This window comes from Vigna angularis, chromosome 10 (genome assembly GCF_016808095.1).
Source record: "Vigna angularis cultivar LongXiaoDou No.4 chromosome 10, ASM1680809v1, whole genome shotgun sequence".
NCBI lineage: Eukaryota > Viridiplantae > Streptophyta > Magnoliopsida > Fabales > Fabaceae > Vigna > Vigna angularis.
The window spans coordinates 12,346,435-12,399,820 of NC_068979.1; the positions used below are offsets into that span (position 1 = coordinate 12,346,435).

General features: G+C 33.2%; 4 protein-coding genes and 1 long non-coding RNA gene across 10 annotated transcripts; 2 read left to right on the forward strand and 3 right to left on the reverse strand.

Annotated features, from left to right (window-relative positions):
- Positions 1-13,000: 13,000 nt before the first annotated feature.
- Positions 13,001-16,805, forward strand: LOC108335121 (probable inactive shikimate kinase like 2, chloroplastic). The gene is made up of 8 exons (XM_017571060.2): positions 13,001-13,268; positions 14,004-14,194; positions 14,270-14,464; positions 14,740-14,801; positions 15,405-15,471; positions 15,556-15,674; positions 16,043-16,219; positions 16,442-16,805. Exons 1-8 carry the CDS (start codon positions 13,062-13,064, stop codon positions 16,549-16,551), a joined length of 1,128 nt encoding a protein of 375 aa, XP_017426549.1. The 5' UTR covers positions 13,001-13,061; the 3' UTR covers positions 16,552-16,805.
- A 4,937-nt stretch (positions 16,806-21,742) lies between these two features.
- LOC108335714 (inactive poly [ADP-ribose] polymerase RCD1) lies at positions 21,743-27,894 on the reverse strand. Of its 3 annotated transcripts, none has more exons than XM_052870132.1 (7): positions 27,142-27,888; positions 24,286-25,553; positions 23,400-23,641; positions 22,987-23,063; positions 22,369-22,512; positions 22,189-22,284; positions 21,743-22,002 (listed from the first exon to the last, which is right to left on the reverse strand). In XM_052870132.1, exons 2-7 carry the CDS (start codon positions 25,404-25,406, stop codon positions 21,955-21,957), a joined length of 1,728 nt encoding a protein of 575 aa, XP_052726092.1. In that variant the 5' UTR covers positions 25,407-25,553; positions 27,142-27,888; the 3' UTR covers positions 21,743-21,954. The 3 variants fall into 3 exon arrangements, 2 of the variants coding, with proteins under 2 accessions (XP_052726092.1, XP_052726093.1); XM_052870133.1 differs by lacking the exon at positions 27,142-27,888 and adding an exon at positions 26,845-27,034; XR_008245838.1 differs by lacking the exons at positions 21,743-22,002; positions 22,189-22,284 and adding an exon at positions 22,620-22,693 and having other exon boundaries at positions 22,374-22,512; positions 27,142-27,894.
- Positions 27,895-37,531: 9,637 nt separating this feature from the next.
- Positions 37,532-44,505, reverse strand: LOC108335023 (probable inactive poly [ADP-ribose] polymerase SRO1). Of its 4 annotated transcripts, none has more exons than XM_017570940.2 (8): positions 44,392-44,505; positions 43,800-43,859; positions 40,466-41,694; positions 39,512-39,753; positions 39,106-39,203; positions 38,061-38,186; positions 37,888-37,983; positions 37,532-37,806 (listed from the first exon to the last, which is right to left on the reverse strand). In XM_017570940.2, exons 3-8 carry the CDS (start codon positions 41,551-41,553, stop codon positions 37,780-37,782), a joined length of 1,677 nt encoding a protein of 558 aa, XP_017426429.1. In that variant the 5' UTR covers positions 41,554-41,694; positions 43,800-43,859; positions 44,392-44,505; the 3' UTR covers positions 37,532-37,779. The 4 variants fall into 4 exon arrangements, with proteins under 4 accessions (XP_017426429.1, XP_017426426.1, XP_017426427.1 ...); XM_017570937.2 differs by having other exon boundaries at positions 44,241-44,502; XM_017570938.2 differs by lacking the exon at positions 43,800-43,859 and having other exon boundaries at positions 44,241-44,502.
- A 5,085-nt stretch (positions 44,506-49,590) lies between these two features.
- On the reverse strand, positions 49,591-50,213 carry LOC128194236 (uncharacterized). The gene is made up of 2 exons (XM_052869316.1): positions 49,933-50,213; positions 49,591-49,862 (listed from the first exon to the last, which is right to left on the reverse strand). Exons 1-2 carry the CDS (start codon positions 50,107-50,109, stop codon positions 49,602-49,604), a joined length of 438 nt encoding a protein of 145 aa, XP_052725276.1. The 5' UTR covers positions 50,110-50,213; the 3' UTR covers positions 49,591-49,601.
- Positions 50,214-51,004: 791 nt separating this feature from the next.
- Positions 51,005-51,501, forward strand: LOC108335033 (uncharacterized). Its single transcript, XR_001832705.2, has 2 exons — positions 51,005-51,167; positions 51,318-51,501. It is a non-coding gene; the product is annotated as an uncharacterized LOC108335033 (long non-coding RNA).
- Positions 51,502-53,386: the final 1,885 nt, after the last annotated feature.

A 53,386-nucleotide genomic window follows, 5' to 3' on the forward strand; every position in this document is an offset into this window, starting at 1 on the left:
CATATATCCATATGTAAATAATAAATACCTTTTATTTTCTAATTAAAGAAACTTTGAGTTGTCATAAACTCTTCAAAAACAAAGTTGCAACTCATTTAGAAATGACATCATTGTCACATTCATCCATTTGTCTCGGACAGGAAACGTCACCAGAATAGCCAGGAACTATAACGTTTGTGAAGTCAAAATCTCTTCGGGTTCGAGTATACTTGTAAAAAGATTCACAGTTTAATTATTGGTTTATATCGTAATAATATTATTCGAAATATTAAAAAAAGTAATCTGGATAATAGATTCATATTTGAAAATGGGAAAGTTTGAGGTGTTTAATGAAATATAGATTTTTTTACTAAGCTCTTGGTGTTTAGCTTTTAAAATCTCTCTTTATCAGTGTATTACGAAGCTTAAGCTATGAACAACGCAAAAAAACTCAGAATTTGGGCTATTGTTTAATGTTCTTCATCCATTTTTTTTAAAAAAATAAATTATATTTTATAATTATACTATAAATAATTTAATTGTGTTGGAAGATTATTTTTAAATTGAAATGGTTGAACAATTAAGAAAATATTGATGATAGAAAAAGATAAAGAAGAGAGTAGGTTTGACATGTTTCTTATATGTTCAAAGAGATATTTTTTTCTTTTTTTACCATGTAAGTGTCTGAAATGACATCTTATAAGCAAATAGAGAAATATGGAAATGCTTAGCTGAGAGAATAAATACTTAAGAGTCTCGTTTTGAAGATATAGATTGTAATCTATAATACAATAGTAGATTAGAAGAAAACCTAAACAGTTGTATGTGATAAACAGAATGAAAATAAGAAATAGCAGTTATACTATTTTTGCACCGCGCACAATTCATACAAGATTATTCATCAATATAAAAATTCTTAAAATAACCTACAACATTTGGATTGGAATTTTACTATTCTTCAAATATAACTCTATCTAATTTATTTAAACTCATTATATCAACTCATTTACATGAAATTTTATTTTTTAACTATTATTTATTTTGCCTTTTCACTATAAATCTTGAAATTTAAAAAGTGGTAATTGTTAGGTCACAAATACATCAGATCCCAAAATTATTTTAATTTATTAAAATAAAAAATAATGTTAATAAAACTAGTATTTTTAGATGTTCTTAAAGTAATTTATCTCTATAATATATATATATATATATATATATATATATATATATATATGATTGAAAACGTTGTTCTCAAAAATTAAATATTAATCAGCAACGCATACCATTGTGTTAGGAGTTCTATTTTTATTGTTTTAAGTTATAAGGCTTCCTTTATGAAATAATCCAATAATAATAAGTTATAATAATCAACAAACTTGAGAACTTTATTTTTTTCTCATAAAAAAACTATTAAGGACAGTTGTACCAAATGAGGCAATAGCACCAAAAGATTGCAATTTTTTTTTTAATTATTAAAGTGATGCAAATTTTTAAAAATAAATACAAAAGTAGATAAGTTGTTCTATGATGCGACTTTATTATAAAGAAGTTGTGTTAATTGAACATGATTTTGATTAAGTTATGCCAAACTAATTTAATTTTAATTCAAATTAGAAAAGAAATACAATGCACTAAAGTCGTGACATGAATTCAGTTTATATCATAATACGAGTTGTACTATGACTTTAATTAAAATTTTAGAAAAAAGAATTACAATTTCTTGAAGATGTCAAACTAACACGACTTATCCATTTTTTATAATTTTTTTTATAATTAAAAAAAAGAATATCATTTTAGTAATTTTGCCATCAAATGAATATTAAATTATATTGTTCACAACTTCATGTGATTATCTAGGTAACATCAAAATAAATTCTAGCAAAGAAACACACTCTAAAGATTATAACTTCCCTACTTTTAATTAAATGGTAGAAAATAATTAAATGGTAATAGTTTTCATTAAATAATTTATTTTTAATATGTGTTAGGTATAAAATTTGTTTTTTATTTTCATTCTCTTCAGATAATAGATGTATTTATATCTTAAATATTTTTAATAATTTTTATCAAACAAATTTAGTAAAAAATATGATGTTTTAAAATTCATTATAAAAAAATACATTGTTTCTTCAATATCAATTAACAATGAACATGTTATCATATAAAAATGTTAATATCAAATATCAAATAAATTAATGATTTTTACAGGTGAAAACAGGACTAAATATAAAAATATCATTGATAATAGTAAATGTGTACTTATTCACTCATGTATATTCTTAATTTAAAAGATTAAATACTATTTATTCTTATATATATAATAACGCTTACTAATCTGAATTTAATTTTCGTTCCTATCTGTAAAAATACTATTTATTTTTCTTTAAATACAATTTTAAGTTATGCCTAAGAACATTTTTTATATTTTGACTTTCTCCGGAAAAAAAATTAATAAAAATACGTTAAAATTCAATAGTTACACAAAAATATAGTAATTCTATATATTTTCCTACAGTTAAAAAATTATATAGCTTTCAACTTTTTAATCATATCTTCCTAATATTTCTTTCTTTTTTATTTTTTTTCCTTGTTATTGTGCGTTCTTAATAAGAGAGAAAATTGAATGTTTTATTTATTAGAGATTACAATGGAGTTGTCCTTTCTAAATAATATGTTATTTTAGGGAAAGGCCTTCGTATGGTCTTGTTTTGGTTCATTTTGTTCTTATTTTGGCCTTTAATATTTTTATATCCATTGAAATGTCTTTAGTTTTGCGAATTGTTTAATTGTGTTTTAAATTGATGCTCCATATTTCAATATTGTTATCTTTACTTAGCTCGTTTGGTTGAATGAAAAACAAGTTATTAAACATAGCCAAGGGTTCACTTTTAAAAGAGACCTTAATAATTAAAGTTCTTATTGATAATAAAAAAGAACTAGTTGTCCAAGAATTATGATTAACTCTAGTTGAGAATATATATAAATTTGAATGATAAACCTAAGGAAAGTAGTTCCAATGATTAAATATTATGTAAATTATTGGACCAAGTTAACTTGTAAAAAAATGAATGCATAAGTCGGAAGTCACGGGTAATTAATTTGCATTGAGAGGCAATTAAGAAGGTATGAAAAAGAAAAGACATTATTAAATAGAGGCAGAAAAGAAGGAAAGAGATAAGAAAGAAGAAAACTGAGTTTTGATTTGAAAGTGGTGTGAGGGTTTGATGAAAAGAAAGAAAAGAAGAGAGAAAAGCAAAGAGGGTGCTTTAGCTTTTGTTTTTGTTTCAGCTTTATTAACTTTCCTTTTGGTTTTGCACGAATGCATGGAGTGAGATGAGTGTTAAGATAACCCTGTGGGGTACAATAATTATCCCACCAATACAAAACAAAAAGATATCACATTAACAAACCTTAAGTTTTTTACTTTATCATTCTTCTCAACAACATTTTCTCAATACACTTCCGATACCTTTATATAACCCATACACCATAATTTACTTCACCAACCATGCTTAAAATATAAACACTCTATACGTTAATTGTGTGAGAACAACAATCAAATTCTAGAATCATAGATCAAATACATAACTATTTCTTGTTAAATAAACCATAGGCGATTAAATAATTCAAATATAAATATAAACATGACAACAATTTAGATATGAAAATAGGAGAATAATGATATTTTACATTTACTTTTTGATGAATATTTTATTGAAATTTCACTCCCGCCCCCATCTTGTTTGGTATTTATCTAGCCTAATAAAATAAAGAAAAATACATAAATAATAGTAATTATTTCAAACTGTCACAACAAAAATTATTAAAATTATTCATGGAATTCTACCTATTTAAGTAAATTCTTGGTAAATTCAAACTATTCACAAGTTTTATCAATGAATTTTAATATTTCAATTACCCACAAATTTTATTTATATATTTTTTCGTCAAAAATTAAAAATTCTTATTACCAACAGATTTGTTTGTTGATAAATAGAACAACAAATTTTCTACCAAAGATTGATGTTCAGTATCTTAGAAAATAATTAAATGAGAAGAAGAAGAATAGGAGAAAAAGAGAAAAAGAAGAACAAGGAAAAAGAAGAAGAATAAAGAAAAAAAACAAGAAAATGGAATAATGAAATAATAGACAAACTCTAGAAAAGAATGAATTTGAATAGAGTTTGAAAAAAAATTTCCACTTAATGCTAGACGTTGTTTGCACTAGTTAGACAATATATAGACAACGTTGAACTCTTAAGATAGCACAGATGAAATCTAATTTTTATAAAAAGTTTAATACTTTTTATATCTCTATTTTTATACCGAGAATTGTTATAATTTTTTTTATTCGATATAAAGAGGTTTTTTTTTCACCTAAATATCTCATTTCAATTTAACTTATCTTGACTAGTCTTTTGTGCATCTTTTACATGACAATACACTCCTAAATTTTTAAGATTACATAATCTTTTTATAAATAATGTGTGATCTGTTAAGAGATGTGAATGAGTCTAACACTACGTTTCTAATACTAGTTATATCAAAATGTAATATAACACAAATTGAAAATCAATTTAAAGAATCAACAACAAAAAATAAATAAAATTTTTTGGTTATTTTATTTTTCAAGAAGTGAACAGTTAACTTAGTTTACTATCTAAATTTTCAAACCAAATTGAAGTGTAGTACACCTTCAATGCTATTTTTTTATATATATATATTGATTGCACTAATATTTTTTAGAGATTATTTTTTCAATTATATTGATTGTTTTATTTTATGTGCTTTAGAAATTGGTTCAATAATCTTACCAATATAGAACTTTGGTGTTGAGTTCCAATACTTATTACACATAAAATTTACCATTTTCACGTGATAAGAAAGTTTCAATCATACAAATACACCCTTTCTCAATTTAATTAACATACATTTCTCATTTGTGCAACGTCAACATAGGTGAAATCAAGTTACAAAATCAAGAATCAATAGATCAATAAATGTTGTTTCATTCGAAACACTAATTAGTCGCTCCAAGAGACATGATCTCATTTCTTTTAAAGCATTTTCAGTGGGTTCCAAGTGACTGCCTCTTCATGCAATATTTCAAATACATGTTTTTCAATATAATAAATGAGAATGACATCAAGCATTTGGCTTCCTCAAGTAACTTTATATTTCGTCTCGCTTGAAATATGTCCTAACTTATGTTAAGAAGATACTCTCACTTTAAGCAAGATATTAATTTACTCACTTTATTTGAGATATTATTTTTGTTGTTTAAATGTCATTTCTCTTACTTTAAGAAAAAAAATCACAAATTTTGTGACTCTTGAATTTGTACGATATCATATTTTGTCATAGATATTTTATTAACAAGTTTGACAATTTTTTTTTATGTCAAATAGGTGTGCTTTTCTAGTAGTGAATTTTTTTTATCACATATATACTTGTTTGGTAAAGTATATATATAATTAAAACATAATTAACTACGAGCAAATAAAGTCATTTTTTGGTTTGCTTTTAATGAAAAAAAAAACCCTAAATGTTGTTTACGTCTCCATCCTTAGTTAAGAATGAATGGCAGTAGGACTTAACATGTCTAATTAGGTAAAAGAGAGAAAATGTTATAATAAATTAAGGATGTTGAAAGTTGTTTAGCATATAGAATATACAATATAAAATTGGCCTTTTCATCATTATACCTTGTCCGATTGGTATATCAATTCGTTTACTGTGGTAATATGGATTAATTTTATAAATTATATGGTAATGTGGATTAAATTTATGAATTTTGGTTGCAGTTGAGAAATTTTTTTTAAGATTATGTTTGGATGGTTCTAATTTTATTTTTCAATATTTTTAATCTTATATGTCTAAGGAGTGGTTGACGGTTTCCAATAAGATCATGTTACATATTATTATGATTTTTAACATTTCAATTACGTTAACATCTTAAAGTTTATCAGTTATTTGTAAGTATAAAAAATTATTAAAAAAAATGTATTGTGGGAATGATTTAAAATTAAGTTCGGATTATTTAAGAATGGATTTTCAATTTAGTTCTAACAAAAAATTCTGTTTAATATATTTTTCTCAATTTATTGAGTCTATATGTACGTAAAATGAGGGTAACGAATGTAAATGTAAATATAGAAGCATGAAACATATGAGGGGATGAAGATTAATATTTCTTTTTACAAAGGTATATAGGTGCAAATATGATATATTTGTTTTTCTTTTTTCGAATCTTGATATTGGAATGTAGACACTTTATATTATCATATTTTAGGCACCATATTGATGTCATATATAAATGTTTCCAATACTTTCCAAAGAAAACATTACTTAAAAAGAAAAATATATAAAATTCAATTCATACTTACCCTATAAGGCAAGTAAGAGGAATAGTAGGAGGATGTGCAGTAGAATTTAAAATATTATCCTCCGATACTTTTTTCAACACATTCTCTCATTTATTAAAGTTTATATGAAATATACTACTTTAGGAATAAAATCCACGTATGAATTTAATTGTATATAAAAAAAACGTGTTAGGAAAAAGAGTGACAAATTTGTTGATAAAATTTGTCGAAAGAGATACTACAAATAATAATGCAATTATCAATTCACAGACAGTTTAATAATTAATTTAAGCATAAACTATGTATTTTAAATTCTTCATTTTGTTTAAAATATACTCCATATTTTTAAAAATAGTCATGTGTACAAATAAACATCCCTATATATATATATATATATATATATATATATATATATATATATATATATATATATATATATTTATAGCATTTTTAAATACCTTTCTAATTGACAGGTAAAAAAAAACAAATATTTTAAAGATAAGAGGGAACAAAAGGCAGAAGTTACTACGCATGTCTACACCATTATCGGCCCTAAAATAATGTATTAATGACAGTTCTCTTATTTAATGTGTTACCAAAACAATAGGTGTGTCAATTGTTGTCAGAACCGTAAGTATTGATGCACTTACATAAATGCATAAATTCAAAGTTCTTAGATTTGACAATCCATTCTTCTAAGAACAGCTTTGCAAATTTTATAATTGCTGTAATCACTTTTGCAGTTGGAGCAACAATTTCTGCAATAAATTATTCCTTTATAAGTATATACATGTAAGCACGTGATTTTGTCACTGTAATGCTTCTTTCCAATATCATAAAGTTCACTGTATATACACATGCATGTGACGATATATAGTATTCTTGCTTAATCGTTGAATGTCATCCATGTCTTTTCTTTGGCAATCATCTCACACCATTTTGAAAAGTGTGAACAAGTCACAAAACTGATTTATTTTTTGGAATTGCAATAGTGCGACTTCTATAATGTGACATGCAAGTACGTACTTTAACTTTTGGACCCTTTGCATTATTTGACCCACCTTATTATAAATTCCTCCAACACATTCGTTCATTAATTAAATCAAAATCAGCCTTCATATTAAAACTCTTGAAAACACGTTCTTCTTTCAAACTTTTGTACTGTATTCAAAATAAAGAATTAAACCACTTTAAAATACATGTGTTATGTATATAAGGAGGGTGAAATGATGTTCTTTTATTTAAAGGAATATTTCTTCTTGTTTAGGGAACAAAGGCAAATCTTAAGGACGGTTGCCCTAATAGATTTGACAAAAGCCAGCTAAAAGCTTCCTACCTAAATAAAGCTTGTGGTACTTGTAAATATAAAAAATAGGAATTTGAAGTAGTGATGAAGAAGTAATCAAGATATTAGTGAATGATATCATTTTTGGCAAGTTAATTATTAGATTCGGAACTTTAATCTCTTCACGCAAGTCCCACAGCTCATGATTAAGGCCTCTGTATCATTAGACAGACATTAAATTCGGACATTTTTTTAGGTGAAATTCGAGACATTTGTTTTCTTTTTTAAAGTAAAACTCAAAATGTTTGTTGACAGAGACGGACTGGCTTTCGTAATCAACGTATACACTCTTTCCTGCTTTCCCCACTTCCTTTACGACAAAGCGATCTCATGATGATTTGTTCTCGGTACACATAAGTACATTAAATTTTAATTTCTTAACAAGTTATCCATTATGTTGAAGTTATTCTATATACAGTCTACATCCATTTCACTTGTAATTAAAAGGTTGGCGTAGTAATAATGAGCTAAAAATTATATGAAGCAAATCATGTGTAAAGTGGTACATAGGATTGAATATATAAAACTAATCATAGCAATAGTGGAAAAGCAAAACCGATACATTTCATTCATTCTAAAACGAAAAGGAAAAGCGGGATAAAGAAAAGAAAAGCAAGGAAATAGAAAAGAAAGTTGGGAACATTTTGTTTCGTTTCTCTTTTTGACGTTGTCTCATTTTCATGAGTGTCACTTTTTGCTTTTGAAAAACTTGCCATGCAAGTGTTACAATTGGCAGCGTCACTTCTGTACCAGGACCCTCCTCCCCCTTTGGATCAGTACCTTCACTTATATAATATTATTTAATACTTAATTTATTTATTTATGAAAAAGTTAAAAGCAGCTTGAAGGCGAAGGTGAAAACACATTGATTATCGATGAATAAACTGGATTTGAAAAAATAGGTACAGAAAGCAGGAAGCTGTACACGGTCAATAGCAATGGTAATAGCAATAGCACTAGCAATAGCACTAGCATAGGTATAGTGAGAGTACGTATTCCACAGCAGATTTCAGAGAAGCTATAGCCAAAAGAACAGTGTTAATAACTGAAGGAGCCAGAGAACAACCCTCCAAGCCTTGAGCTACTCAACACAGTCAACCTTAGTAGTTACTAGTTAGTGCCATTCTTCTCTTTTTTTAATCTGACAAGCATTAATCCCTGCAACAAACTAAATGTAACCCTGCTTTCTTTTACAACCATTTATTACGCAATTCAAAATACTATTAACATTTCATAAAGAATATTAATTTTAATTACTGTCAATTACCTGTCATTCTGCACAATTTATTTTTATTTTTTATTATTTAGCAGAAGGGAGAAGTGGTGTGATATTGTGATGGAAATGGTGCAGTGTTGATGTCATGGAAGATAATAGGGGTGTGTGTGTGTGTGTGCAGAAAGACAAAGAGAGAGAGAGAGGCATAGTGATAGTAGTACTAGATAGTTGAAATAATTTATTCATGATTACGCTATGATTCATTGATTGAATCCTGGGCACAGGATCTGCACCCACGTGTCACGTCAATGTCGTGGACGACAATTGAATGAATGAATGAAGGGTTTCTCTGTCAGCCGTCAGATGTGCATGCCGTATGGACAACGTCGAAAAGGACCAGTGAGCTCACGCCCTTCTTTTCACCTGTTCCGATGCGTCGTCGTTTTGTTTTTCCTTTTTTCCCTTGGTCTTTCTTCCATTCCATTGCATCGACGGGCCCCTCTCAGGCCACTAGCTCACACACGCTGCCATCCAATTTTCATGCAATCAATTTAATGTTCAGTATTGGTGTCAGAGGCCGTGCAGCTACCAAATTTAATTCATAAACACAACAACGCAAACAAACAAAGAAACACAATTAAGAATTTATTTTCTCTTTGGCAATTATTTTCTCTTTATTTTGCTTTTTGGCAGAATGATCAGAGTGGCAGCCGATTCACTTGGTCATTTTACTGGGAACGTGCCCAGTCCTCCTAGCTATGCGTGAGAAAAAGCAGAGATAGCAAATTAATGGAAAGAGGCTAATCGGAAAGGCCATTTTCTAGGTTTAGGTATATTGGAGAAAGTTTTTATAGGATTAATTAATGGGTGTGTGTGTGTGTGTCACAATATATGACGTCGTAAAAAATGCACGGGGATGGTGTTATTTATTTATAATAATGGAAAATGCAAGGTGGAAGTGAGTAAAAGAGAAAAAATGGATTGGATTGGGGATTGGTGGGAAGAGGCGAGATAGGTGGAAGTTGATTTGGGAGAAAAGACAAAAGAGAGAAATAAACAAAAATTGAGGATGGGTGGGTGTTAGAATAGAAGAGGACGCATAATAAGGCGAGATTCTCGCGGGAGGGAAAGGCATAATTCTGTTGCGTTTGAGGAGAAGTGGTGTTGAAATGGTTCCCACGTGACGAGAGAAGTGACATGTCAAAGAGAGTGAAAAAGAGAAAGAGAGAGAGAGAGAGAATATTAGGTAAATAAATAATAAGAATGTGAGTAATAAAACAGTGTTTTTGTTGTTCCTTTCAAATGGAAGGAAACAGAAATGAGAGCACAAGGAACGAGGCTAAATCATTTTGCAATCCATTGCTTTATGATTGACGCCTCTCTCACCACATGCCAATCCACCGCACTGTCGTTTTAGTATCACTCAACTTTGTTATTTCACATCTTCGGGCACTTCGGGCAGGAGAGAGACTGTTTCATGCGATGGTGACCATTCTTTCTTTGGGTAGTCCCCTCCCCCCTTTCTATTCAACCCCAGTCCAGTCTTTGTCTGCCCAGCATTCAAGCCGGGCTACTTTATTATTAATTCTCTTTTCTTCTTCTTCTTCTCTCTATTATCATAAATAACACCTTCAACCTTTTTTTCTTAGCTTCATCACATCACAACAACATATTTTTAACTCTCCATCGGGTTTAATAATGTGTGGCCCATTTGAAGGAAGGTTTTTTTATTTTGATTTGGTTTGGGTTAAAAATATAGGAAGGAAGGAAGGAAGGAATTAAAAAAGGAAATGGTGAGAGGGGTAGGTGGTGACGAAAGGTGTCAGGAGACAGCGTCAGTGATGACTTTATCTTTATCCCAAAGAGTCTGAACTGTGAATCATTCATTCATAATTACTTCCTTTTAATGCTTTTGGCCACAGCACGATGTGACCTTTGCTCAAACATTTTATCTCTGTTGTGCGACAACAATGACACCAATGCTTTGCCCATCTAATATATAGCAATATACTTTTTCTCTCTCTCTATTCACATTTTTTATCTGGACCACTATTTCTCCCCTATAATAATAATAATAATAATAATACTATTATTGTTCTTAAGTAACACACTCACTCAAGAGAAGAGAAGCCTAAGTTCCTGAGAACACCAAGATTTGCCAAGCATTTCAGACATCCATGTCAGAGCCTCCATCCTTCAATATTCAAAATTTATTCTTTTTCTCATCTTAACATTTCTTTTGGATCCATCAATTTCTTTGCAGTCCGCACTCCCTTGTCTCTTATGCGTGTGACTAATATAACTCACCACGGTTGACTCCCATGCCCATGTTTATTAAGTCACTTACAATGGGTCCATTTTCTCTCAATAATTAAATCACCCATTCATTTCCAACAGGCCTATATATGTCTACGTCACATCCATTTATTTTAAACTCTAAGTACAATATTATAATTCACCTTCCACTACCTAACTACATCAATATCATTTTCCCCAAAATCTCCACGGAAGATATTCTTGCTAACCAAACATATTTTCAGATTCCGATTCTTCTCCTTTTATAATCTCATGTAAAAACATGGACTCAATAATTTTAACACTGAATATTATTCTAACAGTCAAATTCAAGTGGATGACAAAGAGTATCAAGCAAAAAATTAAAAGCCCAGATTAAGGACAAAAATATTAAAAACACCTTTCGTTTTTTTCAAATTACAGATTCCTGCTCTCTCTTTTTTTATACCACATCATCTTTTTTTTATTAATAAAGTTTTCTTATATGAAAGGAACCTCAGCCTCTGACACAGAATTGTTGAACAGACAGATAAACCCTTAGCCCAACAATCCTGGCCCAAACTTGCGTCCCTATTTAGATAGGCCCGTCTAACTGATCGTAAAGGATTTGTTTGGGCCCAAATTTAGGAATAAAATAAAGACGTGTATGTTCTGGGGAAGAAACAAAGTGCAGGAATCATATGATTAAGACAAATGGCATGGTTACACTACCAGAAAAGGTACGTCAATATATAAAATGAAAATAAAATATTACAAAAAAGAAATAGACAAAAAATTAAAAATAATTTTTTTCTAAAACTAAAATGAGTTTATATAAAAAATAAGTTGTAAAATTTTCATGTATAGTTTATTTAAACTTTTACTTTAACCTACATAATTATGATTAGATAAGCACGTTAATTCATTGTTCATTGTTATCCGTTGTTTTCGGGTCTAAGGTTTAGCTTTTTAAAAATACATTAGTTTTTTTTTTTATTTTACTTCAGTTCATTTTTTAGAATTAAAAACTTCTCATTCTGTGAATTTAATACTTCACTACAAGAATGTAATCAAGTGATACTGTGATGAGAGAACCTAGAGTAAAAATAGAAAAATATTGAAACGAAAAAGAGGCCTTTTCACAAACCTTTATTAGGTTTGGATCGAACTTAAAATTGAAACAAATTTATATTTAATTCATACTCACATTTCTATATTAAAGTCTTATATTTTATAACATTATTTTAAGCTAGTTATTTTATTTATAGATTATGACATATGAAGCAAAAAGAATAAAAATTAATTTCAACTTCTAAAAAATAGATCTAAAACCAATATGACATATTACAAGAAATATACCAATACCAAATAAAATACTCAATTACATTAAAACACACCTCTATAAAATATGTTAATTTCTTAAAAAATAAAATAATGTTTTTATCAAAACATTCCTTTTAAAAAAAAAGTACATTTAGATGAATTTATCCATAAGCTCATTTTAAGAGAAAGAAAATAAAATTATTTTTTCCAAAAATTAATTTTAACTTAAAGATAAGTAATTTTTATTCTTTCTTAAAAATATTTACAAATAAATTGATCCAAATGTATCCCAAGACTTATTTGAACAAGCATATGGGAGAGAAAAATAAAAAATATTTTTGTATATATTATTCGTAATTTTTTTATAAATTAATTTTTATATAAAAATAATAATTTTATCCCTTTTTTATCTTAAAAACTCTTACAGAAATATAGCCCAAGCCTGAATGATAAAGTAATTATGGGATTACTATTCGCAGCCCAAGTCCAAACGTAGGGGGAACCAACTACAGAAAAAAAAAACAAAGGGGCAGCAAGCATCCTAGTATTGTTATCTGCAATGGCAGTTGTTCCCCTTCGTCTCTGCTATCTCTTCCCAAACCACACAAACCTCAACTTCTCTCTTTTCAAACCCAATGTGTTCTCACTCTCATCATTTTCCCTCTCTCCTTCTTCTTCTTCTTCTTCTCTTTCTCAAAAACAATATCTCCCTCTCCATTCCTGCAGGTGCTCTTCCATCGCCCCCGTCTCCACAACCACCTACGAGGTAACATCGATACCCTTTTTCTCTTTCCTCCATCAAAAGCAAAACAAAAACATCAAAATAGTTAAATTCGTTTTCTTTTCGAAAATGAAAAAAAAGGGTAGTTGACTATGTTGTCATTTGTCCGTTAATTTAGTTTATTCTCTGTCTCTCACACTTTGTCACATGCGAACTCTTCACCCAGCTTCTACCCGTCACACGTAGTTATTAGTTCATCACAAAGTAGTTATTAGTTTCGTTTTTTCTTTACAAGAGGTTAAGAGTAAAGGAATGTTATTCTAATAATGATGGTTATATATGCCTTACAAGGGTTACTTCTGTTATGGTAGGAGTTCACTGACATGTCTAATGGCGGTTAATTTTGCATAGGAAGTTGTTAAGGGTAAACGAATGTGTGTCTACAATTATCAATTTATACTCATATACATGTGTCGATGACTCTAATGGTTAAATATGTTTCGCAAGTGCATGTATTTAAGAGTAAACAAGTGTGACTGTATACAATTCTGTACGTACCTGTGGTGTTAATGGTTAAATACACTTCAGAGGTTAGTCAGTGTATTAGTGTTTAACTTTGTTGATATGTTTTATTGATTGTTAATTGTACCTTAAAAATGGTTAACTGTTGGGGTGGATATTAGATCGACAGTTCTGGACGGGATTTGATAGTTTTTCATGTTTTTATCATTTGAGTTTGGTTATATTTGATACTAGCCAGTTACCAAATTCAAAATGCAGTTTTCCGATGGTTCTGCAGAGGTGGAGTTAAGACTAAAAATAGGAGGTTTGGATATTCGAAGCTCCAGAGACATATCAGTTGATACACACGATACTTCTTTAGCTATCAGAGTGTTGCGGCAAGGAGCTCCCATCACACTTATAGAAACTAATCCTCTTTTTGATAGGATTAAATCCTCTGAAACAATATGGTTGGTTTGTGTGTTTGGAAGTACTAAAGAAATGTTTCTAGTTTTTGCCTTAGTTGATTTTTCTGATTGGGACAGGTATATAGATGATGACGAACTTGTCGTGAACTGCAAGAAACAGGACCCGGATTTGAAATGGCCTGACATCATGGAGTCGTGGGAATCACTTGCTACAGGATCTTCACAACTCTTGCAAGGAACATCAATATATCTTGTTGGTGATTCAACAGAAATCAACCAAAAAGTGGCTCAAGAGCTGGCAATTGGTCTAGGGTGCCATTACCATTAGTCCATCTGTGATTTTAATTATCAATATGAATCTTCTGTCCATTAAAATATAAATCTTGTTTCCAGTTTTACATAAATCAGTTATCACTTCTGGGAATATGTTTTCCAGCTGTGGATATAATAAAAATGTTAACAACTTAACTCAGCTTTTACGGATACAAAACTATATATCAAAGGATTCACTTCAATGTTTGATGCTGTGACTTGTGTGTAACTTTCATCAATGGGTTATATATTTTAGTGTTTGGTGTTGTTCTCAGGTACACACCACTTAGCACAAAAGAGTTACTGGAAACATATACCAAGCAGACTGTGGATTCATGTGAGCGCCATTTCTATGCCTTGCTTCTTATTCACAAAGCCTTCTATTTTTTTTTCTCATGCTGCAGATTCCTGACAAACATAGTGACTTAAAGTTTCTCTATACTAATAGTTTGATACTACTAAAAGGTACTCTGGGATCAATCTTAGAAGTGTCTTCTATGGTGTCTTACAAAATAGGATTACGTAAATTTTAGGTGCATCTCACTCTAATTGTTGAAATTAAAGGGATGTCCCGACTGTTCTTTTTAGAAGATGAACAGTCAGCATCTTTTGGAAAATGCTGATACCTGATAGTGCCAGTTTTTGTAGCTATTTTGGTCGTTATTTTCGTTGACAGAAGATGTGTTACAAAAGGAAAATACAACATTTTTTTTTCCTACAATCTTATGATTGAAATATCTGTGTTTATTTGAAGCTTTAGTTGTCATTTAACGCATTTATATAAATCATCTTTTTCCTTTTTTTCCTCCGTTATCCTTGCTGCCGTTTATGTCTTGTTTTAATACCAGAGAATATGGAAATAAAAAGTGCATGCATATAAGTATTTGAAGTGACTTAGATGTTATGTTTTTCGTGTATTAACAAGTGCAATGAATTCCAGGGCTGCTTGCCGAAGGCTCTGACTCAGTAGCAGAAGCAGAAAGTGCTGTACTAGAAAGCATAAGTAGGTAAGTCAATGGATTCATTTCATTTGCTGGATCATTTTGTTATAGGGACCTAACAGATTTTTTGCTGCATGAGTGGTTTTCCAGTCATGCTAGGGCAGTGATTGCAACATTAGGAGGGCAACATGGTGCTTCTGGAAGAGCTAATAAATGGCAACATCTTTATGCAGGATTTACTGTCTGGTTGTCACAGACCGAAGCACTAGGTGATTGTTGATCGATCTGAGTTTTGTTTTACACATGTTATCTGTCTTCAGTGCAACCCTGTTTTGAACCTTCAAATTGGGAACCAAAAGCCTCAACTTAAAAGTCATGGAGAAACTTTTACTACTACTGAGGTTGTGGATTTAGGAGGGGAAGTTTTATAATAAAGGAAGTGTGAGATTACAATGTGTAACTCCCTATAACGTTCCCTTAATTTTTCTAAACATCTTATTTCACCGTTCATGTTGTGCCCTCCCTCTGCCTTCATTTTCTTTTGATTCCTTCCCTACACTTCCTCTGCATGTTTACTTGCATGGTTGCTTCAGCATGCTGTTTTCAGTTAAAATGATTTGGAAAACTTGAAATGCAGATGAGGATTCTGCAAGGGAGGAGACCCACAAAAGTGTCAAAGATGGAAGAATTTCATACACAAATGCAGATGTAGTTGTTAAGCTACAAGGCTGGGATCCTGCTTATGCCAAAAGTGTAGCACAAGCATGTTTAAGTGCCCTTAAACAGTTAATCCTGTCAGACAAGAAACTTCCAGGTACTTGTAGAAGATTCGGATGTTACTTCATGGGGTGAAATGGAAAGACTGAAAATAAGGATTAGCAGTAACAGATGAGAAGAAAAAGAATAAAAATATAAGTGAAAATGACTGAGGGCATTTTCATATTACAAGTGGAAAAAGGAGATTTTCATATTGAAATAAGGAAAGCTGAAAAATTTTCATTTGCCCAAGATTGACTTTGACAGTGTCATATTGCAGGTAAAAAAAGCCTCTACATAAGATTGGGATGTCGTGGTGATTGGCCAAATGTCAAACCCCCTGGTTGGGATCCATCAAGTGAAGGTAACACAACTCTTGGCACTCATTGATGATGCTTGAAATTGGTGAGTAACATGTAATTTGTTTATACAAGTTTGTCTACCACAAAGGTAACACAAGTGATAGATTCTGTTGTTCATGCTGTTATTCTAGTCACTTTAGTTTGATAACTATGTGATGGATGGTGTAACATAATTAAGGGCTTGTTGGTTGCAAAATTGGTGATACAGCTTTTGAACTGCTGCGGACTTACTCGATTAAAGCAATTGGAAACTGATATAAAATGGAATTTTATAAAATTAAATATATTTATTAATTAATAACTTATAATGAATTACATAAATTACTTTGTTATGGAAGTAGTTAATGTCTAAAAAGGAAAATTATTAATTTAAAAATAACCATTTGATATATATAGTCTTAATTCTTATCCAATTAGATAATTAATAATTGGTTTAATATATTATTTGGTCTTTAAGGGGTTTTTGTTTAAAGTTGTCTTACGTTTTAAAAAAGTTCAATTAGACCCCATATTTTGTTAAAAAATGTTCAAAATGGTCCTTTTGGTTTACGGTGTTAAAAACATAACGGTACAATTGCCTCCGTGGCCAAAACTGAATGATGTGTAAAGTTTTTATAATACGTGACACATATGAGATATTTGAATGTGTAAATTAAAAAAAAAATATAATGACGTCAGCTAGGTTTAACAAAATGGGTTAAATCAAATTACTCTTATCTAAGAATCTTATCGCGAATTTTGGGTTTAACAATCTGGTGAAACTGGTCTTATAATTACTGTGGCATAGTGATTCCTTGAAGGTGAAATTTGAAGAGCGTACGTATGTGAGGTAAGTGTTGCTAATCCTAGCCTATTTACTTGATGTTCTTGTTGTTGGATTTGAGGGTTAGGTTTTGAGGTGAAAATAGAGGGTGGAGTGGAGATAGAAAGTAATGGTGGAGAGGAAGTAGATGGTGGAGTGGAGGTGGAAACTAATGGTAGAGAGGAGGTGGATGGTGGAGTGGAGATGGACAAAAATGGACTGGAGGTGGAAACTAATGGTGGAAACTAAGCCAGATATCATTCATGTGTTTTTCGTTGATATTCATTTTGGACCAAAGTATACAATTTTAAATTGAAAATGGGACCACATTGCACATTTTTTGACCAAAGGGAAAACTAAATTTAACATTACATATAAACACCTGAATGTAAAGATTGAGCTTCACCTTCACATTACATGAACACCTACACCTGGACGTAAACATTGAGCTTTAACCTAAACAGACCCACATTGTCACAATATTCACCACAATAACAACACACACAGCTCCAACTAACAAGTTTATCCTTTCTATGACAATTTCACCATCTCTTTCGTGAATCTTTTCTTCATTACACCATTTGAAAAAGTTATAGTATATCCCTCTTGAAAATTCACCCTGTTATTTACCAAATAAGCCACCAAAATTGGTTATAACTCAGCAATCTATGAACAAATAAATTCCAAATTAAGTGAGATGGGTAAACCAGGCGTGAAGTTGTTAGTGTTGGAGCCGAACGTGATCATCGACATCGCTGCATCTTTTCCAAGGCGCCTCATTGGCCAGGAACTCCACCAACGATACCACTAGTCCTTTTTCTCAATTATTATTCAACGTTCTTCTCTCTCTTTGAATGGGTTTTTTCTGGCTATGGGTGTTTGAGGTGAAGAAGAAGACAACAATGGGGTGATGGTTGCCGAAATGTTGGGAGAGAGACGGGGTTTCTGATTTTTTGTGAATTGCAAATTGGTAATTAGGGTTTCTGATTTTGCACATTATTTTGTGAATTGTGAATTGAGATTGTGATTTTAAAAATTGCAATTCGGACTTCTGATTTTGTACATGATTTTGCACAAACCCTAACCCTTTTCTTTTACCTAATAACTTCATTTTTTTAACATTTCCATGTACCTTGCCAACTCAATTAACCTCACTTTGCCACGTTATGTTTTTAATGCCGTAAGCCAAAATGACCATTTTGAACCGTTTTTAACGAAATATAGGACTTTATTAAACTTTTTTAAAAGGTAGGACGACTTTGAATAAAAAGTCTAAAACTAGGGACCGAATGATGTATTAAATCTTAATAATTTAATATGTAAAAGTAATAAATTTCTCAATTTATTTAGTTAGAGATATTAATTAATCAGTTGAAGTTTTGAAAATTATTTGACTTGTTGAGTGTATTTTTAGAATGTTTTATATTCTTTTATGAAATATTTTATAAAAAAGCTAGTGAATTGATATGAAATATTGTCATGACTCTTACTGTTGCTTATGGCAGACCAACTCCAAGCTGATTTTGGCTGTTCAAAGGGTTGGATGTCTTTTTTCCCAGTCCTATTATTATTATTATTATAAACAATTAAAAAATTAAAAATGTGTCTTTATATTGTTTGTTGAAAAAATTAATTACATCCCTTTCATGATAAAATATTTTATAATTCAGTTTAAGAAATATATATATATATATATATATATATATATATATATATATATTCAAAATAGTGTAAATATGAAAAATATATTTAATCATTTGAAAAAAATTATATGTCCAACTTTTTTCTCTTATTATTTAAAATATAGGATTTTTGTTAACAGGTTATAAACATTCACTGTCTTGTGTGATTACGTTTTTTTTTTAATTCTTTTTAAGATAAATTAATTGAAAATAAAAGGTGTATGTACAATATCGCTAAATTTCGATCAATTCATATTTAGATGAAATTAACTTAAAAGAGAGATTTTTCTACCCTTTTTAAATAACCTCGATTATAACAAAATTATGTAATCAAGACTTCATGCCAATATTTTTTTTGTAAAACATATTGCTTCTTGTACGTGATAATTAAATTATTTAACTAATAAATTAAAACTAAATTTTACTTCAGACTTGAATTTATCATGTTCATTCCTAACTGGTATATTAATTTATATATTAATATGATTAAAAAAATTATTCACCCATGAATTTTGTGGAGATTTCTTTACTTTATTTAACAAAAAACGTTTTCTGATGTGTTGTATTTAATATAAATAATTTTGTTTTTGATAAACTCTTTCGTAAAAGAAACTCGACAATTTTAAAAGATTATAGTGACGAAGTTTATTTAAATTAACTAACGCAAAATAAATTTCAATTTTTATTAGACAATTTTTGTAAAATGTTCATTTCCCTGAATTAAATATCAGTATTATTATTTCATGTTATAAAATAAATGTAAATCTTCATGTATATATTTCTTATATTTTGTTGAGAATGTTAAGTTTAATAAATATTCTTTTGTAATTTTGTGAAAAGTATTCATTCTAATTTGTTATTTTTATCATTTCATATATTCATAAATGATACTTTTACACAACAAATTTGTACATTCTTGTCACGTAACAATACCTCAAAAGTTTGGAAGTTTTGTTATTGTATGCGTAGATTTAACGAACATCCTAACTATTGTTACGTGACCTTGCCAACAATTCTCTCTTCCACCATTTTACAATCTAACTATATCATAACACTCTTCATGTTCACTATTTGTGAGCCACCTATTAAATGCTAATAACGCCTTATCTTACGACTATATGTATTTGTTTAATTTAAAATAGTTTCCAAGTACCTTCAACTGAATGATACACCCAATATAACATTCATTCAAACTCACCTTAAACCTATGAGTCAACCAGCAACGACTAAAAAAGAATCTGCGAAATGATCATACTTTACTATATTTATCTTCAAGTGGAACCGAGTCTCAGAACCATTGCTTCCATCTGATTATTGTGTTAGAAAGATTCCCTTCAAATGTCATACTATTCCGTTCCCCATTGTCATCAATTGCATATAAAGTAATCAAGACCTAAAATAAACTTTAAAACTATGGATAATAGGGTTTTCATTAGGGAGCTGGTTCAAAACTTGAATTGCCCATGCCTATGACCTCTCAAAAATGAGTCTAGCATTGCAACTGTTGCTTAAATGCAATCTCCGTACACTCTCCAAATTTTTTCTTCACATCATGATTTGCCATGCCATGTGAACGGAAGCTAACCTGATTTAGGAGAATCATCAAATAAACATGAATCGTCTCCTTACAGAATCTCGTAGAATAAAACATTTTAAATGTAAAAATTCTGACACCGGGGAAAAAAAATATTAAAATCGAGTTTCTCGAACTTTTTCCACAAACATAGAAGTAGATTATTAATCAGAGAGGATCTAGAAGAAATTTTTTATGGCCACATTCCAATAAAAGTCCTAGATAACTTATTTTTCCCTTTATAACACCTAAGAATTTCCTGCGCGATAATTCCTGACTCAAATTCCCAAAGCTTCCATAAGCAATGACAACGAACTTTTGATGCGAGAAAGACTCAATCCTTACGTCACTCTTTAACACTCGAAAAGGAGTTCTCACGTCTTATTACATCATACATTTTCATTTATAAATTTTTCGCACATAAAATGCAGTCGGAAGTACGTTTCATTAGTACGACAAGACCCATAAGCACGAGTAAGCACTGTTTTTTAATGCTAAGAAGTATGTTTGATTACTATTTTACAAAAATAAACCAATTCCAGAAAAAATGTTTTAACAAGACTACACCACAAAGAGCTACAGTAACTCAAATGAGCTGGTGAGGTAATTTACCAAAAAATCAAAAACTAACACACCAGCATTACTGTCTAACCAGTCAGCCAAAAAATCAGGTAGTCAAGTGACAATTATGATCTAGGAAGCTTACGATGAAATGAATAGAAGAGTGCAACGATGATCTGAAGCACAACCCTTTCAACAAAAATCTGACCTCAAGGAGTCAACTTCAACCCAACCTCTGAAGTTGTAATTTTCTTTTGAAAATAAATCCACAACTGCGTCATCAATAGATACAATTCCCAGAAAAATCAGAAGCAATGTTAAATCTTTGTATTCCAAACAGATCAACCAGCCCAAAAGCTAGGCACCTTCATTCAAGAATAAAAACAGTAACAGTCTACACCAGGCAGATTGGAAGTAAAAAAAAATCCCTAACATGCTTCAAAAACACCATTGACATCACAAGACGTTAAATACACCAAATCCACAATACGAAGTAAACTAATTATGAAATTTGAAAGGGGGAAAATAGGGAATATCCAATTTTCGTTTTTTATTGTAAATTATAAAAACCTAACAGAAAGTGGAAAATTGATAAGGCATATAATCAACAGACAAATTAAAATAAACTCTAACGAAGTTCCAGTTGCACATGGGTAGCAGGTCCAAAGGAGGATGACATAAGGAAATAATGAAAAGGAAAGTTTGCCTAGAGAAACAATATCACAGCTCCATTTTTTTATTTATCCAGAAGTTTACAATATTAAATTCCAAGGCCAAAGATCTCCACCTTCATCTTCCATTAGGAAGACAGCCTTAGCCTTCCTTCTTGATTGAGTCATCTAATCCCCCATTAGAAGGTATCTGCAAAAAGTCAGTCCAACATTTAAGAGGTACAACCAAATAGCAGATGAGAATAATATTAGAAAAAGGAAATAAGAAATATGAAAATATAGCCTAATATACATAACAGCAAGTAATATCTTTAGAATGTATATCACCAATCACAAGATGTCAAAGCCAAATTCATTTTTAAAAATAAACCTGTACCTTGTATTGAAGATCATTTATTGTAGCTCTCAACAGAGCGTCTCCAACTATTAACCTCAGCATCTTCACAAAATCATCCCGGGATATCTGCTTTGACTGAATTAGAATATGATGAAATATTAGTGATATTATTTCATCAATCAAAGTAGAAGGACATGAACTGGAACTTATTTTGCATACCCTGAATTGTTCATAATGTGTTTTGATATGATTCATATCCTTGGACGGAACCTGATTTCTGATAGCAGCAAAAAGCACAGGTAGAGGCATCCAAGGGGATTTCGGGACTTTTGGAGTGCTAGCAACTACACTATGAGCTTTTCCCTAAGGAAGTATCCAACATTTCAAAATTATATGGATAATGCTGTATTTATAGGAAATAAAAACAATACATGATTTAAATAAGACAGTTTTCAAAAGCATGATAAAACCTCTAAATGTGGTAGGTTTCTCTCCCAACAGACCTGAGCCCCATAAAGTTTATGCAGGAACTAAATATTCAAAGCTGCGATAACAACAAACTTTCTGCCCTTAATCACCACCCTGTAACTTTAAGACTACCTTATGTAGCAAAACCTTGTGGAACACGCAATGCTTCTATAAAGGAATATCAAACTATGCAAACTACTACTGTTCTTTTAGAATAGATCATCTACATATTTCACCATATCAAGAAATAAATCAAAACATAAAAATATTGGAATTTTAAGATACAAAAACCACAGTTAAAAAATTGTTTAATAACATTTTAAACCTGCAAAAGAATTAGATGCAAAACTAAAATATCAAATAACTTACATTATCTATTGCGGATGTCTCCGAGAGGCCAAGAGGACTGCGAGAGGCTGTATTAACCTTATGTCCACAAAAATGACCTGTAAAAATGAAACATGAATAAATGATCACAGCAAAAGGATCATATTAATACATACAAGAGCTAAAGGGCAGAAACCCCTGCTCTTCTATTTGACCAGAGTAAAGAAATTAATCTGATGAATGTAAGATAGACCTCAAGTTGATATCAATAATCAACAAATGAAACACTATTTCTGAATATTAACATCTCGTAAAAATTTCCATGCAAACGGAAAGAAAGAATCATAGATATCATAGTTACTAGTTAGACAATATTAAAATGTACAACTTATTTATGCCAGGAAAGCTCAGATGAGCAGTTAAAAGGAAAACAAACTAAAGGAACAATGTATCACCTTCGGCATCAGAAGGGACCTTGAAGCTAATAACAAATTCGGGATAGATATGGGTGTTCATGTTCATATTCCACACAACATAGTATCGCGGACACTGAATATCATCCACCCCACTATCATATTCACAACTACTGGGTTGAAACTGACCACTGCCAGGACAGAGAATCTCCATGTTCCCCATTATTACACGACAGAGGGCCAAGTGTCGAACCCCATTTTCGTCAACATCACAATAACGTACACTACACAAATGGAAAAATTGAATCATTCTCCAAAGCCTTCCAATAGTGTAATATATAATATAAATACCAAATAGTAACTTAATAAATTGGTTAAAAAAAGATGATATTAGGACAGAAGTAAAAGAACTTCGTATGTATGTAACAAGGAAAAAACAGTGACAGTATTCAACTTTTATTAATGATAGAGTGATGAAATTTTTACAGAAGGAAATCCTACTGCCAAAAGACTGTATTCAACTTTTATTAATGCATGGACAATAATGCTTATCTTTATGAAATATATAAATATAAATAATTAAGTCAAGCACACTACAAAGAAAAAACAATGCAGAAGATAACAATAACATAAGCCAAGTATAGGTTAAAACTGGGTGAAAGAAAAAAATGATACCCCTTAGGTTTCTTACATATATTCGAATATGCAGAGACTACTACTCTAATTATAATTTAGTAGAGATAGATTTTAGTCACCAGTTGCATTAGAAAATAAAGGATTAACTTGCTCGTCAACCGTAAACCTTAATCTTAAAATGAGATGTCCATGCCCTGTTAATCATCTTGCTCTTAGCCAATCAAGTATAAACGCCAAATAAATTTATCATCACTATTAAGAATATTTCCAGGTCCATGATATAAAAACTAACCTGGCATCAGGGCAGGAAGCAGCAGCAAGATGAACACCAATGCCATATGTGCACTTTGGTCCAGATAGTCCACAATGACCAAGTCCATACTCCATCATTGTAGACAGATCTCTTTTAGAAAAAGCAAGCCAAGCATACCGAATGTTTGCTTCCCCATGAATTTTTTTTGTAATTTCAGCTTGCTTCTGGAAAAGCTCCAATCGAGCTTGCATTGACGCACCTGAGCAGTGGTAAATCTCAATTATGTCGGAATCAGAACTGCCAAAACTACTCATTCCCTTGAGAAACATCTTTTGTACAGAATTTAAATCCAAATTTCCATATATTGATTCAGTATAAGCATCTAAACCTATGTCTTGATTGTGCTGAATAGCTTCACCAACATTTCTGCAGTCCTGTTTGTTAATGCTATCTTCAACTTCTACATCATATTGACAATAATTTTGTTTAGTATCAATTTGAATACCCTTAACTAGAGCATTGGACTCCCCACTACACTCACTCAATCTGGATTGATCCACTCCATTGATTTCAACTTCTAAATGTAGTTTTATTTCGTTAGACGCATATGAGTCGGGACTTTTTCCATTTTCCTGTTCATTGGTATTGTAAGGTTCCTCGTCAGAGTAAGTATAGACTTCTGGGAAAAAGCAGTGACCTGCATCATCAATCCAAGCTATAGGTTGTTGCAAGCCAGTTTTCAAGTCCACCTTGCGCAGATGTAAAAAATCAAATACAAGATGATACCCATTTAACTCTATCTCCACAGCTACCTTCTTGACTTCAAGATCCTTCTTAACCAAGTCAACAACATCCTTAGGAAGGTCAAGCCATTCACCATTCGTATAGAACATCAAACGCACCAGTCTCCCACTCTTTTTATAATTTGAAAAATGCCTAACTAAGGACTGCCCAATATGAGGACCAGCGTTTGTCAACTTGTTTCTACATCCACCAAATCTCATTCGTTTGGCAACCCTGCTCGTTGATGATACATACGATGGCCAATGGCCCAAAATTGGTTGTGAAGCTCCACTAAAATGTGCAGCATACCGGGTCGCTCGCTTGCGCTTCAGATTGAGTGCAATCCTATCCGATACCTTTGCGATTTTTGCTTCCATTTCTATCTACTAGCCCAATATCTATAAACACGCTTAAATATAAAAAGCTCAGGTGCAGCAGTAAATAGAAACCTAGACCTTGAGCAGTTTCAAAGAAACTGTGGTGCCAATGGTGAAGACCGTGACATCAAGAATATTTGGCAATCCCTGAATGTTTAAAAATTTTGAGAATATTGAACTTATAATGAACACATAATTAACACGTTGACAAATAAAAAACAAGGGGTTAAATAATAAAAGCATTCCTGGATAACAAAACAAGTAGTCTGAAACACTTGCAATAGTACTATCACCAACAAAATTAAATAAAATATAATACTGAACTTATAAAATACACAAAAAGTAGTTAAGACCTAAAACGCTGTAAACTAATTTATACTCAAAAGGCTTTAAAAACCGGGCATGTTTGGATAAACTTCTCCCGTGAGCATTTCAAGAAAAAAGAAAACAAAAACCTTTTTTATGACCCAAAATTAGCTTATTAAATAAATTTATTTTCCTTCCCATTCCTTGAAGCACTTAGGAAAAGTTTCTTCAAAATAGTCCCAAAACAAATGCAATGAACACAGTAATGTTAATTAGTTCTAAACTGAATTTATCCAAATTTACATCAAAATATTTCTGGATTACTTTTTAGTGTCAATGTCAAATTGTATTTAGGAGACCAAAAATTGCAAAACTCGAGAAAATACAAATTCAAAATATGTATAAAATGTTATAATAAAGCTAAAAAAGATTTATTAATGCAGAACCCTGAAGCTATTTATATTTGGTTTACAACATAAAGATCGGTCAGTTGTCTTGCAAAACATAAATAACCTTGAGGTGTAGACCTATTAAAAAGCAAATGCTAGTTAATTATATCACAAAATTCAATCAGAGCAGTAAGGAGACTAATAATAAACGCTAATGATTAGAATGTTCATCAAACAATAAATAGATAAGGTAGGGAATAAAAAACAATAATATCAATTCCAAGAGGATCCCAATTTTATTATTTTAAAGAGTCACTAAAACAGTCCAAATAAACTCAGAAAAATTACTGTATCTGTTTCCATGGCACCGGCACCAAAACAAACTCATTCCCTGGCTTCAACTGTACTTTACCTATCCTCACAGAAAGGAATACAAAATAAACACCTAAAAACTGAACTCTCTTGCATAAAACTGCCAGAGAAGCTTTAGTTAATTTACAGAGCACTGGATGCAAAAGTCATGCAAGAAATACAAGTTTTAACTTTGCTCAGAAGAATCTAATGCAACCTTTGGAGAAAACAAATTTCAACTCTCAAGACATCTATTCTTCACCATCCATGTAAGGGCTATACGATACTAAGAAACCAAACCAGTACTAATGCTTGAAACTAACGAATAGAGCATAAAAATATGTGTGAGCGGGCTTTCAAAAGGATGTATTTGAGGATAAATTATTACACACTCCGAGATTACGTGATCTGGACAAAGCTCCACCATGTAACACACTAGTAATTCTTTTTTCTTAAATTTAGAAAAGGGTCGTCTCTCAGGCTTTGTGAAGCAAAATCAAATAACGATTTTACGTATGTAAGGCCTCCAAATGCACCCGATACCAAAGTCATTTAACATAAAAGGCTGTATCCCTCGTACCGCTGCTCGTATAACAGATAACTTTAAACAACAAGTTCACAAATCAAACAAACTTAAGAAATACCTCGAAATTGATAAAACACACGAATTTAAATAAATTTATGCATACCCAGCACTGCATTTAGTGATCCTACTGTACATGCTTTTCCCCGGAACAGCTCTGCTCCTGATGATCGAATTTAACAGAATAAAAATAAAATTCATAAAAATTTATATAAAAAGAAAAACTGTATAATAAAGCAAAGTCGTGTGGTCAACGACAACCAAAGACACCGATAATCAACAAATTAAAACACCATCTGGTAAAAAAAAAAACTAACAATATTACTTCTAAAAGCAAAATTAGCTCCCAAATATTACAGATAAACAGAAGATATTAATCAAACACCATGGACAACCAAACCCAAGCCCGATCTACTAAATCCCAGCCCCAAATCTAAAAGTCAAACGAACCAAAAAAAATTCAAACCCTCGCAGATATTCAAATTCTGAATCAAAAAAAATTCAAATGAAAAAAAATCCAGAGAAGCGTCAGAAATTACCTGAGTGGACAAACATGCAAAACAACAGAATTACCTATATAATACAGACAAATTTTTCACCTCTTTTTTTGTTTTTTTTTTTTCTTTTACTCTATTTTCAATTCCCTTGGTGCATCGGAGGGATAGGGATACTATTTACACCGTTCTTCGCTTGAAGCGAAAAACCCTAAATGGAAGATCGGCAAATGGTAGGGTTAGGTAAAAACAACGCCTGTAGAAAAAAACTGATAATGGAGGCGTCTCCCCTAGATTCTGCAATTTCTCGCTACCCCTTTTCCAAGTAAACCCCCACAAGGTTCACACTGAGGATTTCATATGCTCACCCGCTGTTATTCTTCTTTCCTCACAGCCTCCGTTTTATTGGACCGTGTTGCTTGCTGACTCACCATCTGTCACGTTTCAATTTTTTTTCTTTTTCTGATTTCTTGTTTCTCAATTCTCTCGTCCATATCTTCACGTCTTTCTAGAACATCTTCTCTCGTTTTTTAATATAAAATAATATAATTATATTTTTTAAGAGGTTACAGGACATGTCTCTTCTGTGATGATGAACAGTTTGACTATATAAATGTACTTTTAATTTTACGAATAAATTAAAATTATGCAATTTTTTCGTTTTCCTTTAATTTTAAATTTAGTTTTCATTATTTAAAATACTGAATTTATTTTCCTTGATGGTGTGATTTCATGAAATCTTAGCAGTAATGAATATGCTCTTTTTTTTGTATTAAAAGACTGGTTTTAGTAAAATAGGTTGGGATCTTAAAAATATTAGGAAAAATTCAAAGAAAACTTAACTGATAGACAAAGTTTAATGACAGATTAAAGATTGAAGGATATTTGTTTCATATAAAAGTGACGGTGTTTGATAAGTTCAATTATTAAGTTATAAACCACTGTCTCAACTATACTTATTGCATACATATCCGCATACACATGATATCAATAATGAACTTCATTTCAAGGAAAGGTTTAGAGCAAAAGGAATTAAAGAAATCAAATGTAAAAATATTTATGTTGGGATAATGTTTAAATTTTAAAATGTTTCATCTAAAATCAAGATAAGTATTTTCATTAGAATTACAATATTTAAAATATTACATAAAAATTAGAGATATTTTTTTATAGGCTTAATATTATTGTTGGTCCCAATTTTTGTCAGCTTTATTCGAAATGGTGCTAATTTTTTAAAATGTTCAACGTAGTCCTAAATATCGTAATTTATGTTCAATTTAGTCCTTTTGGCTAACGACATTTAAATCGTTAACGGCTAAATATCCAGCTGAGCAATCAGTGACACATCACCCTTGACACATCATCATTATCTCTTACCTCTAGAAACCCTAATTTCCCCCTAAACAGAAACCCTAGCCACCACCTAACCCTAACCAACACCGTCACGCTCATGACCAGCCACCATCTTCGCACCTCCATCATCAAACATTTCGAAACCCTAACCAGATGGTCGCGCCGCTGATCCAAACGCTCCGCCACAAGTATCGCGAAACCGAATCGCAAGTTTCTCACGCCTTTGAGCAACGTCGTCATGAAGCTTTTTCATCCTCCATCAGCCACCATCAACCAAAAACACAGAAGATCAAAACCCACATAACCAAAAATTTCCTTCAAACCAGAATCGCGATTCGCGCCGCAACGATGAAGAGCCACCAACATCATCACCAACTTCTCACGAGCAAAACCCAAATCGCAGAAACGCAAAGTCGAATCACGCAATCATCTTCAACCGTCGCACCAGCGCCTCTCCGCAAGCTTCTCCATCGCGCCTTCTTCATTCACCTGCAGGAGAAAAACCTAGAAGCAAACCAACTATCACGAAGTTCACCATATCCACCGTGAAGGAAAAAGTCTATTCTCGCCGAGATGGCACTGGAGCAAGCTTTTCCCCAATCTGTAGATGCAAATCTAAAACCCTAATTTTTTGGTGGAGAAAGGGGTTGCCACAAGTCAAGCCCTCATTAGCGCGACCATCCTTAGTCAACTCTGGTCCTAGCCACGTCAGCCAATAACTAGCATGTAATTCACTGATTGGTGATGTGTCGTTAACGATTTAAACGTCGTTAGCCAAAAGGACTAAATTGAACATAAATTACGATGTTTAGGACTATATTGAACATTTTAAAAAAACTAGGACCATTTCGAACAAAGCACACAAATTGGGACCAACAATGGTATTAAGCCTTTTATATATTAGGTTTAATCATTCTCGTAGTTCTTAGTTTTGTTGAGTTTTCTCAAATATGTTTCTTTTTTTTTCCAATTTGTTCCCTAAAAGTGAAAAATTGAAACAATTGGCTCCCTGCCCTTAAATTGGGTTAATGGATTAACTTTCAGCTGACTTGTCAGTGTCTGCTGGAATTATTTAAAGACGAGGCATCTCCATAGAGTCTTAGGTGGAAAATTTTTAATTAAAACATAAAAAAAAAGGGTTTTCTGAAATATAAATCAAAACATGAGGAATTAAGGTTCGTGTTTGATTAAAATTGGGAACGAGAGTGTTCTTTGAGGTTGGAGACGCAAGAAATCACAGATTGTAGAGTGTTTAGTACTAGAGAGGGTTTTTGCGCAATTAGAGCATTCGCATTTGGAATCCACTTTCGTTGGAATTGCGAGCTTGGAGGTGAAGCGCGAAGTTGTTCGACGTGTATCGCGAAGTGGTTAGAGAGGAAATGGGTGCAATATTAGTATATGTAGTATTTGGGGTTTGAATTTATTATTGGGTGTTTTTTATAGTGATCTACGAATGCTTTTTCGAAAGTGGAATTTGGGTTGTTCGACAATATTAAAGAAGTTATCCTTCCAAGTACCATTAAGGATTATCATGGTATTGAATAATCTAAAGATCATCTAGAAGCTAATTCAGACCTTCATGTTGTTGAAGCCGAAAGATTAGAAAGTGAGGGAAACAAAAAAAATTGAATGCAGTTAGGTACGAATTAGGGGGTTTCAACTGAGATTGCACAAGAGGAGCTAGTAGGTCAAGAACATGTGGGAATTAAGAGTTGCAATAAGTGGAGGAAGCCGAATATTCTAGATTCTGAGGGAGAAGATGCTATGGGATGGATAGGTAAAGTGGAAAGATATTTCTGATTGAAAGGAACGCAAGAAATAAAGAAAATGGAAGTTGTTATGTGGAAATGGAAGGAATTGCTTTAACTTGGTTTCAGTGGTAAGAAATAAGCAATGCAAGCCAATTTTTGATTGGTTTCAACAATGCACTCATCAAGAGATTTCAACCAATCCTGATGGGAGATCCTTTGAGTTATTATGGGCTCTAAAGTATGAGAAGTCAGTTAATGAATTCATGACTCGATTTGAAAGATTTGTAAGAATTATTAAGGGCTTGATGTAGCTTTTCTTTTTAATTCATTGAAATTTTAAAATAGAAAGAATTGATGCAACCTTTTCTTTGTACTAATTGGGGAGAAAGATACATTTTTTGAACTTTATCTTTAATGATAGGTTTTATAGCAACTTTAGACTGAAGCAAATGGATTACTTGTATACTTTTTATATATTTTGAGTCTAACTCATTGTAAAGTTTATTCCAACAAGTATTGAATAAAATTAGCTTTATTTTTAATTGATATGATATGTCAAACATATCCATATAGACAAACATTCAAAAAAGTGTTATATGAAAATAATTTTATATGTAGTTGAGGTGAGATCGTAGCATTGAAATAAGTTTTCCATATAAAATGGAACTCTCCATAATCTATTGCAGCCACATAAATTTACTAATGATAAGTTGTTTTACAATTGCTCTCATAACGTTATTTAAACAATAAGAAGGAAGGGTTGGAAAATCTATTGTAAAAGGCAGCTACCAACTCCAAACATTTGAGAATAGATGAATGTCTTAAGGTGATGCAGAAACACTACTAGAACTATCATCATAAGGCTCTCTCTGTGTTGCATTTCCACCTTTCTAAAGTTGTAGCGCATACTCCAAGTCCCATAACACATCGCCCATGGTTGGCCTATCAGAACCATCTTCTTACAAGGATTTTTCTATCGTCTCACTAAATTTTTTGAGTGAGTTTTGATCAATTTGGTCCTTGATGGAAGGATCGATGATCTCTTAGAGTATCCCCTTGTTTTTGCAAAGCAATCCCCATTCCGCCAAGTTTATCTGATCATTGGAAGAGATGGGTCAATCGTTGCTCTTGCACATAAAACTTCCAAAACAACTACCCCAAATGAGTAGACATAAGATTTTTCCATCAGTTGTTGCGACCTGAAATACTCAGGATCAAGATACCCAAAATTGCCTTTACCACTAGTGGTGACATGAGGTTGAGTATCAACAAGACCTGATTGTGGGTGGCCCCTAGAGGGATGTAGAGTCTAAGAAGAAAAAGGTCATCATGGTTGCGGAGCACCGACGGAAGTGGTGGTGGCTGTGCAAGGTTGGCGAGGCCAAGTCGACTTCTCTCGATGAGTTTCTCGAGGTGGAACAATTAAGCGACAACAGTGTGTTTTATGGTGCAGTGGCAAAACTTGAAGGAATGATGATGGATTCACCTAGGGTTCTCCAATCTCGACCACGAACATTCTCGTTCCCAATTTGCTTTTCATTAACCCTAATTTGGTGATGTTTTGATTTCACATTTCAGAAACCTTTTTTTTAATTACACATTTTTCACCTAAGACTCTACTAAGGATGACAAAAATATCCGCGCTCGCGGATATCTGCAGATAAAATCTGCGATGGATAGTTGATACCCACGGGTATTTACTATTCGTCGATTGTGGGTATTTTAATACCCACTTATAAACGGGTCGGATGTGGGTATTACACTGTTCGACCTGTGGATACCCGTTACCCGCTAAAAAATTGAAATTACATTTTTATCCTTAGGTTTAAATTAGGTTTTATTCTTTTGCCTCTTTGCCTCTTTCTGCATCTATGCAACAACCTTCTTCTACTCGTGCTAATGCGTTTTGTGCCACCATCGTCGGACATACAGTTTTGTGTTGGACTGTGTCAGCCACCATACGAACCAGAGGACGCACATTGTACCATCATTGGTGTTTAATTTCAGAAACCTACTTTGTCGACCAAGAACGGTATCTTTCTTCCAACTACCTTAATTTCTTCTTGCCTTGAGTGAGTTCTATATAAGTTTATATCTCTGTAATTGTCTTCGTCAATTTTGGTATATTCCGTGATTTAAAATCAACTAAAAAGTTCTCAAAGACGACGTTTAACATCTTTAAGAATTGCAATTTATATCTTTTAAAGAGAGCAAATCCTGTCATCTAACAAGTATAATTTGTTAACCTTAACAGATTTATATATAAAAAGTACCTCAAAATTCTAGATTGCTTACTTGCAAGAATGCATTGAGTGAAACAACGGTGTAATGACTTGTTGGAGTATGTTCAAGAACCTTGCGAGCCACGCCCAACCTTCTGGCAAAGAAATACTTAGAGTGTTTTTTTATCATTAAATAATATTATATATGTAAAAAGGAAATATTGTGAGTGAATGTATACGTGATATTTATAACAATCACATCATATATTTGACTCTTCAAAAATTATTCCTGCTAATCCTCCAACAAAACCAAATTAATTTGTATTTTTAATACGTGATATTATTTGTATTTTTTTTGCAATTTAATTTTTATTTTATTTAAAAAATTATAAAATATATTTTTTTTAAATATTCAGGGGTTGAAAATAGGTATTTGTGGGTTGAAAAAATCTGTGGATTTTTCTTTATGCGGATATCCAATGAGTAGCGGGTCAGGTAACAGGTACAGTTTTATCCGACGGGTCGACCTGACCCTTTGTCATCCCTAGACTCTACGCAGATGCCACATCTTTAAATGATTCCAGCACACACTGACAAGTCAACTGAAAGTTAACACGTTATCCCAACTTAACAGTAGGGTGTCAATTGCTTCAATTTTTCACTTTTGGAAATCCAATTAAGAAAAAAAGGGACCTATTTGAGAAACCCAACATAAATAGGAACTACGAGAATGATTAAATCTTTATATTATTATTTCTACTTTAAATAAATTGGTTGAACTATAACAAATCCTCCAGACTTTAATAGAACAATAATTTATTTTTAAAATTATTTTTTTTAAAACATGTTTTAAAAAAATAAATGAAATTTTACAAATAATTAATGTTTGTATTGGAATTTAGAGCTTGAACCATTGGAAAAATTATGAGATTTGAGTGGTTTGATGACTCTTGATGAATGTTCCTCAAGACTGGAACACAAATAAAAATTTATTTCTAAATGACTCTCGCATGTTAAAGTCAGTAAAAAAGTTTAGATATATGAATAAATATGAGATTATGTATTTCTGAGTGAAATACCATATGTATTTATAGGATTTTTTGTGTCCTATGAGGTTTGTTATAAAAATTGATAATATCAACAAATATAGCAAGCTACTGTTTATATGTAATCGACTTTATGTTTTCAACTTGATGGGTCATCTAGCCATACTGTTTGTGTCGTCTTTGACTTTGCAAATGGATTGGTTGTTTGGCCAGACTACATATTATTGTCTTTGAACTTACATGTGGATTCTCTGGTCATCTTTAACAATGAATGTTGTCTATAGTGCTTTGAATTATTGACTTAGGTAGGCTCGAGTGCTGCCTAGGCGGACTTAACTTATGTTACTGTTTAGGTAGGCTCGAGTGTTGCATTTGCTGACTTAACTTGTACTACTATCTGGGTAGGCTCAGGTGTCGCATTTGCGAGCTTAACTTGTGTTATTGTCTAGGTAACTCGGGTGTCGCATTTGAGGGATTAACTTGTGTTACCGTCTAGGTAAATCAGGTGTCACATTTGTGGGTTTATGTTACCATGTAGGTAACTCAGGGTGTTATGTTTGTGGGTTTTTGTTGCTAACTCAAGTGTCGCTTTTGCATACTTTTGTTATTGTCTAAATAATTTGGGTGTCGCGTATGCGAGCTTTACTTATGTTATTGTCTAGATAACTTGCCGTTTAGGTAATTTGGTATTCCAGGCTTAACTTATTTCACTGTCTAGGTATCTCATGTGCCACGTTTGCGGGCTTAACTAAAGTGTCACATTTGCAGGCTTATATGGTGTAACGTTTAAGGGCTTTATGTTATCGTCTATGTAACTCAAATGTAGTGTTTTTGGGCTTATGGTTCCACGTTTGTGGACATTATGTTACCGTCTAGGTAACTCAGTGTCTTGTTTAAGGGTTATTGTCTAAGTTACTTAGTGTCTCGTTTAAAGGTTTTACTTATGTTACCGTCTTGGTAACTTAGTGTCTCGTTTGAGGGTTTTAGGGCATTATTTAAGTTATGGTTTAGTACCTCTGTGTCTCATTTTCAGGGCTTTATTTAGGTTATCGTTTAGGTAATTTGGTGCCTTGCTTGAGGGATTTATTTGTGTAATCCTCTAAGTAGTTTGGTGCCTCCATTTGAGGGCTTTTAGTGCCACATTTGTGGGCTTTATGTTACCGCCTAGGTAACTTGGATGCCGCATTTGTGAGCTTATTGTGTCATGTTTGTGGCCTTTATGTTATTGTCTAGATAACTCGAATGTCGCATTTGCAGACTTAACTTGTGTTACCTCTTACCATTTTCTTTTCGGGGTTTTGTGTTGGTCAAGTAAAGTCCTTAGTCGTAATACATCTTTAAGTAGGTCGCATTCTACGTCCTCGAGATAAGTTTTTTTTTTTAGTTTTTATAACTTGTACATTCTAGATGTAGTATGTAATGCAATATGGTTCATCTCAGTTGGGTACAAACTTTCTTTCTACTTAAAGTTTTGGACATAATCGGTTTTTCTCCAAACTAGGTCTACCTTTTGCACCGTTCTTTCTTGAATTCTTGTATTATAACTCCAGGTTATTATTTCTTTATGTACTTAGGTAATGGAACACCAATTTACACCTGTACTCGGACATTGGAACGCCGACTTGCTCCTGTACTCAATCATTGAAACACTGAGTTACTTCTATATTGGAATGTTGAGTTAATGTTGTACTCGAACACGGTAATGTCGAGTTGTTCTTGTACTCACTGAATTCTTCATGTACTTGAATATTAGAACATTGAGTTGTTCTTGCACTTTCTACTCTAGTGTTGGAACACCAAACTCCTTTTGTACTCAATCACTGGAATGCTGAGTTGATCATGTACTCGGGCATTATAATGTCGAATTTCTCTCGTTCTCGTACTTGGGATTTGGATCACTAAATTGCTCTTGTATGCGGTCACTTGAACGTCGAGTTGCTATTATACTCGGGTAGTTGGATTTCCAAGTTTCTCCTTACTTGATCAAGGGAACACTATGTTTACTCCTATATTCAGATACTAGAATGTTGAGTTGTTCTTATACTCACTGAATTCTTCCTGTATTTGAGTATTTGAATGTTGAGTTGTCTTGCTCTTGTATTTGGGTGTTGGAACACCGAACTACTTCTCTACTCGATCACTGGAATGTCGAGTTGCTCTTGTACTTGAGTACATGAAATGCAAAGTTTCTTATGAACTCTATCACTAGAGTGTCGAGTTTACTTTTGTATTCGGACACTAGAACACCAAATTACTCTTGTACTCGTTGAATTATTCTTGTACTATTGAAACATCAAGTTTCTCTGTAGAGGCATGAGACTCAGCCACCCTTTCATCCTGATGAGGTGGAGTGTGATCTCTTTTCGACCTCCGAGACTCTTCTTGCAATCTACTTGTTGTTTGAACATTTTGAAGATCAAGATTATTGCTTCTTGAAGTGTGATGACAAAGTTTTACAATTGCTTTTTGGGCCATTCTTGTTGGAGGGATCTTTCTTTCTCCATTGTCAAGTTTATAGTTCTTTTATTCAATTGTTGTACTAACGTGCAACTCTCTGTTTTACTATAGCTTATTTTGGCGTGCTTGTTTTTCAATTTCGTGAATGAAATCCATATCAACATAAATGACACATATAATACAAGAAAAATATATAAATTTGAGTAAGTAAATACGATTTTACTTTTATTATTTTATAAAATACGTAATGATATTTAATCAAACGTAGTAACATAATTTCTTCACTAAAAAATAATCGCATAATTCATCTATTCTTATTTTAAGAAAAATATATATTATTTTAACATAAAAAATATTCGACACAGAGTCAAATGTACCTGTTTTTCCGCTAATTTCAGTCATCACACTTAATTTATGCTTTAGATTAGTTGTTTGATTACAAATAGTCAAATTTATCGAATGTCTTAGAAATTAAACTAAAATAATGGACTTATTTATTTCTGTCTATATTTTGAAAGAATTATTTTCTGACGAAAAACAAATAGATTTATCCTTTTCATGCAATTGCCTAATTTAATTAATTTTAAATTACACACTTTATTTTTATAATAAACAGATTTGATCTTAAGTAAGTTTTCTAAAATTTATTTATTTCATAAAAATGACTTACTTTAAATTTTAACAACAACCCAATTTCTGGCTGCCAACACCCACTTCAAACCATTCAAACCAAACACTGTACCTGCATATGGGTAGAGGATTGATCACTCCTTAATATCCTCAATGTTTCTGTTCTAATTATTTATTGACGAAGTTTCGTGGAGTACCAGATAAACCCGCTAACACTCAAATTAGTAAATGACTATTATTCACAAACAAATCGCTAAGACTTTTTTCTTTTTCTTTTTCTTATTAAATACTAGTTTTAATAGATCGAAGGTCAATGAACCTTGGTTACTAATTATAAATTATTTTAATTATAATTGTACCTATTAATTTTGATTATCTCTTCAAATAATCATGTCCCTTAAGAAATGATTAAGCTTGGTCAATCTTTTAAGAAATTGGGGTCTTCTTCTATGTACCGAGTATTTCTAAACTTATTTTCTATGATACGATGAACAAATCCAAAATACGGATGAGAAGTGGTAGTGAAAAAGGCAACAGGAAATATTTAATGAATGATGTTTATTATTAAAAAAATCACATAAGGTAGCAAATAGGTGGGTTGACAATGTATCTGAAAACAGATGATTTCAAGTAAACTAATGTAGACGTTCCAGCATCAACTACATTCAAGGTCCAAAATGACAAAAGAATGTCTAGGAGCTAATAATTTTGACTTGTCCAGCAAAAAATTTAAAATATTTGCCTCCAAGAGCAGAAATATCCATCTCCTCATGCTTACTAATATTAAAGCCTTATCCTTCCTTAACATTGGATGGTATCTGCATGCAGCCAGTTAAACATCATTTAGGAGGTATGACCACATAGCAGAAGACAGTAGCCTGTGATTTCAAAATTCATACCTTAAATTGATGTTGTGTCATTGCAAGTTTCAATGGAGCATCTCCAACTATTAACCTCAGTATCTTCACAAAATCATCCCGGGATATCTGCTTTGACTGAACAAGAACGGCACGATATATTAGGATATTTCATCAATCAAGGCGTGGGCAACAAGTCGAGCTACTTTACATACCCTGAACTGTTCATAATGTTCTCTGACACGTTCCATATCATTAGGAGGAACCTTGTTTCCGATAGCAGCAAAAAGCAAAGGAAAAGACATCCAAGGCGATGTTGGACCTCTTGGGGGAGCTGTTCCCTGGACATATACCCCACAAATCCAAAATTGTTCCTATAATGATCTTAATATACATGGGCAATATGCTAACAATATTCACTTAAAGACAAATCTCAAAAAGCGTTTGGTTGTAACTGTAAACCGAAAAGTAAAACTAGTTTTCCTGGTAGCTGTACATTTAGCACTGAACCAAACACATTAATGAATTTAATTAAGACCGCCTGATAGAGAAGAAATAACTAAAAATAAGTGGGTACCATCAGTACATTTCTACTTGATTTCTTATCTATTTCCACTCTTCTCTCTCTCTTCTAATTTCTTCTCTATTTATCTTCAGCTAAATATATTTAACTTCCACTTTATTTCTAACCCTGTTTTCACTTATTTTTATTTCAATTCACTCCATTTCTCTCTTATCTACCAAACAGGACCTAAAACAAAAAAAAAGGTACACAAGAATACACTAAAAGAAACAAAATGAGATATTAAAACAATAATGACTGAATTCCTTAAGGGGGAGAAAACAGACTACCATTCAGACATTAAAACATAAAAATATGTCATTAAGCTACCGTAATATCCCAATCACCGTCAATCTAAATTACCAAGTGATTCTTGGGAAAGTAAACCATACCCTAATCTGTTTGTCACGGAAATATTGTTTTTCCTCCCCAAAACTCTAACTTGTCATTCCACCAATAACTCAGACCACATCAGACTAACTTAATAGTCAAACCTTCATGAAACTTCCAACTCCTTCTGAGGTGTATTCCCATTAAAACAGACAATGTACATTCAAATAATAAATTGAAAATACAAGGCAAAAACGGTAAAAAGAAACAAAGATAACACTTGCAAGTAAACAACAGTTATAGAATAGGTATTAACATAGAAAGCCCGGGAAAGAATCAGTCCACAACTCAAATATCAAGTAACATACCTTAACTACTGCACAAGAATGCAACAGTCCTTGAGGACCATGGCAGGCAGTCATAACCCCGGAAACATTATTCTTCCTTTCGCTTCCACCAAAAAGACCTGTAAAAATGCATAACGTATTATTGATCAAGACAAAAAATTAAGAAAGGAATAGCAGTCACCCAACCTTGCATCAGAAAGCACCCACGAGGAGATATCAACAATCTATGGATGAAACAATGTTTCCTAATACTAACATCTTATAGAATTTTTTCAACCTAAAGGAAAGAAAAAACCACGTATACCAACTCGTTTGCCTTTTGTTCTACTCATTGAGTACTAAGTACATAATATTGAAATGCACAACTTATTGTTAGCAGGAAAGCAAAAATTTAGTAACAGGGAAAATTAAAGAAACAATGCATCACCTTCGGCATCAAAAGACAGCTTGAAGCTAACAACAAATTCTGGATAGATGTGGGTGTTCATGTTCATATTCCACACCACATAATATCTCGGACATTGAATGTCATCCACCCCATTATCATATTCACAGCTACTGGGTTGGAACTGACCAGTGCCAGGACGGAGAATCTCCATGTTCCCCATTATTACACGACAAAGGACCAAATGTCGAACCCCATTTTCGTCAACATCACAATAACGTGCACTGTACATACAGAAAAATTTAATCATTCACTAAATATTCCAAAAGAATGATATAGATAAAATACATAATGGTAGGCACAATAAAGTGTGAAATAAACATAATAATATGCTAAAAGTAAATATGGAAAGAAAGTACTTTGTGTGTAATAATAACACATATAATAAAACAATCTCAACAAAAAAACCTTCACAGTTGGAATTATAATAATTAGGAAAAGAACAAAACCAGGAAGAAAATATGCTCACAACTCCATACAGAAACTAAAAGTACTGCAGCAAAAACTGGTTAAAGAATATTCCAGCAGTTATGCATAGAACACTTTATAACCAGTATCCTACCACATAATAGACACTTCTTCATTGGCATAGAGTACAGAGAAAAAACAATGCAGAGAAAGAACACATGGATGGAGTCAAGAATAAAAGTAAGATTGACGAGGAGAAAAAATACCAGCATAGAAATTTCTAAGATAAAATTGCAGTAGTGGAGACTATGACTCATGCTATAATTTAGATAGATTTTAGTGACCAATTGGATTAGAACAAATACAATCAACTTTGCAGCTAAATCTAGAAATCAGGAGAAGCTCGAATACCACCATTCATCTTACTTTTACCAAGATAGAAGATAAGCCACATATATGTTCATCAAGACTACAAGAAGAGGTATTTGAATGATTAAATTTGTTGAAGATGAAGATACCAAAATTAACCTGGTGTCAGGGCAGGTAACGGCTGCAAGATGAACACCAGTGCCATATGAACCTTTAAATGCAGATAGTCTACAGTGGCCAAGCCCATACTCCATCATTGTATACAGTTCTCGTTTAGTAGAAGCAAGCCAAGCATACTGAACATTAGCATCCCCATGACATTTTTGTGTAATTTCAGCTTGCTTCAAGAATAGTTCCAATCGTGCTTGCATTGATGCACCTGAGCACCGGTCAATTCCAACAATGTCAGAATCAGTAATGCCATTATTGTTCATTCCCTTAAGAAATATCTTCTGTACAGAATCGAAATTCAACATTCCATATACAGATTCAGTATAGGCATTTAAATCTATGTCTTGCATTTGCTGTATAGATTTGTCAACATTTTCACAGTCCTCTTTGTTAATGCTATTTTCTACTTCTACATCATATGGACAGCTCTTTTGTTTAGTATCAATTCTAATACCGTTAAATAATGAATTGGATTCGTCAGAACACTCCCTCAACTTCCACTGATCCAGTCCATTTATTTCAATTTCTAATTGTAATTTTATTTCATTAGAATCATATGACTCTGTACTTCTTCCAGTGCCCTGTTTCCAGAGATTATAAGGCTCTTCATCATAAGTAGCATAGACCTCAGGGAAAAAGCAGCCTCCTGCCTCATCAATCCAAGCCATTGGTTGTTGCAAACCAGTTTTCATGTTCAACTTATACATATGGAAAAAATTTAACACCATATGATACCCATTTAACTCCACCTCCACAACCGACTTCTTGATTTCAAGATCTTTCTTAACCAAGTCAAGAATATCACTTGGAAAGTCCACCCACTCACCATTCTTATAGAACATCAGACGAGCTGGTTTCCCACTTTTTTTATAGCTTAAAAACCGGTTACTCAAGGACTTCCCAATATGAGAACCAGCATTTGCATGTTTTTTTCTATATTCACCCAATTTTATCTGTTTTACAACCCTGCCTGAAGGCTGCAAAGCTCCACATTCATGTGCAGCATACTGGGTAGGTTGCTTTCTCTTAAATTTGAGAGCAATTCTATCCACTGCCTTTGCTGTTTTCACTTCCATTTCTGTCTGCTAGAAAACTATCTACAAACCTAAGTAAAGTCTTAGGTGCATTAGTGGAATAGAAGGCTAGACCCTGAGCAGCTTCAAAGAAACTGTGGTGGCAATGCTGAAGACCATGATATCAAGAATCTTTGGTACTCCCTGGATATTTAAAACATTTTAGAATGTTTAACTAATATATAGGATCATTCGATATGTTAGTAAAATAAAGAATAAGCTGTAAATCAATAAAAGCATTTGCTGCAGAACAAAACAAAGTAATATCATACTTGCACAGGTAAACTATCGCAAAAAGTACTATCTCATACAGCATTGAACTAATAAAATGTTGTTAAAAGAGCAATCAACAACATCCAAAAGACAGTCTGTTGACTTGGAAGACTTTTAATACAAATAAACTCAATGAACAGGCTAATGCCATTGTCCATTGCCTATTCCTTCTAGGCGTAATTACTTCAATTTTACATGAACTTTTTCTCATATATTTAGAGCCACTCGTAAAACCAGCTTTAAATCAGGTAACAAGTTCCAAGTGACCATTCTTTTTGTGTGGTCCATGAGCAAGCTGACCCACATGGCCCAGGGAGCTACTGGCCATTATGTGGTCCAAGAGAAGTTGATACACACAGTCCAGTAAATGCAAATAGCAATAAATGAAATCTGTAGGCTGCGTGCTGATTAAAACAGAAATGTAAAATCCCCGCTCAACTAGAACAGTACCAAAGGCATTTCAAGCACTCCTCCATCTTATCACGTGAACACAACAAATATTAAGTATAATTATGATAAAAAATAGTATACATACACGATCTTCTCTAAGTCACCTACACCAATTCATGTGGTTCAACTAGTGATTTACTAGTTTGAATAGTAACTCAGTAACTCAGTATATGGATTGAGTTGATTATTGGTTGGGTTTTTAAAACACTGGACATAAGGGGTATTCAAAAGTTGCCTTAAATGCAGTCCCTCCTAGCCTGTGCAATTGAAACTCTTAGGTCTACTAATGATTTCATGGGACCTATAGACATGGCCTAGGTAGTATTCATAACTAAGGCTAAGGAAGTTCTCACCTTATAAGTTATGTCATTAAGCTAGGCCTTAAGCTTAATTCCAATTTGTATTAGATTTAAGAGAAAGATACAAAGAAAATTTTATGATCTGTTTTCTAAAATGAAAACCCATTGACAATAGTTATACATAAAGAGCTAGTTAGAGAGTGCAATAAAATGAAAAACAGCATACCACCCATTCTGTAAAAAGAGTACATAGAAAAGAAAACGAGCAAAATCTGCATGGTTTTAAGATGACCAAGATACCAAATTAGATCTTACAAACATAGTAGCACCAAATACAGACCATGGGTTAGATAGGCAAAGGACCAATCAGCATCACAATACCAATGTTGTCAAGGATAGGAAGGGGGACAAAAAATCGGAACTCAAGGATCATAACTAAGAGTTTTGAGTACATGAAAAACTATACTTGTAGACCTGTGCATGGATTAAAAATAATACATAAGTCTTGAGTGGTAAGATTCAATACATAAAACAACTACAAATAGGTTCACCATTCATAAAATTATTCATAATAACTAATAAAAAACATAATTGAATAATAGAAACAAGCTACCCAAGGAGACTTTTCATATTAAAAGGAGGATAGTCATTCTCCTTCACACGATCTTCATTTTCATTAATGTCATCTCCTCCACAACCTTCATCATTGTTAACAATTGGGGGAACCTCCAAATCATCCATAGGTACAATAACATCACTAACATCTTCTCCAACTTCAAATGAGATGTCTTCATCTAAAGCATGCAAAGTTGAATTTGTTTCATTCTCCCCCACAGTCCACTCGTCATCAGAAGAAACATAATCAATGTTATAGTCATTTGTCTTTTGAACATCCTTCATATTCATTCTTGAATTATCCATTGCAATCACCATGTCATTCATGGTCTTTTTCCATAAACAATTTCTTTTTTTGGGTTTGGACCTAAATAACTATAAAATCAGTTGACACATCATACTCACATACTAGGTGGTATAGGTAAATAATTATAAGATCAATTTCATAAATTCAAATTCTTATCCTCTCAAAAGCACTTCAATTACACTCAACCAATTGTAGGCAAACAGCAAAACATAAACATCAAGAAATTCACAAATCGGAGAAACATAAGGTTTACGACAAAATTAACAAATCGAACTTGTATAAATGAATTTAAGGCTTGAGCATACCCAGCCATGCATGAAGCTAGAGCGCATACTCAACATGTTTTTCCTGAAACGGCTCTGCTCCTGATGATGGAAATTAATAGCATAAAAAATCATAAAAGACAAGGAAAAACATCACGAAATCAAAAGAACAAGTCCATGGCAGCTAATAAACCGCTGTCAAAGACATCGAATAAACAAAACAACACAGCCAAAAATAATTCCGCGCTTATATCACCGAATCACTTCCAAATTCCAATAGCAAAATCAGCCTAGAGATTCATGGAAAAGCAATCAAAATCAACTCAAACACATAGAACAGCCAATTCCAACCCCGATCTACCAAATCACTGCCTCTAATCCAAATCCAAACCAAAGCCGAAAATTCCAAAACGCTCGCAATTATTCAAATTACCAATTGAAAAAAAAATATATAGAGGAATCGAGAGAAGGTTTCAGAATTACCTCGACAGTAGAAACACAGAAAATTACAGAGTTACCTATTTGCCACAGACAACTCTTTTTTTTCGTTTTTCTTATTCTGTATTATCAACTCCAGTGCTTCAACTACGATGAAGGTATATGAAATGATAGTATTCTTCGCTGAGGAACAAACCTAAGTCGTTGAGTCGGCAAATGGCAGGATTTGGTAGAACCCAAGCGTGAAGACTACAATCATGATGGTGAAGAAGTTTCCCCTCTATAGACTCTGCAATTCTCTCTAACACCCCTTTTCCAAGTAAACTCATGCAAGATTCATTCTGAAGCTTTGATAAACCTACCAGTCTCGCATGTTGCTTACCTCACAGCCCCTTTTCATTGGCTGCATTTTTTAAATTAAAAAGAAAAAAAACTTAATTATACAATTTTGATCATCTACATTTAAACTGTGGAATTTAAGTTTTCAACAAATTAAGTTGTATGATTTTATTTCCTCCCTAAATCATTCATCAAATTTTGCTTACTCTAGATGATGATTTGTCAATAGGGAATGTAATTATGTTATGAGGATTATTTTAGTATGTTTTTATTAGTGATTTTCTTAAATTGATATAAAATAAAAATAATAGATACTTCCAACCATTTAAAAATTGCATCAATTAAATGATTTCCTAATTTTTATAATAATGAAAAAGCTTTAATTGAATATATAGATTCACAAAATGCATGCATATAATTTTAGCCATTTACATTTTTTCAATAAATTGCAGCAATTAGATATTCCTTCAATGCTATAATTAAAAAAAAAAAACATTGACTGAGAATATAGAGTCAGAAAAGAAATGCATCTATCAAAAAGAAGAAAAAAAGTTTGTTTTTTAACCGTCTTTCTATACAAATTTTAAAATGAAAAACAAATTCAAAATGTATAATTAAAAATTAGGGTTAAATATATTTTTAGTCCCTAAACTATGGGCCATTTCTGGTTTTCGTCCCTCTTCCAAAGTAAGGTACACTTTAGTCCTCATCCTTTTCGAAACTTTGGTTTGAGTCCTCCAAAACTAACACCGTCAAAAATATGTTGATGTGTCTAACGTCTCTGTCCACGTGTAATTGGTTTTTTGCTGACGTGTTAAGTCAGCTGGGGATGGAAGTGATTCCTCTTTAATTTGGAACGAAATGGGTACTCAAAATCAGTTGCAATTGGTGTTGGTGTTGCTGTTCTTTGTTTGGGTTTGGTTCGTGGTTCATCTGCGCGTGCATCTTCGTGGTTCATTGAGTTTGCTTGGTGAAAGAAAGGGATTTCTTTGTCGTTCGTTGAGGTGGTTCGTTCAGCAAGGTAATTTTTTAGTTTAAGTTGAACTTGTTTTCTCTGTGATTCGTTGAACAAAAAAAGCAATTGTGTGTGTAATGGGCATTCCGCTGTGCATTGTGAGTCTAATGTGGGAAGTTTTCATTTGACCTTGTAGGAAAAATGGTTTTTGATGTGTGTTTGTATCATATGGGGAAGTTCATGAAGAACAAGGGTCTACAATACGTGGGAGGAGAGATACATGTTATTAGGGGAATCGATCCCGACATGTGGTCATACTTTGAAGCAGTGGGATTTGTTAGAGAATTCAAGTACTCTGGAGAGTTCAAACTTTGGTGGAAGGGTTCCAAACAAAAGGAAATGAACAACCTCAGACCACTGACAGATGACAGAGAAGCCATTTTGTTGGCTAACTATGCAGAGGCAAATAAGGAGGAAGTTGAAATCTATGTTCAACATGGCCAACCCAGTCAGGCAGAGGAAATTAGTTTTCTTACATTTGGTGAGGAGGCAGAGGAAGTAAGAGTACAACAGATGGAGGAAGAGGTTGTTATGGATGAAGAAGATATTGGTGGGGTGGAGGGAAATGTTGAAGTACAAGACCTGGTAGTAGATGACGAAGAGGAAGAGGGGAATGTTGAGGGAGAAATGGTGGAAGAGCAAGTGGAAGAGCAAGAGGAAGAGGGGATTGTTGAGGGGGATAAAGAGCAAGATGAAGAAGAAGAGGAAGAGGGGAATGTTGAGGGGGATGAAGAGCAGGAGGAAGAGGGGAATGTTGATGACAGTGAAGAGGAGAGAATGTTGTTGAGGAGTGAAGACGAAGGGATGGAAAATGTTGATGAAAGTGAAGAGGAGAGAATGGCAAATGGTTATGATTGGTTTGGGATGGACAATGTGTATGTTGAAGAAGAGAGAAGAAATATTAATCCAGTTTTGGATAGGTGGAAGAGAATGAAAAACAAAAATAAAAGTGTTAGGAGCAGATTTGGAGAGAGTGAGGGGACATTTGTCATTAACGAAGATGTTGGAGAACATGAGATAAATGAAGATTATGATACAGAAGAGTTGTCCTCAAATGTAGATAGTGATGAGGATGTGAGGGACAATAGAAGCCACTTTCCAACGTATAAAGCAGAAGATATGAATAAGGGATTCAAATTTAGATTGGGTATGGAGTTTAAGTGTTTGAAGGATTTTAAGAGTGCTTTACAGGAGCATAGCGTTTTGAATGGAAAAGAAGTAAGGTTTGTGAAGAATGATTTGAAGAGGGTAAGGGCAGTTTGTAAGAAGGGGTGTGGTTTTGTTATTATGGCTAGCAAGGTAGGAAGCAGGGAAACCTTTAGACTCAAAACTCTAGTTCAGCACAAGTGTGGAAGGGGTTTTGGTGGCAAAAGTGCAAATGTAGAATGGATTGCACAGGTTTTGGTTTCCAGATTTGTCAATGTTGCAAGCATGACAGTGAAACAAATCATAGATGAAATACAAAAGTCATATAGTATTGGAATAACTCATTGGAAGGCTGGAAGAGCTAAGAGAATTGCAATGGATTGTTTAGTGGGTGATGGAGAACGACAATATGCTCGTTTGTATGACTATGTGGCTGAGTTATTAAGAGTCAAGGCTGGGACCTTCAAGATTAAGGTCAATCAACCCGAACCCACCTTGCAACCAAGGTTTGGGTCATTTTACATGTGTTTGGAGGGCTGTAAGCAGGGGTTTTTAGGTAGTTGCAGACCATTTATTGGTGTAGATGGTTGTCACTTGAAGACAAATTATGGAGGTCAGTTGTTAGTTGCAGTAGGAAGAGACCCTAATGACCAGTATTTCCCACTAGCTTTTGCTGTGGTAGAAACAGAATGCAAAGACACATGGATGTGGTTTTTGAGACACCTGCTTGATGATATTGGAGGAATAGATTGTCAAAGGTGGATCTTTATTTCGGATCAGCAAAAGGTACATTAAAATTTTTAGTTTAGTTAGAAATTTATTTTGATTATGTTATACTTATTAGTGTATTATGGTTGCAGGGATTAATGTCAGTTTTTGATGATATCTTGAATGGAGTGGAACACAGGCTGTGTTTACGCCATTTATACAACAATTACAAGAAAAAATTTGGGGGAGGCTTGCTGATTAGAGACCTTATGATGGGGGCTGCCAAGGCAACATTCTATAAGGAATGGGAGAAAAAAATGGGTGAGTTAAAAAATGTGAATGTTGATGCCTTTAATTGGTTGATGGGTATACCAACTAAAAGTTGGTGTAAGCATGCTTTTAGTGCTTATCCTAGGTGTGATGTGCTGATCAATAACTTGTCAGAATCATTTAATAGTACTATTTTAATGGCAAGGGACAAACCAATAATTTCAATGATGGAATGGATTAGATCATACATAATGAGTAGGTTTGCAAGTCTTAGAGAAAAAATTGACTCATATCCTGGTGATGTTATGCCTAAACCGAGGAAAAGGCTGGATATGGAGGTTGAAAAGAGTGGCAATTGGCTTCCGGTATGGGCAGGGGGTTCACAGTTTGAAGTAACTCATGGCTTTACCATGGACAAATTTGTTGTTGATTTAAGTAATCACACATGTACTTGTTACTTGTGGGATTTGGTAGGAATACCATGTAGACATGCAGTTGCTGCCATTCATTACAAATCAGAAAACCCAGAACATTATGTTCATCCTTTCTATAAGAAAGATGCCTATAGAACTTGTTATGCACCAATTATAAGTCCTATCAATGGACAACAACTTTGGCCTACATCTGACTCTCCACAACTACTACCTCCCATTTACAAAAGACCTCCTGGGAGGCCAAAAAAATTAAGAAGAAGAGAAGTTGATGAATATGTGAGCCATGGAAAATTGTCAAAGACCAATACTGCTATAAGATGTAGCACTTGCAATGCATATGGACACAATGTAAGGACATGTAAAAAGAGCCAGAAAAGGAAGGTAAATCTTCTTGGTAATGTTATTTACAAGTTCATTTATTTACAACTATTTGTTATTTAACTATCTTACTCCTTTCGTAGGACAAAAGGGGGGCTTCTACATCAACACCTGGATCTGCATCAACAAGGGCTGGATCTGCATCTGCATCAGAAGCTGGAAGGGGGCATCTGCATCTGCATCACAAGCTGGAAGGGCTGCATCAATTGCTGGAAGGGGGGCATATGCATCTGCACCACAAGCTGGAAGGAGATCAGCCACAGTTGCAGGGGCTGGGGCTGCATCAGCATCACAAGGTGGAGGATCTGCAACTATGCGTGAAGGGGCAAGAAGAACATCCACAAGATTGGCTGCACAAATTGTAGGGTCTCAAGGAAGTTGTAATTGAAAGATGTAATTTCAGACAAATTGTAGTGGTTGTAGGCTGTCAAGGAAGTTGTAATTAAAGTAGTGGCTGTAGTGGACCACTTTTTTGTCTTGTACTGTCTGTAACCCTTTAAACTATGCTGGGACCACTATTTGAACATCTTCTTTATTAATCAATATGGACCACATTGCTTTGCTTTTACTTATGTTGTAATTCTTTAATCTGCTGTTTGCTAAAGTGTGCTTCATTATGTTCCTGCTAAACTGGTTTAAATATTTGCAGTTTCTGGTATTTTATACAATTTGGTACAAGTTTATGCTTTGAGTCCCTCTGTTGGCTGCTGGAACAACCAACAATTTCGTGCTAGTTTCTGCTTTTAGTCCCTCTACAAATTTCCCATTCTAATCCACCACTTTTGGTGCTAAAGACCAACTCATACACTGATATTTTCATCTCGAAGCTTTTAGCCTCTGCTGGCAGTTAGTACATGTCAAATTTGGTCAAACAAAGTTGCTAAAATCATCACATTAACATTCCAAACTCGTTTCTGCAAAATTGACATTTAAACCCCCAAATTTTAAACACTTTTTCTGATAACTTGCAGAATTTGGTGATTTTAAACACACCTGTTAATATTTCCAAAGTATATAACACAAATGCACATAACACAACCATCAAGGCACAATTGAACTGAACTTCCACAGTTTATTGAATTTAAAACTTCCTTGTACATCCACATCACAACCTATCTAATTACAATTAACCTTCAACACAAACAGAATACAAAACATGGCAGTTAATGCCCATGACAATACAAAAAACACCAACATCATTTTGAAATTTTTTCTCTCTTCCTCTAATTTCTTCTTCAACTTGTCCTTCTTCTTCCTTAGCTCCAACACAACATTTTCAATACACACTTCAACTTCTTCACTCTTCCTTTGTAAGCTTCCTTCCATTTCGAAATCTCCTTCATCAACCCATTCAAAGAAGTTACAGCTTGAATTACTCTGCAAATGAAAATTATAAATCAGCAATGCAATATTCAACACAATAAATAAAGCTTTTATTCTCACTTACTGCCCAATTTCTACATCTATAAAATTGTCTCCCTTTGTTCTTCAATGTAGTTGCCTTCAACAACAACAATCTTTCCCCACAACCACAGTTTTTTGAAGCTAAGTGAGATGATCCACAACTTTGGGACATTCCAGAACCTATGCTCCTTGGTGTGCAACCTCCTCTGTCACCTTTCATTTCCCTTCAAAAGTGATTAACAAAGAAACTCAAGTTCGAAACCAGTACCCTTCAACAAAACCCTACATCCCCAAATCCATCCATCATTTTAAACCAAAACAAAGACAAATGTGAACTTACGTGCCCAACTCCACCAACGCCCAAGAAGGTGATATCCAAGCTTCAACCTTCTTTCCACTTTGTCTTTGCTCGAATCCTTCACACAACACTTTGCAATGAAACTAATAAACCAAACTTCACCAACGCTGGATTAACTTTGCATTTTAGCTGTTTAAACACGTGGAAAGAGACGTTGAACACGTGGAAAGAGACGTTAGACACATCAGCATATTTTTGACGGTGTTAGTTTTGGAGGACTCAAACCAAAGTTTCGAAAAGGATGAGGACTAAAGTGTACCTTACTTTGGAAGAGGGACGAAAACCAAAAATGGCCCATAGTTTAGGGACTAAAAACATATTTAACCCTAAAAATTAAAGGTAAAACGTCTTTTAAGATTGTTAGTCATCTTTTATTTGATTTTTCACGAAATAGCCACCATATTTAATTATTTTTTATTCAATAATTATGATAGTTTTTATTTTCGCTTATTTTTTTAAATAGGTATTTTTTTTGTTTCAACTGGTTCTTATTTTTTAAAAGGCATAATACCCAATTTTGTCCCCACTTTGGTTCGGAAATCTCAAGTTAGTCCCTTTATAGAAAAGTAAGTTGAATGGATCCTTACTTGTAATTAATTGACTCTAATGAGTCCCTTCCGTTAAATAGAAGGAAACAGAGTTAGTGGACTGATGATGTGGCAATTGTCTTTGATGATGTGGCAGTTGTACCTCACTAAAGTATTAGCTTTCTTGAAAGTTGTTTGTGGGTATTGACTTTTTGCAGTGCCTGGCCGTTGATATTCTCATCTCGGCCGTTTGGGCTTGGGCCGTGACCACTGTAATTTCTCGCGTCGCTCTCGGGAGGCATTACGTTATCGATGTCTTCTTTGGCGCGTGCTTCGGAGTCCTCGAAGCGTTCTTCACCTTCCGCCTTCTCGAATTCCGAGGGTTGCTTTGAGGTAAGATTAAGAACCTGGAGCTGGGATTTTCGAAAGTGATAACCTTACTCCCTGGTGAATGTGGAGTTTCATATCACTACTCACCGGTTAGATGTACTTGCCGATTATTATCATTTTTTATGATATTCTATTTATAATGTTTAATTTCAGTGATTATGTTCGATGACTGTAACCGAATTATGGAGAAAAGTTTTATACGTGGCTTCTCCAGAAGATTCAAAATTCTAGTATGAGAGTGATTGAAGGACGCTATATCTGCTATGTTTGGTTTCCCGTTCAGCTGCTTTGAATGGAAGTTTTTGTTGCCAAACTTAGTTTGGTAATATGTTTGCTTTCTCCTTCGATGCACACCTATGTTTGATTTCATGTGAACTTAACACTAAGAGTTGTTTTTAAACTAAGTTTGTAAAATGAAATTCATTCAAATTTATGTTTGAAAACTTGACATGTATATAGGAAGACTAAATGAGGCGATGCAGGGTACGCACACGCCATGAGTAGGAGATGAAATTGAAACGATTGAGTCGTGTGTATATATTGAAAGGAAGTTAAACATTAGCTACTTAGGTTGAGTGCACCGTATGCTTAGACATTAGGGTGATTGATATTAATTTGGTTTAAAGCTGTCCTTGTTTGAACCAACCCTTCTCCAAATGCTTCCCCTGTTGCAGTGCCTCCTGTTCTTGGTGGTATTTTATCACCACCACCTTCTTCATCTTCTCCAACCAATTCCTCCAACCCCCCATCATCTCTCAATTCTTCCCAGCCCCATCATCACCACAAAAGAGAATTAAAATAAATTAAAGAATGTAATAATCGAGTAAAACCTAAGCAACGTGGTTCAGAAAAAAAATGAATGAGTAAAAAGAGAGGGGAAAATGTTCGGTGGTGATGCTGGAGATGAAAGAACCCTTCTTAGAAGAGGGAAAGAAAAAAAGGGAGTGGTGGCGTCGATGGAGAAGCAAGCTCCGGCGAGGGCAGCGGTGAATCTGGGCCGCGAGCGGAGAGAGAAGAAGCGTCGCAGCCATCTGGGTCCTGGTGACGTGCGGCTGCGTGGGATCCGTCCGCGGTGGCTGAATCGAGGCGCGGCAAGGATGGATTCGGAGCAGATCTGGGGCGTACGTGAAAAGCGAGGTCCTCCCTCGCACGCGAGAAGGAGGGGCTGGAGCGGCGTCCGACGATGGCCGTCCGTGGGTGTCGGAGATGGCATCGATGCCGGTTGGAATGCGGTGGCCATTTTTGGTTGGGAGGCCAGCGAACTGTAGGGAGAAGAAAGAGACTCTGGGTCTCATCCCGTTGGAATGGCGCGGAGAGAAGAGGAGAACCTGAAGCTTTCTGAACCACGCAAGCACGCAAACAATTGCGTATTGACACCTCACCACAGACAACTGCCACATCATCAGTCCACTAACTCCGTTTCCTTCTATTTAACGGAAGGGACTCATTAGAGTCAACTAATTACAAGTAAGGATCCATTCAACTCACTTTTCTATAAAGGGACTAACTTGAGATTTCCGAACCAAAGTGGGGACAAAATTGGGTATTATGCCTTTTTAAAATTTGAAGTGATCATGTTATTTCCGTTAGTTGCGCACTTAACAAGAATGAATATGTCAGTGATTTTTTTAATTTTTTAAATATTTTACAATTGTTTTAATTTTAATTTTTATTTTTTTTAAATAAATTTTTTTGTCACGTATTATTGTATTTGTTTTAATTTGATTTTTATATTTTTAATTTGTCTATTCTTTCAATTTAGTTCTAATTTTTTTAAAAATTAAACAATTTTTTTTTTAAATTCAAACAAAATTTAATTTATATATAAATCTTTATAAATTTTTTTATACTGATATTTTTTATTAAAAAAATAAAAAAATTATGAAGTAACATATGACACATTTATTTATATACTACTAAAGAAAATAACTTACACTACAAAAAAAATGATATATAATGAAAGTTATAAAAACCCCTCACAAATCAACCTAACCTAGGATAAGTCTGATCTATTGTTTAAAAGCTAATAATTGTGAAAGTTTCAATTCTTGTTTAAGAGGTTTATATTTTTATCTTTCTCTCATATTTTTTTCAACTGCTCCCTCCTAAAATTTTACTCTCTGTACAACTTTTTCCCCAAATTTGAAAACCAAGTGTCATTTCCCCCTTTTTCTTCTTCACCAGATAATTTTTTTTTTCACTTTCAAAATACAGAAACATAA

Excerpts from the sequence above, each read along its gene's own strand:
- LOC108335121 (XM_017571060.2), top strand. The coding sequence starts at position 13,062 with ATGGCAGTTGTTCCCCTTCGTCTCTGCTATCTCTTCCCAAACCACACA. Across the intron at positions 14,195-14,269 it reads AAATCCTCTGAAACAATATG|GTATATAGATGATGACGAAC; the intron begins GTTGGTTTGTGT and ends TGATTGGGACAG. Across the intron at positions 15,675-16,042 it reads GTCACAGACCGAAGCACTAG|ATGAGGATTCTGCAAGGGAG; the intron begins GTGATTGTTGAT and ends CTTGAAATGCAG.
- LOC108335714 (XM_052870132.1), bottom strand. The coding sequence starts at position 25,406 with ATGGAAGCAAAAATCGCAAAGGTATCGGATAGGATTGCACTCAATCTG. Across the intron at positions 23,064-23,399 it reads GGTCCCTTCTGATGCCGAAG|GTCATTTTTGTGGACATAAG; the intron begins GTGATACATTGT and ends TCATTTTTACAG. Across the intron at positions 22,513-22,986 it reads AGACATCCGCAATAGATAAT|GGAAAAGCTCATAGTGTAGT; the intron begins GTAAGTTATTTG and ends ATACTTCCTTAG.
- LOC108335023 (XM_017570940.2), bottom strand. The coding sequence starts at position 41,553 with ATGGAAGTGAAAACAGCAAAGGCAGTGGATAGAATTGCTCTCAAATTT. Across the intron at positions 39,754-40,465 it reads GTTACCTGCCCTGACACCAG|TGCACGTTATTGTGATGTTG; the intron begins GTTAATTTTGGT and ends CTGTATGTACAG. Across the intron at positions 39,204-39,511 it reads GCTGTCTTTTGATGCCGAAG|GTCTTTTTGGTGGAAGCGAA; the intron begins GTGATGCATTGT and ends GCATTTTTACAG.
- LOC128194236 (XM_052869316.1), bottom strand. The coding sequence starts at position 50,109 with ATGAAAGGTGACAGAGGAGGTTGCACACCAAGGAGCATAGGTTCTGGA. Across the intron at positions 49,863-49,932 it reads ATAGATGTAGAAATTGGGCA|AGTAATTCAAGCTGTAACTT; the intron begins GTAAGTGAGAAT and ends TTTCATTTGCAG.